At 36.9% G+C, this 72089-nt stretch overlaps 2 pseudogenes; both read right to left on the bottom strand.

Annotated features, from left to right (window-relative positions):
• Positions 1-39921: 39921 nt before the first annotated feature.
• LOC149171718 (enoyl-CoA delta isomerase 1, peroxisomal pseudogene) lies at positions 39922-40712 on the bottom strand (annotated as a pseudogene).
• Positions 40713-40879: 167 nt separating this feature from the next.
• On the bottom strand, positions 40880-64834 carry LOC149171717 (heat stress transcription factor A-1-like; annotated as a pseudogene).
• Positions 64835-72089: the final 7255 nt, after the last annotated feature.

Here is a 72089-nt window from a genome sequence, read left to right as displayed (position 1 = left end):
CTTCGGTCTGGCCATCAGTTTGTGGATGGAAAGCTATGCTTTTCTACAGTTTGGTGTCCATCAGTTCCCACAAACTTGACCAAAACTTTCCCACAAATCGGTGTCTCGATCAGATATAATGGAAGTGGGTAATCCAAAATGAACCCATACATGTTGAAAGAACATTTTTGCAGTTTGTTCAGCTGTAATCTGTTTATTACAAGGTATCAAAATACACATTTTACAAAACTTATCCACAACAACATATAGATAATCATGACCTTTCCTAGATTTAGGTAGTCCTCCAACAAAGTCCATGGAAGCACTTTCCAAAGGATGAGAAGGAACTAGTAATGGAGTGTACAAACCTAGTTTTCTATTGTTGGGCTTGATTGTAGCACACATAGTACACCCTCTTACATATCTAGAAACTGTCTCATTCATTTTTTGCCAATAACAAAATCTTTGCAGCTGTGCAACTATTTTACTTACTCCAAAGTGACCTGATATTAGAGAAATGTGTGTGTCTCGAATTATCTTTACTCTTTCGGTTTGTGGAATGCATAGCTTCCCACAATGATATAGGAGTCGGTCCTTAATATGATAATCCAATTTTTCTACTCGTTTGCCTTGACTTAAACTTGCATATACATCTTTAAAGTCTATATCTTGAGCATATTGTTCAATGTAGCTCTCATGTAACACAAAATTATGCTTAAGTATAGTAGATGCATTTATAATGGGTCTAGACAACATATCTGCAACTTTATTGTGTATGCCCTTTTTATATCTGATGACTAAATGAAACTTTTGAGGAAAACCCATCCATCTATAGTGTCTTGATTGCTGCGACTTAGTTTGGGAGTGCAGATATTGAAGTGATTGATGATTAGTATGTATTACTGTCTCTTTGCCCATTAAGTAATGTTTCCAATTTTTCACACTCTGTACTAATGCATACAATTCTTTATCATATGTAGGATAGTTAACTACTGTAGAATTAAATGACTCAAAATGATAACATATGGGTTTACCATGCTGTTTCAACACTGCTCCCATGGCATAGTCACTGGCATCCATTTGGATCTCAAAAGGTCTTTGAAGATCAGGAAGTGCTAGTACTAGTGTTGTACTAATCTTTTCTTTCAAGGTGTCGAAGGCTTTCTGCTGTTTGCCTCCCCACTGAAACACCTTGTTCAATCCTGTTAAAGCATGTAAGGGAGCTGCAATTAAGGAAAAGTTAGAAATGAACTTTCTCCAATATTGTGTTGCTCCTAAGAAGCTCTTAACTTCTGTAGCAGATTTGAGTTTAGGCCAGTTTACAATGACTGCCACCTTAGAGGGATCTATCTTCAATTCCCCACCCCCTAATATATGTCCCAAATAATTCAAAGATGTTTTGCCAAATTTACATTTTGAGAGTTTAACACAAAGTTTTTCTCTTTTCAAAACATCTAGTGTCTGCTTAACATGCTTTAAATTTTCTTCCCATGTTTTGTTAAATATTAGAATGTCATCCAAATATACAATAACAAAATCATCAAGAAAAGGTCCGAGTACATAATTCATTATTATCATGAAAGTAGCAGGAGCATTAATTAAGCCAAAAGGAATAGCTAGCCACTCATACAATCCCTGCTTTGTTGTGAAAGCAGTCTTCCATGCATCCTGTTCTGCAACTTTGACCTGATGATATCCACTATGCAAGTCTAACTTGGAAAAATAAACAACTTCTTTTAATTGATCTAAGAGATCATCTATGCGAGGAAGGGGATAACATTTTTTTATTGTTATCTTATTCAGTGCTCGGTAATCAATGCACATTCTCCACGAGCCATCTTTATTTCTCACCAAAACGATTGGTGACCCACATGGTGATGTGCTAGGTTTGATGAACCCCTTCTTGAGAAACTCCTGCACCTGCATCTTGATTTCTGCGTTCTCTAAAGTGGACAACCTGTACATTCCAATGTTAGGCAATGGAGCATCTAGCTGCAAATTAATTTCATGCACTATTTCCTTTTTGGGTGGTAGAACTTTAGGTTTTTAAAACAAGATATCATACTCTGAAACAATTTTTTCTAAATCGGCTTGTTGTTTAGCATCACAGCCCTCAAATACATTGGTTTTGTCAGGGTTCTTTTCCTTTACAACCATCAATAAAAATTGTTTGCATGAATTTATCATTCGTTTCATCTGCCATGTGTTTATGAGACTGTAATTGTTCTTGAGCTTATGAGCTCTTACAAAGTATTCGATTCCATCTTTAACGAGTAGATACTTGTTCTCAGCCCTATAGAAAATAGCTTTTCTATCATACAAGTAAGGACTTCCTAAATAAATTCCACATATATCCAAAGGAATTATGTCTAACTCAACCTCATCTACAAATGTTGACCCAAAAGAAAACATGAGTTTGCATTGTCTAGTCACTTGTAGTTGTGCTTTATCATTTAACCATCCTAATGGGTATGGTTTCTTGTGAGGTGTAGTCAGTGTTCCCAACTTATTTACAATTGCTTCAGAAATTAAATTTACTTGTGAGCCACTATTAAACAAATTATAAATCTTTTGATGTTTGGAAATAACTCGAATATGGAAAAGATCATGCCTTTTTCTCTCAGTTTCTTCATCAATAGTAGATTGTGCAGAATTACTAGTAGATGCTTCAGAATTCTTACCTTTTATACCTGTGGCTGCAATATTTGTTTCATCTCCTGAGTCCGACCCCAAATCTTTCTGAATAGCTGTAGCATTCTTCTTCTTCCTGCCCTCGAACTTCTTAGGTCTCAGCTCCCGATGCAGAATCCAACAGTGCTCATCATCATGCCCATGCTTCTTACAGTGAGTGCATGAAGACTTGCTTTTCTGTGCAGTATTGGCCTTCCTTGCTTTCCATTTTGGTTTTCTTTTCTCCTTATTCTTGCTTGCAATGGGTTGGGATGATCCCCCAACTTCTGGGTTTCCATTCTTTCCTCTAGGTTCTAGATGTGTAGCTTGAATAGATACCTCATCTATACTAGTGGGATTAAACATGAGGATAGTGTGTCTCATGTAGCTGTGTAGACCACCGATGTAGTTCAATAGAGTCTCAGGTGAGTCTAGTGAGATTCCTAGAATCAATGCTCTCTTACTAAATTCTTGGGTGTAACCTTGTACACTTTGCCCTTTCAACTGTCGAAGAGTTTGCTAGCTCATCATGGCTTGTTGCTTGTAGGCTAGTGGATAGAACTGCTTTTTTATTGCAGAAACAAATTCACTCCAGACAAAAATAGTCTTACCATGTCTCTTCATGTCAGCTTGGATCCTGCCTTCCCACCAAAACAAGGTAATGCCTCAAAGGCGTAGGCTGGCTAGTTGAATCTTGCTCTTGTCTGAATTGATACTATGCACTCTACAATAAACATCAATTTGTTTAATCCAACTGTCCAACTTTTCTGCATTCAACTCTCCATCATATATTGGTAAGTCAAATTTAACATCTAGTTTAATCAAAGATGTCTTCTTTTTATGTTCAGGGCTATTAGGAGGTGTGACAAAGCTTTCTTCTTTCCCCTTGCCTTTCGAGTGGTCATGGAGGAGAGACTCTTCTTCTCCTTTATCTTGTTTGGAGCCTGATGAATCTACATCTTTATGTTTTCTAAAGTCCTTATACATTTCCTCTACCATGGACCTTATGGCCAGGAAACTGTCTATAAATTGAGGCTCTGGCCACACAAAACCTTCCTCTCGCATTGTCTTCTGAGGATAGACTCTTCCAATCTCGAGATTAGTTTCGACCAACTCTCCTTCTCCTAATTTGAGCTTTGATCTAGTTAGTATTCAACAACTAAATCCAGCACAAGCTTGTCTAACCTTAACAACCTATAGCTTTGATACCACTTCATCTGAAAATCACTTAAGTATGATCTCAGTTAATTAATGTAAGTATTACATACTCATGTGCTGGTGTGCCTATGTTATTTTAGGCAATGGATCGGTAAGATTATGAAATACACAGACATTGGAAAACAGTAAGAGAAACACAAAAAGAAAATGCAAAACACAACAACTTAATAAGGAGTTCACCCAATCCTCCTGGGCTATGTCTCCTGGTCCAGCTTTCAGTGGTGACCTTTTTTTATTGTGTCTTTAAGCAGAGCTTTTATAATGAGGAGCTCAATTTGAGTCTCCTGTAATAGATGATGCTTAGAAGGGTGGTACTTGGATTCCCCAAGCCACTAGAGTACACAGACTCCCCCTTACCAAGTCTCGACCTCAACTAGTCTTAATGGGATGATTCTGATCTGCTACTCAGTTCCCGACAGATATGCTCATAGGGATTGCTTGAACCTCTCAAGCCTTCTTGGTTCTATCTGCTCGATGCCACCTTAGCTCTGCAAGTCAGCTTGACTTCTCTGTTCTCTGCTTATTGCATCACTCTCTATTCTATATTTTCTGTCTTCTTGTCTTTGTTCTCTCTCTATTCATGGCTTAAAGCCAATCCATCCCTTGACTATTCGTTTCCTCTTCTGTCCCTTCGGTTCGCCTACCTCTGTCCACTTGGAATTACCTACTTCTGCGTCATCGCCACAATGTAACGTTTTGTAGGAGGTGGCCACTTGTCTCCTTACGAACTTAGTGCCAACTCTTCCCCGAACGGCCATTATTTCGGTTACTCTGCGAAATGATTCATCCTCCAGCTCAGCGATCAAATCAGACTTCAAACCTTTACGTGTCGTAGTTTATTTCTCCCCCCAAATCTGGTCTCCCATCGGGTACAATATGCACCGTTAGATCTGGGGCCTCCAGATCCTACGGTCATCGCTTTTATTGTGTGGTTGACTTGCTCGATCGTTAGCCTGCGATGAGAGCATTTTTCTCTCTCATCCATCGGACACGCGTCATTCAACATATGGCATCGCTTCGTCCTCTGCCAAACCTGCTTACCGCCCAAAATGCCTCCGATATTCCGCTAGTTTTGGAACGCAAGATTTGCCTGTCAGTTTCAACGCTTTTTCCTCAGTTTTTCGGTTTCCCTTATGACCGAGCGCTCAGGGCTTTTCCTTCTTTGTGCTAATCGCGCATCATAAATAGCCTCTGTTTTTGGGTTTGAGCCTCCCAACTACCATTTTTGCACCATGAATAGTCCCCATGGGCCAAAGGTCAGTGCGCTTTGACCGAAGGTCCTCGTTGCTCTGTGCTGGCTCCAATTTACCATTATACAGAGGTTATTTCTGATAGCTCATTGTTTACAAGATTTTCAAGTCTGTCATGATTTGAAACAGTCATAGAACTCTAATAATTTTCATGGATCCAATTCGGATCACCTAGACAGGTCAAATTTGTAATATAATGTTGGCTGGCATACCAGCCATTTTCATACGATGCAACATGTTGATAGTTTTCAAAGTCGCCCTCAAATGGCCAATTTTCACCAAGGTATTGCAGATCCGATATCTCCCACAATCCCTTCGATGTTTTCTTTGGAAATTGACAATATTGGTCCTTGCAGTTCAGATAGGGGATCGGGGAAATGCCAAGTTCGTCCTTTGAAGCCTCCAGAAGATAACGCAAATCAAACCCCGAGTCTGAAGCTAGGGTTTGGCCTGCATGACCACTAGAAATATCAAAGGCTACAGAATTATCCACAAAGTTGGAGGAATAAGAAGTACAAGATGTCTGTTGGAGGTACTACACACCTAGGACCTTCATTACTGGCACATGCAAACACTTAGTTAGAGCATTCACTCACATGCAAGGCTTCACCATTGGAATCTTCACCAAATTGGCGCCTTTGACTGTCCATGCATGCATGGGACTACATGCAAGATCTTTTCTGCATGATTTACTCCCTGATTTGCTCCTCCTTTCACTCTGCAACTGCCTAGTTCTCTGTGGAACTTGCTATAGGTGTCAAGTCCTCTCATTGATCACCACTATGGTGCATTACCTTGGGATCTTCATCCAGTAATGCTATATCATGAGCATTGTAACCTATTTTCTGAATCAATCATTCTTTTTGTTCTTTCGATTTTCTTTTAGTGTTTTTGCTTTGCAAAGCTGTGTGTTCAACCTTTACTAGCTAGATTCATCTGTGCAGGTTTTCTAACACATTTACATGGTATCCGAGCCCACAGATTGTTAGATGAAAGGTGCACCAGTACTTTATTTTGCAGGTATTATAGCTTGGAGATCGAAGATCGATAGAAAAATGGAGTTTCCCAAAGCATCAATATTAACACCGTACAACTATCACGAATGGAAGGACCAAATGGCTCGATACCTTCGTCAAAAAGGGTTGTACAAGTTTAGCATGGCTACAGAAGTGGAACCCACTTTAGCCATAGAGAAATTCAATTACCTCAACCGCATGGATGAGGCCCACGGATCCATATGCATATGCATCTCCCCAGAGTTGCAGTTTCATCTATCTGCCTGCAATACCCCCAATGAGATTTGGAAAAAGGTTAAAGAACTATATAGGAAACATGATGAGATGAAAGGACATCTACTAGAAGTGGAGCTGCTCTCATTGGATCCACGGAACTATGACAAAATTCAAGACTTCTTCACCAAATATAATGATCTATTTCTGCAACTCAAGGGTTGTGGAATTGACAATTCCAAGGAGGAGAGTCGAAAAGTTCTCTCTATTATGTCAAAGCTCGGACCAGAAAACTCCATCTTTGTGTCTACATTTCATTCAGTAAGGCTCGCAATAGGGAAATCCTACACTATGCCTTCTCTCAAAGAGTTCATGGAGTCCCTCACTTTTGAGCAAGATAAACTCATTGGCATGGGGAAAATCAAACCTCCAAAAGTGCATGCACTTGCTGTGCATGATGACAGCCACAATCAAAATCACATATCTGATTCAAATAAGAAAAATCAGCAGCAAAAAGACAAGGGGAAAGCACATTCCCATCCAAAGAAGGAAGGGTACACCAAGCCCTTCAATGACTCCTCCGGCTCCAGAAATGAGAAAGGGAAGAAAGGAGACAAATGCACCTACTATCACCGAGGATTCCATCTGGAATCCCCTTGCATGAAGAAACAAATTGACCAAATGGTAGAAATCCTACAAAAGCACAACCTTGGGGACCACATCCCTCAGGGCACCAGGAAGAAAACTAAGGATCCGTTACATGGGAAAGGTAACAATTTTCATGCTTTATTTGCAATCAACTCTTCCCCTAATGCATGGATTATAGATTCTGGTGCATCACATCATATGGCTACTGCAAAGGAAGTCTATTCCTCTTTGGATGCATGCAAAGGACCTCCCATCCTCATGGGAGATGACTCACCTATTGAGGTCACCGGAAAAGGTAGAGTGGAACTTTTACATGGAAGCTTTGAAGATGTGCTTCATGTTCCAAAAATTTCGGTAAACCTACTTTCAGTTTATTAGATCACTCATTTCGACACCAGAAAGAGAGTGGAATTCATTCCAGATGCAATGAACATATATGACCTACATAGCAGCTCCAAAATTGCAATGGGTGAGGTAAACAATGGAGCTAGAATGTATACATTTTCTGAATTTATTGAATCTGAATCCTCCTTATTGTTTACACATGCTGATGATAGTTGTAGGCTTTGGCACGAGAGGTTTGGTCACTTAAATTACAAGTATATTCAGCATCTAAGCAAGCATGAAATGGTGTAAGGCTTGCCAAATATCAGTTTCTCCAAAGGATTTTGTGAAGGGTGTGTCCTTAGCAAACATCCTAGAGAAAATTTTGACACCGGCAAGACTCACAGAGCATCCTCTCCTCTAGATCTGATCCATAGTGATCTCATGGGGCCTTTTCCTCATCCTTCCATCAAAAAACCAAGGTATGTGCTTACATTTATTGATGATTTCTCACTGTATACTTGGGTGTATCTTCTCAGGGCCAAATCTGAAGTTTTTTCACACTTTGAAGATTTCAAAGCACTAGTTGAGACATAGTTAGAGAGAAATATCAAAGCCCTCCATACAGACAATGGAGAGGAATATGTTAACACAGCAATTCAGAACCTTTGTCTTGAGTCCGGCATACAGTTGCAGCACACAGTTCCATACACTCCGTAGTAGAACAAAGTTGTTGAGAGAAAGAACCAATCTCTCCAAGAGATGGCTTCCTGCATGCTAAGTCACTACCTCATAAGCTATGGGCTGAAGCACTTAATTGTGCTAACTACATCCAGAACAGATCTGCTCATAGATCTGTCAAGGATCAGACCCCCTTTGAGGCTTGGAGTGGCACTAAACCGAAGGTCACCCACTTTCGTGTTTTCAGCTCCTGAGCATGGGCTAGGATCCCCTCTGAAAAGAGGAAAGCTCTTGATCCACAGAGCATCGAGTGCATCTTTGTTGGATACCCTGATGGTGTGAAGGGATACCGACTCCTGATTTCCTCTACTAGCAAGCTCATCATTGAGTGAAGTGTCCAATTTGAGGAAAGTCTCTCGCATGCACCTCAATTTCCGCATGCAGACACCTTTTATCTACCTCATCACCGAGATGATAACTCAGTACACTCAGATGCAAATACAGAGCATGCAGATGCCAAGGCAGAGCATGCAGATACAGAGACAGAGTCTTCAGATACAAATCCAGTGTATGCATATGATGATCCACATCCAAGCCCAGATCGGGCTTTGCAGCAGTGAATCAACTTCCCCTGCCATAAATCAGAGAACAAGAAGCTTAAGTGAGATATATGGACAAGACCACCCAGCTACTTGAAATGGTCTTATCTGGGATAATTTTGATCCGCAGAGGACTAGGTCAGAGTTTATTGAGTGTCCTCTTGCCCTCACTCCCACTGAACCAATGCCATCCCAACATTGTCATTGGGTTCAGTCTTCTGATCTGTAGTGTTATGCTAAGGCTGTTGGGCATCCCTCTTGGGAGTCTGCCATGGAGGAGGAGTACAACTCCCTCCTCGAGAACCAGACCCAGGATCTGGTACCCCTTCCTTCAGGATGGAAACTTGTCCGATGCAAATGGGTCTACAGGACCAAGAGTGTTGCAGATAGGCAAATCACCAGAAAGAAAGCTAGGCTAGTAGCCAAAGGCTTCCAGCAAGTGCATGGCATTGATTATGACGAGACCTTTGCTCCAATAGCAAAGATGGATTCCATATGCCTTGCACTTGCCATTGCAGCTACCTAGGGGTGGGAAGTACATTAGATGAATGTGAAGAATGCCTTTCTTCACGGAGACCTAACTGAAGAGATCTACATGGAGCAGCCACATGGTTTCGTTCAGGATTCATCTTTGGTCTGCAGACTGAAGAAGTCTCTCTACGGCCTTAAGCAGGCCCCGAGAGTTTGGTATGTGAAGATGGATTCTTTTCTCTTATTAAAAAACTTCGAAAGATGTAAGTCTAATCCGAATGTTTACATGTTCAGCACACATGATTCTCTTCTTATCTTAGTTTTGTATGTGGATGATCTCCTCATCGCCAGCAGCTTGGCTTCAGCCATTGCTGTAGTCAAGATGACCTTGCATGATAGGTTCTTGATGACAGACATGGGTCCATTACACTTCTTTCTTGGTCTTGAGATCAGCAAGGATGCTACAAGCATCAAACTCTCTCAGGCTAAGTATGCACGGGATCTCCTCGAGACATTTCACATGACTGACTGCAAGCCAGCATTGACTCCTTTTCTATCTAGGGTCCGCCCTGAGGATGGAGGTGACACTCCATTAGTTGACAGTATTCTCTACCGACAGCGAGTGGGGAGCTTACTGTACCTCACCCAAGTAGGGGCAGTTTCCAGATACATGCAGGAGCCGCATGAGCTACACTAGAAAGCTGTCAAGCGCATCCTCTGATATGTGCAGGGCACCATCACCTTCGGGACTCACTATGCAGCAGGCACTACATTGAATCTCCTTGGCTTCACAAACTCTGATTGGGCTGGCGACAACATTGATCACAAGTCCACCTCTTGATATTCACTCAGTCTAAGGTCTAGCCCTATCTATTGGTCGAGCAAGAAGCACGTTGTTATTGCTCTCTCTTCAGCTGAGGCCGAGTACAGAGGAGTAGTCAACATCACCATTTAGGCTCTATGGCTACAACACTTCCTCACTGAGTTGGGCGTCCAATTCCACCAGCCCACTGTCATCTGGTGTGATAACTAGAGCACTCTCAAATTTTGCAGCGATCCAGTACAGCAGCAGCGGACGAAGCACATAGAGATCCATATGCACTACATCAGAGACTTAGTACATGATTGGGTCATTGATCTGCAGTTTTGTCCTTCAGCAGAACAGACTGCAGACATCCTCACCAAGACATTCACTGAGCAGAAGTTTCACTCTCTATGCGATCGTCTTGGAGTGAAGGACACAATTGCTTAGCAACTGTCTTTTCTTCCTCTTTTCTTTTGATTACATTGTATTTTGAGGGGGTGTTTTTTCCATGAGATTTTCCTTCTTTCGTTAATTTTAGTACAAGTTGCACTGTATTTTGGGTGACCGTTGGACTTAGTTGCCAGAGCCCATTTTCTATTTTTCCCCATAGTTGTGTTCAGGAGGGGTGTTGGAGGTACTACACACCTAGGACCTTCATCACTGGCACATGCAGACACTTAGCATTCACTCACATGCAAGGCTTCAACATTGGAATCTTCACCAGATTGGCACTTTTGACTGTCCATGCATGCATGGGACTACATGCAAGATCCTTTTTGCATGATTTACTCCCTCATTTGCTCCTACTTTCACTCCGCAATTAGCTAGTTCTCTCTGGAACTCGCTGTAGGTGTCGAGTCCTCTTATTGATCACCAATATGGCGCATTACCTTGGGATCTTCACCCAGTAATGCTATATCATGAGCATTGTAACCTATTTTTTGAATCAATCATTATTTTTGTTCTTTCGATTTTCTTTTAGTGATTTTGCTCTGCAAAGTTGTATGTTCAACCTTTACTAGCTAGATTCATCATTGTAGGTTTTCTAACACATTTACAATGCCCCCGCATTCTCTTCCTCCAGGCTTTTCATAACTCCATTTACGACATCTTCACCTCCCATTCTTCTGCTTCATCGGCTAGGGTTTTGTCAAATTGCAATAGATGAAGAAAGCGGTCTCTTATTTCACTGTGGATGCATTTCGTCTCCCGGATGCCAGCGGAGTCTGGCAGAGCCCCATGCCCTAGACAGCGTTTTTTAAGCGTCTCACTCATGATTGAGAGACGGCCAGGAGTTTCGATCAAGATTGACTAGAGAAGAAGAGAATGATTATTTGGCTGCAGCGAAGAACTGCTCTACTCTGATTGCCGAGAAGGGTATAATAATATAATGCGATCCTATACGATAGCAGGGCATAAGATGGCGTATATATAGGTAATCATAACATCTCAGCTTTTTCTGATACAAGCAAGGCCATACATAGATATGGGAGAATTGACGGAAGTTGGAAGAATATGGGCATGATAACAGTAGGGGAGATTTGACAGAAGTTGGAAGAATATGGAACGAGATGGGCAGGTAAAGAACGGTATAATATGGATGTTTGCAGACGTCTGCTTTCTCCCCCACCTTTGAATATTGCAAATGGCATAATCGTCAATTTGGAAATAGCGCAGTCCATCAGAAGTATCGGGAGACTATTCCTACTTCCGCTAAACCCTTGTTTTACACGCACCCAACCGAGGGGTCGGCGTCCGGGTCGGGGTTGTAATTATTGCTGGCTTGTACCGTATGAGCTTTTACTACTCACCCAATGGGCGGGTTTCTCGATCTAAACAGCGGTGATCTATGGGATAGGGTTGAACATAAAATATTTTAAGTGGTGGACAGACGTGACAACATATGGCCCGCGCCAAACAATAAAATTTATTTCACAATCTGTTTCTTTCTTACGATCTGGCCCGGTGCTGATGATTTTGTCCACCGCTTGTGAAAAATCTCGCTGTCAAATGCTTCAATTTGTTTTTTTAAGACATATGATAATATGAGCGTTAAGAGATAGTGAAGGTTATTTCCATTTGTTTTTCTAAAACATATCATAATATGAGGGTTAAGAGATAGAGAAGGTCATTTTTATTTTTAAAACCATGTCCTCTTTGGCCAGTTTTAAAAACAGGCTGTTAACCTGGGATAATGGCATAGAGAGAGAATGCAACATACGTTTTGGCCCGTTTTAAAAACTGGCTGTTAACGTGGGTGATGGAATAGAAAGAGGATTGATTTGTCTTAATAGAAATAAAGAATGAATTTTACATTTCCTATAAATAGTGTCGTTGTGGGTAGCATATTCTTTCAATTTCTCTTTATGATGGAATCAAGATTCTTTAGAAAATTGCATTTTTGGATGGTTATAGTATTCCTTAGAGGAGTCAAAGGATTTTTTTATTTTTTATATTTTGACTTTTGGTATTTCGTGGGCATGTAATTTGTTCAATTGCCAATGTTAAGAAATTTAATGCGAAATTGTGGCTAGTTTTATTGAGAAGGGAAGAAAAGAATACAAAGGTCAAGCACAAACAAATCAATGAGAAAAGAGAAAAATACAAGGCCAAGCACAAAAAAAATTAAAAACAAGATTTTAGTTTTACCCAAACGTTTTTTTTGTTTTTTTTTTTAAGTATTTTTTTCGATGCTGTGAGTGAAGGCGCACTACCTTTATGTGGGGTTGGCACAATTATGTTTCTTAATCAGTTATTATTTCCATATCTAGTATGCTCCGCCAAAAGGCATAAACACAAAAGCTAAATTCTCTCTTCGTAAACACTGCTTCATTTCATAATTAAGTAGGGTGTAAAAAAATTGTAAGTTATTGGGCACTCTAAGTTGGTCATAGAATGGGCATGTTAAAAAACTACGATTGAAATCACTTGTTTTGGTTCCCTCTTGTATGAAATTCAAAACACCATGAGCTAGCTCCATTTGGCTTATTGCACATGTACAAGGAGTTAAGAAGTAAGATTAAATGTTGAAAGAAGCTTTTGAATTGTAGCTAAGTTATTTTGGATTCTATGAGTTATGTGATAACCAAGTGCTACAAGCTATGAAGTTTCCTTTTTGATTTCATGTCTACATTATGTCTTTTACTTTGTCTCAAACTCATTAGCCATCATTTCCTTCTTGTAATGGGGAAGGGTCAATCTATTTTCCTTAGTTTTTATTGGAAATGTATTGGCTTAGTCTTTTTGTGTATGTATATAAGACAATCCATGAGAGTGTAATGTTGGTTTTGCATTTGTTGTGTTGGTGGGATCATATGAAATGTATTTTGGTTTTCTTAGGAGCCAATTCAAATTTTCCAACTGCATGGAAACATGTATATTTGTATTATATGAATATAATGAGTTTTTTCTCAAGACAAAAAAATATATTCATTTGATTAATGTCAACTTTGTAGCAAATAGTTCATGGGTGAATATCTATTGGTACTAAATCTGAAAGACCTCCATAATTTAGATATATTATTAGAGATGAACTTACATCATGTATGAAAGAAAAGGGATTTCAAACACTAACTATGAGAATTTTTGCATGGATAACTCATCTTCCTATGGTGCCTCTTCCATTGGTAGGGTCTCCCATTTGATGAGGCCCTCGGTAATTGCTTGATTTCTTAGTTGCTTAATCCTTGGTTCTAGGTTTGTTTTTGGTTCTTGCAAGCTTTTCAATTCTTCATCGATCTATCATAAAATAGTTTGGATTGTGTTCTTGTCACTGATTAACTTCGTTAAGAAAGGAACAAGGAAGGTTGGATGTACCTGGGAATATGGAAAAAAGTCCAATTTGTAATCCATACTTCAAATCCTTTGCAACACCTTATTGGGGCTGTTATCACAAAATCAAGCACTGAGGGCTGCCAATCAGCAAGACTCTGTGTAACTGTTTCAACCTAGGCTTTTAACTAAGGCTTAGCCTCCTTAGTCTAAGAGGGCTCTCTCACAGGTTATTAATATTGAACAAGATGGCTAACTCTTATAAGACACATGAAGAAAATATGCTGGCTGGACAAATATCAAATTGATTCCCATTGGGCTTATGGAGTCACTAAAATCTTAGTAAACAATGGCACTATCCTTTCATAGAAATCAGGGCACTTTACATCTAATGTTCAAACATAACTTACATGAGACACAGTTTGCCAAGCATACAGGAAGTCAGAGCATGAAACATGAGTTCTGAGTGATTATGCAGTAACAAAACTGTAAAAGAACACTAAAGAGAATAACCATCACACATTTGAACAATAAGATCTATTGTGAATCCTGAGAAGAAATAACAGTCATTTGTATTACTGAACTCTGCTATACATAAACCAAAATAGTCTTCTCTTTTATCAAAACATCCAACCTCTATTACATCCAAGTTTGATCTATATATAGAGATAGATCCTTAACCACTTTGAGCTTCCTCCTCCAGCATGAGGGGAGCTCGAAGATTGCTACTAATTACCCCTATCTACTGTTTAACTAACCCATTAAGTACATTAAGTGCTGAACTGGAATTACAAAGAGTCCTAATTAAACTACATATCTAATTCTATCTTCCTCGTATCATGATTCCTCCTTGCAGCTTTGACACCTGGCTTTCTCTTCGTTCAGCTGAGATGGCATGAGATGGCATAAGATGGGCAATTAATGTCCCATGCTGGCTTTGAATACCGAAGGCTATGATCTGTTCTGTATCGGCTGAAAATATCCCTAAATTTTCGGTTCTGGTCCCCCATCACCGAGTATGCAGCAGTGGATACTTTAATTCTTTAATAACCCAAGAGAATAGGGTAACACCATGCTCCTGATATGCTGGAGGCTTCCTTGGTAGACAGGTGTGTCAACCAAAACTTTTCGTATGCAGCTCTTCTCCAAACCCTAATCACCGAGAATAAAGTGGCTTTATAACCAAAAATCTTAAACTTAGGTTAAAAGATTTCACCTTTTGTTAAAGGTACACCTGGCATATGTTGAATGGCTGTAGCAGCTTCCTTTGATCCCTTTCAAGTCACTGAGGTGTTCCCTTTATAAACTTCTGATTCTTCCTTCAAACTGTTTGCCTGCGTTTTCTTTAAAAACAACACCTACAGCAGTTTCGCAATTTCGTAGCGCGCTACGAAACTGCGAAACTGTTTTAAACAATTTCAATTTCCCCTGAGATTTTAACTGCTCTGCCACCTTGCTCACAAATAACTTATCAATGCTCATAACATTCATGCTTGAAATTCTTGCAAATCCTGGAGCGGATAACATTACAGTTAAATGAAATTCATCAGCAGAAAAATCTCTAAACTAATGCATTTCACTCATTGTGCGGACAAAAGAACTTTCCTAGGAGAAACCTTTTGTCAAATACTACCAGCTATTCAACATTCGATTCTGTGCATTGCCTGCAGATTGGAGGGCAGTAGTCGGTCAACTAAAGTTACACTCGAAACCCTTTAACTTGCTACTTTTAGCAACTGCATTAAGTTCATTCAAAATGTATTCTTTTGCCTTGGGATTTTGGCACAATGCAGTAAAATCTCCAGTTTGTCCATTATCTGTGGCCCAACTTTCAAGTGCTCTTTGATTAGGTATAACAACAGCAACCAGACAAGATTCGAAGTTATTTCTGTAAACCCAAATCGAATCAATAGCAGAACACTGGCCATACACATTCTCGAGATTTTCCACTGCAACATATTCTCCTTGTGAAAGCTTAAATATATTTTTTCCTATCAATGATTTTTAGTGCTCCATTCGCCTGCCACTCCCCAATGTCACCTGTGTGAAACCAACCATCAACCAAAACCTCATTTGTAAGGTCTTCACGCTTGTAATAACCAGCAAATACGGATTTGCCCCTTATACAAACCTCTCCACGCGGTACTTCTGAAAGTGCATCATATCCCATTTCAGGGACAGACTCAAGGCAGACATCAATATTCGGAACAGGTGAACCAACAGCCCCGATCATTGACATTACATTTTGCAGGGAAACAAAACTTCCTGCACAAGTTTCTGTCAAACCATAGCCCTGTACAACATGGCAACAAGTGACTACTCGTAGAAACTCTGCCACATGTTTTGCAAGTGGAGCTGCTCCTGATATCATTACACGGACACGTCCTCCCAGACCTATGACTTTTTACTTTCGATTGCAACTTTGAGAACACATATTTGCCTCAGATTTTTAATTACCACGTCTTTGCCATCATAACCTTTATTAAAATCGTGCTCTGGATCAGGAGCACAGTACCTGCCATGATTGATACATTGAGATTTACACTGCTTGCTCAAAACAACGGCTTGGGGGCAAAAACACCTGTGCGCATAAATTCAAAGATCCAGTTTTCAATCTAACCATGGACATGCACATTACGGCATTTACAGTGAGTGTTTTGCAGATGCACTGTCATAATGGAGAACAGGACAAACCCAGAAGTCAAAATCTGCAATGTGGGCACACGTCTGAAGTTTTGACAGTTGTTCCTTTGATGATGCACATGTTCCATGTTCCTTTGATGAAACACAATCGCCAAGTGCAGCTCGCCCTATCACATGGACCTTCAGCACTAAAACTTCAACATAACACATGACAATTGTAGGCATGAATAACCTACAGCAAATATAACGGAAGCACCCCTTTGATATTATCTGCCATCGCTCGTATCTCAGCTTGTATTTCCAATCCCCGTGATTAACAAGAACATATCGTATTATATATATATAATCAAAGCCATAACTAACCATGTTCTTTAGATCTTCAATTTTCATTATCCCAAGCACCTCCAGCAGTATTCAAAACAGGGACCGTTGCAAACATAATGATTGTCGGTAACCACTGACATGTAGCTCAAGAAGCCATATTCCTTTCATCTCCAGAAACTGAAAGAGGCGGTCAACAATTGCTGTAGGAGAAAGCCAACAACGCAGAAATGGGGAATGTCTTTGTCACTGTTTCATTTTGAGGATCTAATAACCGCACCAGGCAAGATACATGGTCATCAATTTAATGAATTCTTTTCTGTTTGTATCGACAACAAATAGATTAGAGAGTGCCCTTACAGCCAGCTGTTGAGAGAAGCTAGGCTTGCCATCCAACATCTGTGCAAGCAGACCAACGTACCCTGCCTCCCCTAATGCTCGCTTTATTTCATCTGTCTATGATAGATTACAGATGGCCGAGGCTGCCAGCTCTTGAATTGTAGAAAATCCGCTTTTGAGGAGAACTATGAGCTGCTTAACAAATCCAGAGGACCTCAAAAGGTTTCTAGAGAATATGGATTGCGAGAGGCTGTGGACTCGAACAAATCCCCAATTTCGTAGCACGCTACGAAATCACCTAAACAGGTAGCGCTGCGAAACTGCTAAAAAGGATTCATGCGCTGCGAAAACACCTTGTCCTTAAGCTAGGCTAAAAATTTTGACAACAGAATTTTCAGTGATAACAGGGGCTATAATACCTTAGTTCTAATTTATTGTCCTTATTTTGTTGCTTGAGGTACATATATTTGTATGGTTTTAGTCAAAAAAATATCCAATCCCCCACTTTGAATTCCCATTCACTACAATGTTGATCCGCTTTTTGTTTCATTCAACTTTGAGCTATAACTATGTTTTCCTTCAATAGTTTAAGAACCTCGTATTGGTTTCCTACGTGGTCCTCCATTGCTTGAGCATTTTTAGTCCCTTTAAAGGGCGATGTGATGGATGGAGGATGATATCCATAAAGTTTCACAAATGGGGAAATTTTTTATGAAGTATGGAAGAATGCATTGTAGTGTCATTCTACCAAAGGAAACCGCTTGACACATTGTGACTATTTATTCAATGCAAATAAATGAGGATACCATCAAAATCTCAGGTGTCCCATTGGATTGGAGATGGTAAGATGAATTGTGAGTCAGTTGAGTAACCAAACAAGAAAGTAATTTGATCCAAAATTTTCTAGTAAAAATTTGATCTCTATCACTTAAAATAATCCTTGTGATTTTATAACATCCCTTTTCTTATCCCTAAAATTTTATATGTAATTAAAGGATGATAATTTTGAAAGGATAGCATGGATTTAATGGAAAGACTATTCAATGTAAATATCCTAGTAAATTATAAATTTCCAAAGTTGAAGACAAGGAACAACCTATATGGATCACAATGTTTGAAAGAAAAATTTTCTTGATTAAGTTAGAAAGGAAGTTTTTGAACTGTCCTATATTCCATGAATTTAACTTTTATGACCCTTTATATTCTAGCTAAACCACCCACTTTCCTGACAGTTAGGAAAGGAGTTGGGGAGGAGGTACCAGACGACCAAAGCATGGGTTATGTATTGTGTGGTAGCCTTGCTTAACTCTCCAGCCTTAGCAGGGACCCCAAAGATATCATGCATGAGTTAGATTTATAGAAAAGAGGGGTTTTTCTGTTGTGATGACATGGGGAGTTAATAATTGTGAACATGAATTCCTCTTAACTGGTTGTGAAACCAGTGACTTGTAAACCCATGTGTGCATTGGGGACTACAAAGGATGTGAGACAGTGACTCTAGAAGAAGAGACTATTTTTTCCCTTAGTGTTGCAGCATACATATGAGGGAGTCCCTATTGGATCTGTGATTGGAAACTTGTGAGAAGAAGCCCTTAGATTAAGTTGAGAAGAGTGGAAAAAATCAGTATCTAGTTGTATCATGCATGAGGAGCACTAGTAAGAGGGAGGATCACTAAGGGGACAATAGGAAGCAGTGAAGGGTCTTCCCTTGAGCTATGCCACTAGGGAAAAGGAAACCAAGAGGAGGAAGGGGAGCTTGTAGCCCCTCTTATATATTCCCTTGGACGTGTAGAAATGACAACCCCCTTTGACTCAATCAAGGCTCAAATTCATATTCTCCATCATTCAATAGACTAGCTTACGCAAATCGAGCAAGTGGATCATGCCGACCTGGTCAGTTTCTTTGTGGACATCTTGCATAACTAGGGGTGCATTCTAGACTGTCAGGCATCACCTCGTAGGAACTAGTAGTGACTACAATCTCATATGGATGGATTCGAGGCAAGAATGATGTTGAAAATAGCAAAAAGAAATGCTAAATATAGAAGTGCTAAATTTAGCAATGCTATAAATAGCATTTCGGGATACCTTCCTATTTTAGTTAGTCCTTGAACTAAAATAGAGAAGTAAAAATTTGAATTTGATCTTAGCAGCTATTTGTAAAATAATTAATTAATTCACATTGAGTCAATTAGATGTGGAAAATCAAACATGAAGTCTATGTGGGGACATGCAATAGTTTCTCCATTGATTGAGGAATTTATCCATCAGTTAAAGAGATAAGGATGAGTAGTAATATTGAGTTATAATTAGTTGGCTTAGTTAACTGAGTCAAGTCCAGTTAGATTAGTTCAAACAGTTTGTTGAATTAATTGTGAGTTCAGTTAGTTAATGCATGTATGCATGTAACTATTGCACTTCAGATAACTGAATATTCTCTCATAAATAACTCATGCATGTCAATTCAGATAGAGACCGAGTTGAGATCAGATGGAGGGACAGTGTATTATCAGTTGCAGGAATATTCCATTGTGAATATCTCTTGCATGCAGAAGGAATTCATTCCTTGGATATTTTGGAGTTACTTCTTAATTTTAGTGAGTGTGTGATGAGGCTAATCACACAGGTGGCATCATTGGACCCCAAGAAAAGCTGCACAAGGAAATAAGAGGCCCGGAGGGCTGAGGGAAGGCATATCTTGTGTCTACTCAGTCCGTGAGTTGTATTGTTTGATTGCAGAGAGAGCGGGATAGCTTGTGAGCTGTTTGTAACTTGAAAATATTTCCACTTGTATGATAATACAGAGACTTGGGTTTTAGGTTGAGGCTTTCCTCGAGTTATTCTTATGTGTTCATGTGTGATTGATTTCTCATTGTCAGTTATATGTGTTCATGTGTGATTGATTTCTCATTGTCAGTTATATGTGTTTTATTTGATCTTGCTCATATTCGATTAAGCTTCCGCAAAGTTTGTTGTAGAAGTAGATCTTGTATTTTGCTTTAGTATATTGCATAATCTGTTGATCTACAGTGGGAATTTCTACATGGTATCAAAGCAAAGGTGATCAAAGTGAAGAATAGTATACAAGAAGGGAGAAGTTCAAAGTTTGAGGTTCCTGAATATAGAAATCGAGTTCTTATCACATCTCAATTTCACCAATGGAGTTCAACGGTTTAAGACTCGAGTATGCCCTTGATGGCAGCTTGAATTATATAGCCTGGAAGGATCGCACGGAAGCAATATTAGAGGATAACGGTTTAAAGGACTTCATTGATCAAGAAGTCCCCAAGCCAGGAACATCTGGTGCTACAGAATTGGCGGAATGGAAGAAATGTGTGGCTAGAGCAAGGAGAATCCTCCTGGAGGGAGTTCAAGACCAAATTGTCTTGAGCCTCCATGGGAAGGAGACATTGTTTTCGATGTGGAAAACATTGAAACATCTATATCAGAACAACAACGATCAAAGGAATCTGGTGCTAAAAGACAAGCTTCGGAAAATCAAGTGTGAAAAGGGCGACACGATCTTTACATATCTAAACAAGCTCACCACTTGCAGGGATGAGCTTGGAAGTGTATGGATCACGACCACTGATGATGACATGGTGAGTCTTGCACTCCTCGGTCTTCCTAAGAGCTGGCATAGCTACCAAGACTCAGTTAATGGAAGAGAAAAACTGCCAGATTGGGAACAACTTTGGTCGGATCTCATGCAGGAAGAGATAAGAAGAAGCACTAGAGATGGATCCTCATCAAAGCAAGATGATGAGGAAAATCTAGCCTTATCGAGTAAGGTGAGGAAAGGGAAAGGGAAGGCGTCCCATCCAAAATCCAGTTCTTCCCATGGTGGGAAGAAGTTTGACAAATCGAAAGTGTGATGCTTTCATTGTCATGAAGTGAGCCATTATGCTATGAATTATCCACAGAAGAAATCCAAGAAGGAATCCTCGAAGGGATCTGATGGTGAGGCACTGGCCTCATAGTTTGAGTTGGATTTCTCTCTTATCGCATGCATGGTTTCATCCATGGTGGGATGTGTGTGGTACCTAGACAGTGGAGCTTCATTCCACATGTCAAGTGACAAGAATCTTTTCAGTACCTTGGAGGAGAAGGATCTCCAGATGCGGATTAAGATGGGTGATGATGGAAAGTACTGTGTTTCAGGTGAAGGTACGGTTGTGTTTCAAAGGGAGCATGGAGCTCCCCTCACCCTGACTGATGTAAAGTATGTACCAGGTCTGAAGAAGAATCCTGTGTCTATCGCTATGCTAGAAGATAAAGGCTATGATGTAGTCTTTAGTAAAGGAAAGGTATTCTTGAGGCATATCGGTATTGGACAGACCAAGTGAATCGGGATTCAAGTAAAGAACCTCTACAAGCTGGTGGTAGACAACGGTGTTGCATTGAGTTCCAAAGCTGAGATGTTGTAGAGCCAAGATTTTAGCGAGCTATGGCATAGAAGACTGGACCACTTGCACCATGGAGCCCTGAAGATCATGCAACAGATTTCTACCGGACTTCCCAAGGGAAAACTAGAGCAGACGAATACATGCAAAGGTTGTACCTTAGGTAAGTATACAAAATCTTCCTTTCTGGATTGAGACAGTAGAGTTGGAGCAATCCTGGAGCGAGTTCACTCAGATGTTTTTGGACCATTCTCTACAACCTCCACAACTAAACAAAGGTACTATGTTATTTTTATTGATGATTTTTCTCGTAGATGCTGGATCTACTTTATGCAAAAGAAGGATCAGGCCTTCTTGAGGTTTTTTGAGTTTAAAGCCTTGGAAGAGAAAGAATCTGGAAAGAAAATAAAAGCCTTGTGTACCGACAATGGTGGGGAATATGTCTCCCAACAGTTTAAGGACTTCTGTGCTACAAAAGGAATTAAATGGGAGTTGATGGCAACCAATAACCCACAGCAGAATGGGGTGGCCGAAAGGAAGAATAGATCGATTGTGGGAGAAACTCAAGCGATGTTTCATGACCAAAGCCTACCACTGCATTTGTGGGTTGATGCATGTGATACAATAGTATACTTGCATAACAGAAGCCTGCACCATATACTGGGAATGAAGACACCTATGGAGGCCTTTTCAGGGAAGCGACCAGATGTGAGTCACTTCTGAATCTTTAGATCATCAGTTTACTGTCATGTGACCAAAGATGCCCGGAAGAAGCTGGATCCAACAGCTGATTTGGGAATACTTATGGGTTACACTCATACACCCCACAACTATCTAGTGTACCTACCTACTAGTCAGAGGACAGTGGTACGTAGGGATCTGAAGTTCGACAGGCAGAAAGCCATGCGAGTATCACTTGAGAGGGAACTCAAGTTGCATGCAGAGGAGGAACTTTCAGTTCCTAAGGAGCAGGGGCTTCAAAATGATGTGGAGTAGCTGCATGCAAAGGATCCGGAACTGGAGACATCCACTCATGCTTAAACTTCCAGAGATTGGCGGAAACGGTCAAGGGAAGCTGACAGGATGATGCTGGATGCGCGGGAGAATGTGGGACAATAATCTTCTCAGCGCAGACAGAGGAGGTCACCCGAGCGGTACATTGGGTACATGGCCCTGGTTGGGGAGTGTGTAGATACCGAACCTTCTTCATTCAAGGAGGCAGTGCAACAACCAGTTTGGGTTGATGCAATGGTAGAGGAGTATGACTCTATCATTTGGAACAGTGTGTGGGACGTTGTCCCAAGACCTCAGGGCAAGTCAGTGGGGAGTTCCAGATGGCTTTACAAGGTAAAGTAGGCAGATGATGGCAGTGTTGAGAAACATAAGGCAAGGTTTGATGCCCGAGGTTTCTCACAGGTTGAGGGGATCAACTACAATGAGACCTTTGCTCCTGTAGCAAGGTACTCATCTATCAGATCGTGTTAGGTCCCTATAATACTAGTGATTACCCCATTACTATTGTATTTGTATCCCTTATTAATATTTTTGTGCCCTTATTGTCCCCATATTGTTATTACTGTGCCCCATAGAATCCCTCTATTGTTATTTTTGTGCCTTTATATTATTATTGTTAGGTCAGGTGGGTTATATTGTGACTCCTTAGACTCTTATATATATAAAGGAGGTTTTTTTATTTGAATCATCAAAGAATCATTCATTCGTGTAATGTAAAGGAGGTTGCCCCCTCGAAGAGGCTGAATTCTAAGGCGTTGATCTAACTTTTCTATCTTTTTGTGAGCATGTTTCTTAACAGATCGATGTTGGCACTATCAACTCAGATGGGTTGGAAGATCCATCAGATGGACGTGAAGACAACGTCCCTCAATGGGAAGATTGAGGAGGAGGTGTACATTGAGCAACCAGAGGGTTTCAAGACCTTCGATCCTGAGTAGCATGTGTGCCGACTCAAGAGGGCTTTGTATGGGCTGAAGCAAGCACCCCGTGCTTGGTACACTAGGATCAACAACTATTTCACCAGATTGGGCTTCACCAAGAGTGAAGCATATGTGAACCTTTACCACATCATGGTAGAAGGTAAACCATTGATCATTGTTCTTTATTTCGATGATCTGATTTTGATAGGTGATGATCAGGTGATCCAATCTTGCAAGGAGGACCTTGCAAGAGAGTTCGAAATGAAAGACATGGGTCTTATGCACTACTTTCTAGGCATGGAGGTGTGGCAGAAAGATGGGAAAGTATTTGTGTCTCAAGGCAAGTATGCCAATGAGATACTCAAGCGATTTCACATGGGGAAGTGCAAGCCCATGCAAACTCCTCTAGCTGGGAACTAGAGGAAGGAGGATGCTACTTCAGGTGAGGTAGTAGTTGCTACTGTTTATCGGCAGCTAGTGGGTTCACTTATGTATCTGGTGAACACACGACCCAACTTATGCTTTGCGATGAACCAGCTGAGTCAAGCTATGGTTCATCCTACCAAGCTGTTTTGGAAGGCAATGAAGCATGTGCTGAGATACCTCAGAGGCACATCTCAGTTTGGATTGTGGTATAGATGGACAGAGGGAGTGAAGCTTCAGGGCTTCATAGATGCGGATTGGGCAGGGAGTCCATCAGACTAGAAGAGCACTTTTGGATTAATCTTCAACCTTGGTTCAACTGCAGTTTCCTAGTACAGAAGGAAATAGAGGTCAATTGCACTTAGCTCAGTAGAGGCTAAATACACGGCTGCTTTTCAGGATGCATGTGAGGCTATTTGGATGCGGAAGATTCTAGTGGGATTGTTTGGTCAGAGGATGGATCCAACTATGATCTACTGCGATAATAAGAGTTGTATCAAACTCTCTGAGAATACAGTTTTTCATGACAGGTCCAAGCACATTGATATCTGGTATCACCATCTTCGAGACTGTGTGGTCAAGACAATCATGTTGTTGCTGTATGTTTCGACTAAGGAACAAGATGCCGATATTTTGACTAAGGCATTGTCAAAATGCAAGTTCGAGTTCCACAGAGACAGGATTGGGGTTACTGATAATCCCTTTCTTGTTGAGAGGGACTGTTGAAAATAGCAACAAGAAATGCTAAATATAGAAGTGCTAAATTTAGCACTGCTATAAATAGCATTTTGGGATACCTCCTATTTTAGTTAGTCCTTGAAATAAAATAGAGAAGTAAAAAATCGAATTTGATCTTAGCATCTATTTGTAAAATAATTAATTAATTCATCTTGAGTTAATTAGTTGTAGAAAATCAAACACGAAGTCTATGTGGGGACATGCAATAGTTTCTCCATTGATTGAGGAATTTATCCATCAGTTAAAGAGATAAGGATGAGTTGTAATATTGAGTTATAATTAGCTAGCTCAGTTAACTGAGTCAAGTCCAGTTAGATTATTTCAAACAGCTTGTTGAATTAATTGTGAGTTCAGTTAGTTAATGCAAGCATGCATGTAACTGTTGCACTTCAGATAACTGAATATTCTCTCATAAATAACTCATGCATGTTAGTTCAGACAGAGATCGAGTTGAGATCAGATGGAGGGACAATGTACTATCAGTTGTAGGAATATTCCATTGTGAATATCTCTCGCATGCAGAAGGAATTCATTCCTTGGAGATTGCACAGTTACTTGTTCAGTTTAGTGAGAGTGTGATGAGGCTAATCACACATGTGGCATCATTGGACCCCAAGGAAAACTGCGCAAGGAAATAGGAGGCTTGGAGGGCTGAGGGAAGACATATCTTCTGTCTACACAGTCTGTGAGTTGTATTCCTTGATTGCAAAGAGAGCAGGATAGCTTGTGAGCTAATTCTTTTTGTAACTTGAACATATTTCCACTTGTATGATAATACAGATATTGGTGCTTTAGGTTGAGGCTTTCCCCGGGTTATTCTTCTGTGTTCATGTGTGATTGATTTCTTATTATCAGTTATATGTGTTCTATTTGATCTTTCTCATGTTCGATTAAGCTTCCGCAAAGTTTGTTGTAGAAGTAGACCTTGTATTTTGCTTGAGTATATTGCATAATCTCTTGATCTACAGTGGGAATTTCTAAAAATGACTCATATGGAGTCTCACATTCATGACACCTTCCACCATCCAGCTGATAAAGGTATTGAGGCTAATGACCCGAATGCAGAACATAGTTATTGATGAAAGTAGGCTTTTTGCAAATTTTTTATAGATTTTGTGCCTGGTGGGCTATGGATAGAAAGTGAACCAATTTTCTCTCACTTTTATTTTGTATTTACTTGAAGGCCAACAACTATGGATAGAAAGTGAACCAATTTTCTCTCACTTTTATTTTGTATTTACTTGAAGGCCAACAAATATATTTTCTGGAGTTACTCTTAGTTTTATTTTGTATGTACTTGAAGGCCAACAAATATGGTTGGAGTGAGGTCATTTTAATAGAAAACTATTGAGTTACCAAAAAAAAACTTACAGTATAACAAAATTCATAACTATGGATATTCACCTAATTTTACCATGGATATTATTAACTTGTAAATAGACTTTGTTACAATAACGTGGGTGAGTACCATGACTTATCAATACCACTTGCCCAAAAAGATTACTCATTTCAATATCCAAACATTTTATAAATATTTTATTTTAATTTTATTTTATAACATTTTTAAATTAAATGTAAAAGCAAAAAAGTATGGGGAAATGTTGTAGTGGTGTAAATGTTTGTAGTAGAGAGATGTTGTAATGTTTGTAAAGTAAAAAATTAAATGAAAATAAAATTAAAAAATAAAATAAAATACAAAATTAATAATGATAATTATCAATAAAACATTTTGAATTGGTCAAATTACATAAAACTAAAAACATAAATAAAATAAAATAAAAACAAAAAAATGTAAAATTAACAATTATAATTATAATTAATAATAAAGCTAACCTAGATCCATATTAATTCTAGATCTATTAATCAAGTCTCTTGGGACACGAACCTTTTTTAGATTGAAAGGAGATTTGATCCCTTTAGACAGGAGGTTTGATCTCTTTAGACAAGATATTTCATCCTTCTCAATAGGTGGTAGATTTGGAGTTAATATAGATCTATACGGATGTAAATAAAATATCATGTCCATGTCTGCCATGATGAGAAACAATAATGAATATAGTTACTTTTAATTTAAAGCATCAATATCTCCACTCTCCCTTTGTTGGCTCCATTTATTGTTAAAAATGTGAATTAATAAGAAGAACAAGTTATAAAATATTCCATGTTTAAGAAAGATGATGTAATTAAAACCATAACAAAAAATCATATTTTCACTTTTGAGTATAATTAGTATACATTGTAAAAATATTTCAATATAATGCTTAGATAAACTACGTAAATATTCATACTTTATATTTATATATATATATGTTTTCTATAATAAAATATTTTAATATTTAAAATGAAGAGGTAATTTAAATTATAAAAAAACAAATAATAAATCTTTAATCTTTAATACTAAGGAGATGTGTAATTCATTCAATTTTGAATATATATATATATATAAAAAATCGATATTGATGATAAATAATGTTGATGTATTAAGGAATTTAGACTTCTGTGATCCATAATATTGTTAGATAATCTTCGGCATAATCACATAACCAATCTTTTGTCGACGCGTTTCGAACCAACCAGTGTGGTTCATCGTCAGGACAAGTTGAAGAACCAATCCGGCTTAGCGTGATTAAATAGCGTGTGCAGAGACTCCAACAGCTATAATGCTAACGGCTAATTTTGACCGAATGATCTTGGTCAAACCACTAAATTAGTTAATATTTCACGAAAAAACTAAAAAAGGTCAATAAAGGAATTCATATGGTAATTTAAATTAAATAGTTATATTATTGTTATTATCCACTTATCAAGAGAATACATATTTTAATTCTGATGGTCATTATATCTCATAATATATATTAATTAATCTATATTTAATTATTATAAAATACAAGTATTAATCTATATTTAATTAAGATGGTCATTCTATCTCGTAACAAATATTAATTAATTTACAAGTAAAGGTAATCAATCATTATTATTTTTAGGATTTAGTTATACTAGGTAATTGTGTAATAATTAATCTATATTTAATTATTCTACAATACAAGTATTAATCCTTATTTAATTATGATGGTCACTAATCTCATAATATATATTAATTAATCTATATTTAATTATTATAAAATACAAGTCTAGGTCACCAATCATTATTATATTTAGAATCTAGTTCTATTAGGTAATAGTGTAATAATTATTTAATGGTCTTAGTTAAGTTAGATCTTCACTATTTTATTCTTGTAATATATCATATATAATATTTAAATATTTAAATGTTGATGTATATTTCAAAATATATTAATAACAAAATAAATATTTTTATAGAATAGTGTGCTTCATAAATAAAATATTTCAATGTTTATGTTAAATAAAATATTTTAAGGGGTTTTCTATACGTGATTTTTTTTTGGAGTTTCTCACTGTTTTCTGGCCATAATCTTGTGGTTAAATTTGTGGTGAAATCTTGATGTGTTGTATAAACTGGTTTTTTTTACTGCATTTGTGGATTCAACACCCTCAAAAATCCTGTCAAACTTGTGCTTTCAATGACAAATTAGATTGGAAAATAAACCAGAAAAATTCTAAAAAAATATTACTTATAGACAAGGCCATATTTTAAGGAGTTATCTAACGAGGCGGAGGAATTGCCCAAGCAAAAGTGGTCGGAGTAAAAAAATTTCAAAAAATCTTGTAGAAGCAGTGTTTCAATCGTGTTTTTGATGGTGGAAATGGATTCAACACCATCAAAAACCTCTAGGACACCTAAAATTTTGAAGTTTAACAACTATAACTTGGATTTTTGATGGTGGAAATGGATTCAACACCATCAAAAACCTCTAGGACACCTAAAATTTTGAAGTTTAACAACTATAACTTGGATTTACAAAAATCCTTGCCAGATTTTCTCTAAATATGACCGGAATTCCCATAACTTTCCGGGCAACTCCTCCGCCACATTAGACTACCCGATATTTAATGTCAACTATGTATCTATTATATATAGTAAAAACATAAATTTTTGTTTAGTGTAATTAAATACTATAAATTCTTATGGTTAAATCATTTTAAGTAGTCTTATTATTTTACATTTTAGCCTCTTTTCAAATATATTTTTAGTCTATTTTGTCTAAAATTTATCAACGATTTGGGGTAATAGATTTGTTGTAATTTCAACTTGCAAGTTGTAATCTTCAAAATCCAACTAATAATGAAAATTTTCAAAGTATTTAATCTATTTCTATACTTAATACCATGTTGAGATTTTCCCTTACACCAAAACCTACAAGCATTAGTAAACTTCCAAAACATTATCATTACTTTTTGAGTGGTCCCAGGGTGAATCCCAGAGTGGGAGCGAGATGAGTGTGAAAATCCAACACTTAAAAATTCAATTTAAGATTTTAATCTATTTACACAATTAAAGATACAATTTAAATAATGAAAAATTAGACATGACACAAACACACATTTTGAGGAGTAAACCATTTTTCAAAATTTGCATCTCAAAAAATTTGATCACTATTTGATAAAATCATGTTTAAAAGAAATGTATAATAATAATAATAATTTTAAATACTAAATAAAAATTTTATTATTTAAAACCATTAAAAACTTAAAAAAATATATTAAATAATAAAATAATAATTTTATGATAATTAAATCTTAAATTCCAGTTAAGAAATCAACACATGCTTTCTATTTTCGATTTTTCATTTCAACACATGCTTTCTATTTTCGATTTTCTATGTTCTATTGTGTTAGATAAGACCATAATACAATGGTTACATAAAGAAGGGTTCATTTACTTGTTGCTGTATTAAATGACTTTTAACTTGTTGCTGTATTAAATGATTGTTTATGTGATAAATCTTCAATGGAGTTAATTCTCAATCAATTTGCATATCATTTATGCCATGGAGACTGTAGCCTTGACTTGGTCAGACCTCTGTTAGTCAGCTGGTCAAAACTAACCCTTTCCTGCTGGTCATTTTGTCAAAAACGAGATGTCAAAGGAATTTCTTGCTTACAGGTAAGAAAAAATAAAACCATAACAATCCTGAAAGGATTTTTGAACTTATAGATATTTTGAATTTGGTCACCAAACTCCACTGCATTAAAGTGATTATGTTTTTTTTTTTAATATTGCCCACGAAGGTCGACTGCAATCAGGAGTTATGCCAATGAAAAGGTAAAATTTTAAACAAGTACAGTCTTATTGTGATAACCCCGGAAAATGTTCACATGAAATATTCTGTTAAATTATGTACTGAATTCATCTTTGCGTTAACTGTAGATGACAAATTTACAGCAATGATGAGAATTGTATGGAACTTGTTTAGCAAAATTTAAAAAAAAACCTCTATAATGGTCAAATTTATATACGTAGGATGCGGATATATTTGGTACACATTATATTTAATCACTGGGTATATAATAAAAGGAGTTGTTTTTAATTTGATTTTTTAGATTTTTTTTGTGTATTGGAATTTTGCATATGAAATTTTGATTCGTGTTATTTAAAATATTTATTTAATATATATAAATTTAACATTTTGAAAAAGCTTTAAACGTTTTGATTGTTGCAGAATTACCCATCAAATTTATAATTTCAATAAATTTAAAAAAACTCACTAGAAACAACTCGCAGTAAAATAACTTGCATTTATTACATGCCGCTGGCAGTTTCCAATCTACAGGCAGCAGGCAAATCCCAATCAAATAGCATGCCTTGGCTGACAAAATCTCTAATATAATGCAGGCTAGGCTCCAAGGCATTTTCATAATGTGTAAATTGTCGATAGTTTTCAAAGTCGTCCTCAAACTGCCAGTTTTCACCGAGGGATTGAAGATCCGGGGTCTCCCACAAACCCTCGGATATTTCGTTCGGAAATTGACAGACTTCGTGCTTCCAGTTCAGATCGGGGTTAGGGGGAATGCCGAGTTCGTCGTCTGAAGCCTCCATGAGATAACACAAATCAATCCCCGAGTCCGAAGCTAGGGTTTGGCCTCCATGATCGATAGTAATATCGAAGGCTGCAGAATTATCCACAAAGTTGGAGGTGAGATAAGAAGTACAAGATGTCCCCGCAATCTCTTCCTCCAGGCTTCTCATAACTCCATCTACGAACTCCTTACTGTGAGCGCACTCTTCCTCTTCGTCGGCAAGGGTTTTGTCAAACTGCATTAGATGAAGAAAGCAGTCTGTTCTTTCTGTGTGGAGGCGTTTCGTCGACGGGATGTCAGCGGAGTCCGGCAGAGCCCCAATCTCAAGACAGCGTTTTTTAAGCGTTTCAGTCATGATTGAGAGACGGCTGGGAGTTTCGGACAGTAAACACAACGCAGGTGTAAAGATTGACGAGAGACGAAGAGAATAATAGTTCGGCTGCAGCGGAGAACTGCCTCTACACAGATTGCCGACAAGGGTATAATAGGAAACGATACGAGAACAGGACATAAGAAGATTGGGTATATATAACTCATCATCGCATCTCGACTTTTTCTGGTACAAGCAAAGCCATAGTTATATATGGGAGAATTGATGGAAGTGGGAAGAAAATGGGGCATGGGAACAGTATGTAGATGTGATAGAAACGAGACGAGAGCAGTAGATAATAAGATTGGGTATATATGACTCATAGTTATGTATGGGAGAATTGACGGAAGTGGGAAGAAAAGAACATGGGGCATGGGAACAATGTGTACGTTTGACAGAAGTTAGAAGAATATGGCACGGGAATGGCAGGTAAAGAATCGAATAGCATGGATGTTTGTAGATGTCCACTTTCTTGTCCTCTTTAAATATTCTTTGAATATTGCAAATGGTGGAGTTTCAATTTTCAAATGGCGAAGTCTATGGGAGATTTGGAGCAAGTTTGGAATTTCAAAATAGATGTCCACTTTTTTGCTCTTTTTAAATATTGCAAATGGTGGAGTTTTCCATTTTCAAATGCAAAAGTCTACCGGTCAAATTAGAGCTTCTCGAAGCTCTAAAGAGCGGTGATCTATTGGATAGGGTTAAGCGTAGAAGATTTGAAGTGGTCGACAGACGTGACACCTACTGGCCCGCTGGAAACGATATAATTTAATCCACGATCTGATTATGTACTGTGATCTTAGCGCAGTGCTTATGATGGATCTCCTTATGATTTGTTCACCGTTTGTGGGGAATCTCGCTATTGAAATTTTCACGTGTTTTTTCATAACTTTATGATCCGAGGTTTAACCGATAGTGTGTAATTAGTATTACTATTAGGAGTTGTTTTTAGAGTGATTTTTTGGAATTTTTTACAGTTGGTTTTTCTAGTTAAATTTCTTTAAAACTGGATACAAATTTATTGAAATCATAAGTTTTATTGGTAATTTTGTGCAATCGAAGTGCCCTAAACATTTTCGAGGGTGGTTTTTTCCAGTGAAATTTCTTTAAAATTGGGCAGGAATTTATTGAAATCACAAGTTTGATTGGTAATCCTGTGCAATCGAAGTGCCCTAAGTGTTTTCTAGGGTGTTGAATCCATATATACAGTAAAAAAACTAGTTTAAATAACACAAATCAAGATTTCACCTTAAATTTTTCCACCAGCAGTGGAAAGTCCAAAAAGTCGCACTAAAGACAACTCATTTTTAATTATGGTGAATTGTAGTGTTAAGGGTGTCTTCTTTTGGCATTTTATTACAGTAATACAACATTTTATTGAGTGGAGAAAATAACAAGGTCGCATCGCTAGCGTTTCGCTACCACTTAGTTCAATTATTGAATTTTGAAATGTATGAACTAACTATTGTATTTGAACAACGGCTACTTTGTAGATATTCTTGCTTATTTAAGTATCCTTAAATTAGAGTAAAAAATAAATAAGACATACTATGTCTCCTACAAAAACCCCTTTTCAATGTGTGATTTTGTGATGTTATGTCTTGTCTTTTACACTATTCTTTAAAGTGTGATTTATGACTTGTTTTTTATAAAGACTTTTTCTTTAATACATGAAGAAGGTAGAATTGAAGAGAATTTTATGATGGTATCGAGTATCTGCAACTTAGTTTAAATTTAGTTAAATTAAAGTAAAAGACTATGAAAATTTGGCAAAATGGAAGCCTCTAACTATACAGAATCAAAAGCTATAATAATATCTTATATTTTTTTAAGATTAAAAATAAATATTTAAGAATATTATTTTATAATTTAAAAAAACACCAAAAATGTTATTATATTATAATAGAGAATTCAACTTTTATGAAATATCTATAGAATATTTTTAATAATAATTATGGAAGAAGGTTAAAATTTATCTTTATTTATAATATTAAATTATTTTTGTTTATATATATAATAATTTATAATCAAATTATAATGTATTTAATTTTTGTATATAATTTTTTATTTTTTCAAATAAAAAATATGTTTTAAAATAAATATTTTGATATTTATTTTAAATTATTACATCAATCATTTAATTTCTTTTAACACTTTACTCTATATTAAAAAATTATTGAATTAAAAGTTTTATAATTTATTTATATTTACAATATTTTTCTATTAATTTAAATATAAAAAGAATTACAAAACTTTTAATTCTATGGAACTTTTAATTCAATAAAATACTGATATAGAGTTATGATAAAATTACTAAACTTTATTTCATTATTTATGAAATAAAATTTAATATAAAATTCAAAATTTAAGTCTCACTAAAAGACTTCCATTAATATTTTCATACCACTTACTCTAAACACATATTGGGCATCGGCATAAGAGTTGACAACTTCTTGAAATGACAGATTGCTAATCCTACCTAGCAGCAACAAGTGAAAGCACAAGGTGGGAGTCACAGGTCTTTATGCGAAAGTGTCGTAATGGATGCCATGAAGTATTAAATGTCACGGTATGGTGGAATGCAGAGGTTACTAGATCGAGTCCCATGGAGCATGGGCACAATTCACATTCCAAAATAGTGGTGAAAAATTGCAAATTTTTGTTCTAATAGTCCTCCTATCACGTTTGGAAGTCTGCATAGTGAAATGGATGACCCAATCAATATGGAAAAATTAATGCTATAATTAGTGAGTTAATGTCAATATGTACAACAAAAGATTTTATGGTACAACAAATTACAATTTTTTGGTACAATGTAATCATTATAAAATAAGATGTGAACCAATCAAAATTGAAATAAATAATTAAAAAAAAATAAAAATAAAAATATTTTTTTTTCCAAAAGTAAACATCAAATAAGATCATTTAATTTTTGGTAAATTTAAAATTAATATCAACATCAATATTTTTTGTATACATTATTGCAGAGTATTAATAACATAGAAATAAAAGATTCACACAAACATCATAATGATATATATGATAAATTAAACAAAGTGACAAATAGAACTTGTATATACAATTATGTGAGGGTGAATGATAGCTTACATAAAAAAGGTTTTCAGTCCACTATTCACAAAGCTAAAAATGATGGCCAGATAAAAATATGAAACGCTACGTATCGCTAAGTTATTCTTTAAGAAATTAAAATGTCATTATTTTTTAAAACTGAGAAAATTAAAGTGTCATGATTTTTTTAAAACTAAGATGGACTCAGTTTCACCAAACAAGCCAAAAACAAAAGTTGTATGGAAATTCAACAATAGTACATATTCCACATCAGTTGAGTCAGCACTAGTCTAGAAGATTGTACTAGCATCTTTCTCACCCACAAATAATCCACTAACCAAGTTTAACGTGAATGAATATATACTAGCAATTGTACCAAAAGGTACAAAGAGAGGCTGATAGATTTATGAAGTTGGAATTGTTGAATTTTTATAAAAAGTCAGGCCACCTTCTTCGCTGCTATTGATATTGTACAGTTTATTAAATATGAAATAGAGTAAAAGATATAGGAGACAGAACAGATTGGGAATGTAAGGTTTTTATACTGGAAGTGAAAAAGAGAACAAAGCAGCATGTCAAAGCAGAAATACTTAAAGAAAACCACAAGACTTTCTATTCATTCACATGTATTTAAAAATGATGACATGACTGAAACAAAAAGGAAGAGAATTAGAAAATTTCATGTAAATGTATTTTATTTTAAAAACAAACAACTAACCACTTTATAAATGTCATTGCAGAAGCCCATGTAAGGTAAACATATTCCTATATAACTTTTTTGAAAAAAAAAACAAAGATAACTTAACGTGAGTAGCATAACATCTAGCATTCCATGAACAATAGAAACCACACTCAAAAGGCCAAATCTATGTAAACTGAGTTTTTATTAAAATTGTAGGTACAAAAAAACTTATGACACTCTATAACTATGCATCATGTTTTGTGGAACATAGTAAACTTATTACCCTTGAATACTTCTAAATATTTGACTTGGTATTCTGTGTTTATCACAAGCAATTATACAGGAGATAGTTAAATGCTTTGCAATGTATTTTTTGAAATTTTACATATGGTCTACACATAGAGACATGTTTGGTAGCTAATAACTAAACATATATACAATGAAAGTATTATTTGGCTTCTAAACATATGTACAATAAGAGCATTTTATTACATATAGATGTAATTGACAATGAGCAGGTAATCATATAGGCATGATGGGGCATGGCATCGGCAATAGAATTGTTCCTGCAATTGACACTGCATTTTTCTGTGTGTGTCACTTTCATGGATGTGAATTGTTATTTCGAGTATTTCTTTTACTTTCTTTAACAATTCAATGGCTGGATGAAAACGGTAAAGAGGCAATGTTTGCTGGAGCAAGATGCTGAATTTCTTGGCAATACTCATACAACAATCATAAATAGCCTGTATCCATACATGTTTCCATCAAAAAATAAAATATTGTAAGTGACAATGGATGTGTTTGACGAAAGCGTGTTTTTTAAAACGCTGAAGTAAAATAAATGATTTTGGGTAGTGAGTAGAAAACTAAAATCTCAGTAATCGGTTTAATAACGCTATAATTAGTGATTTAATGTTAGTATGTATAACTAGCAATTGTCCCAAAAGGTACAAAGAGAGGCCGATAGGATTAGTAAAAGGAAGAAAGTTCTATAGATAGTCAAGCATATATAAAGTTCAGTAGTGACGAAGGCAATAACCACGTTGACCATCCTGTACCAGTACATTTGATATTAAAAGAACAAAACCAAAACCAAACCATTCATATCAATATAGTAAGTGTAGAACGCGTTCATACTTAAAGCTCAATAGATTCAATAGATTATTGGCAAGACGCTTTTCTTTTTAAATAAAAAGTAAATTACAATGTTGTACATGGTAAATGAAAAGTGGAGAAATTTGTGACTGGTTGACACAAAAAAGTAGCCTTCTCGCCTTGTCTATAGATGAACCAAAAAGTAGTAAGACAAAAATCCCTCAGAAGGAGAAGAAAAAGTACATTATGTAATGTGCATAATTTCTATGTATATACGCTTGCTTGAGAAAGAACCAAACATAGAAGAATTAGACTATGATGTTTTGAAAAGCAGTGATATTGTATGAAAAAATAAAAAACAGAGTAAAGTTGCTCAGAACTTCATTAATACTTTTGGGGACTTCTTTCAAAGTTTAAGACTTTTTTATGTACAACAAATCTGTTTCTCTTAATAAACTGCACTATCCAAATTTGGTGTCGTTTCTGTACATAATATATCACTTAAAGATAATATATCGCCTAAAGCTAAAACGATATCACCAAAATACAGGCATTCGCAAATCTGTTCACAAAATACTTTACATCAAGGAATCATGTGCACTGCGTAATGCACGGTTACACCTTTGAATGCATTTAACAAGCACTGCAAGCCCGAGTCATGTTACCTAATGATATGTGAACAGTAAAATATAAAATGAAACATGTTTTCCTGACAACAGTCAAAGAATGAACATAGTACATCCTGTCAGATTTTTACCTGTGCTAGCTTAGTCAATCTTCTCCGAAATACCAGGGCTCACACAATCAGCAAATACAGCAGCACATCCTGTTAGAATTTTAGCTGTATTAGCTCAGCTAGTCTTCTCCGAAGTACCAGGGCTCACTCAATTAGCAAATACAGCAGCAGATCCGTATAGAAGCTGGAGGGTGCACTAATGTCAGTCATTCAGTGCTTTGGCAGCTCGATGATGCAGCAGAAAGAGTAGAGGGAGGGTTGGCACATATACGTTGGGATGAGTTAGGTGGGTGCATGCATGTGCCACTCTCTAGAGTCTAGTTCGGTCTCCAATTCAGATTCAGTCTAGTTCAGTTTTAAATCAGTTAGATTCCAATTTAGGTGCAATTTCCTTATTTAGAACAGAGCACTTGCATTATAAGTCGACTATTCTAGAATCTAGGAGTGGCACAAATCCCAAGGAGACCATGCAACATTTTATTTTAAGTTCAAGGATTTAGTACATGCATGCATCGAATTTTTCATCTGCAGTTGGGCACACAATCCCTGGCAGCCGTTTCCATGCATGATGATTCACTGTTATTGGAGTTTAGGGTGAGCGTCTTTTGTGCTATGGCATAGGACACACACTGGTTAACCAGATACACTGTATCTTCCCTCTTCTTCCTCTTCTGAAAACTTAAATGGAGATGCAGGGAGCAACACTACGTTGGTTAGCAAGTTTTTGTTTTGAGCTATTGCAGTGTATTTCACCCTTCAGTATTCAATAGGAGATAGATATGATTGAGAGTCAGATCTGTGTATTTGCTGTTTGAATTCTCAGCAATATGTGTTTGTAGATTAACATCCTTAGATCTGTTGTTTTGATTGAAGCTTTCAAATTTTCAGCTACTTAAGATGTAAAGTATTCTTTCTAAGTGCAGTATTTGCTTGCCATGGTCTGAAAATTAACACATACCATGAATCTCAAACACATTCATTGAAAAATCATAGAATTGCAAATATGCGGATAATATTTATATCAAAGATTCCAGACTTCACATCTGTTCCAATTAGTTTCTTTTGAATATAAGCTTTCCTGTTCTCACCTTGAAGCTTGACATATTGCTATGGTCCAATTTGTTGTGTCCATTAGTACGGATTTGCTTCCACATGCATGCTTACATTACCAACACAACAAACAGATTAACCTCAGCTGGAGATGACAAGTCTGCTGTGCCTAAGGTTCTATTCTAGTGCATTAATATTAGCACCGTCCCAACCAAAGAGCCTTAAATTTCAAATTTCAACTACTAAAAGAAAAATTTTCTGCCTGTAAGTTATGTACACTCTTATTCTAATTTCTAAGTATCTTGTCAAACGTAGGAAAGCACATTCACATTTCCTAATATGTATGTTATCAGAAATAGGGAAGACAAAATGTAAACAGGTGTGAACAACTAGAGGGAAGCCCTTTAAAGGATAGTGATAATAAAGGGTAGATCCATGAAAAAAGAGGAAAAAATACATTCTGGATTTCTGGTTTAAGTATCCAAATTGTATGTTCTTGCAGAGACTGCAACTGGACTGAATCGACTCTCAAATGATTGAATGGGCTTGCAATTTATTGAAATCATTCATGAAGGGGGTTTTTCTTCGAATAGAAAAATGATTCAAAACCTAAAGTGATGTTTTCCAACAGGGCCTTGGATCACTGGTCTTGTCAACAGTGTATAATCTGTCTAACAGGGTTCTATGCCTTTAGCTCCTGTTTAGACTCAAGACAAGCAATCCGCTCCTGCAGCTCCTGAGTAAGCTTAATCAGACGACCATTCTGCTCCTGCAGCTCCTCATTCATCTTAATCAAGATATCATTCTGCTCCTGCTTCTCCTGATTCATCTCAATCAACCTATTAATCTAACCACTTCCTTGCACTAGGAAGCGCAAGCCCCTCCGGGACCTTACTTCCTTCTCACTGTGATCTGCACCTCTCAGATTGCACAATATTCAAAGAGGTAAGGCCAGGTGCAAGTCCCAACTTCCAAGTGATTTTGGCAAAAGATGCCCCTCGAACCTAGCATCTAAGCCAAACGAAGTCAGCTCTGTGTAGTACTGTACAGCCCCTCAGACCATGTTTCTCGAAGCACCTGGCAAGTCATAGCACTTGCACTGATGATGACCCAGGCTCAAAACTCAGTGGATTCATTCTGTCCTAACAAGTCACGTATCACATTGATGAAATACATACCCTTAAGTCACAGTTTGAAGATAACAATACTTTGATTGTAACACAAAATTTGTGTACATAGTTGTATCCTCTCCAGCCAAAAAAACAAAGTTATAAGTTATAACAACTTAAAAAAAACCACCCCAGCAAGAACTTGCCTAACCTTTAAATTCTATGAAACTCATTCTGAAGATAACAATACTCTGATTGTAACACAGAATTTGTGTACATAGTTGTATCCTCTCCAGTCAAAAATACGAAGTTATAACAACTTCAAAAAGCCACCCCAGCAAGAACTTGCCTAACCTTTAAATTCTATGAAACTCTGAAGATAACAATTCTCTGATAGTAACACAGAATCTGTGTACATAGTTGTATCCTCTCCACTCAAAAAACAAAGTTATAACAACTTAAAAAAACCACCCCAGCAAGAACTTGCCTAACCTTTAAATTTTATGAAACTGCGGGTGGGTGTAGGGTCAGCGATGAAGATGGTGGCATGGAAGACCATCCACAAAGGTTTAACTTTGATGAAATAGATACCGTTGGTCACAGTAATATTGGACAAGGAACAATCTGCCTGTTTCTTATAAACATTTGTAATGTGCCCAGTGCCCCTGAAGAGAGTGTTCTTTATCCTATTTTGAATTAAAAAAATGTTTCTTCCCTTGCGAAAAGAAAATTCTCAGACAAAAATAGTTTGATTGTAAAATAGAATTGTGTAAATATGTGTGCCATCTCTAGTCAAAACAAAGGTTTAAGTACTAAAAAAATTGACACAGCAGAAAGAACTTTCTTAACGTTAAATTATATGAAACCACTGATGGGTCTTGGTTCAGCAATGAAGATGGTGGCATGGCAGGACATCCACGAAAGTTCAACTTTGATGAAATAGATACTCTTTGGTCACTGATCTTAGACAAAAAAGTCTGATTTTAACATGGAAATTGTGTAGATGTGCGTCGCCTCTCCAGTCAAAACAAAAGGTTTAACTACTGAAAGGAACCACCCGAGGAAAAACTTGCCTAACCTTATATATAATGAAATTGCTGTTGAGTCTTGGCATCGCAGAGCATCCATGAAGGATTGGCGTTCTTAGACGAATATTCTAATTGTAATGCAAACAATTAAAAAAAATGTGTAGAGGTTTGTGCCCTCCCCGGTCAAAACAGGATTTAGTTATTTAATTAAATAAGTAAAACAACAACCCAGCAAGAACTTGCCTAAGCTTTATCCTTGATGAAATTGCCGATGGGTTTTGGTTCAGCAGAAAAGATGCTGGCATGGCAGACCATCACCAAAGTTTCAAGAAATCATAATTAGCAAACTATGGGAGAAATAGACCACACGATAACTCTACCTTAAGAATATCGGTGTTTTTCTAAGCAGAACTTGAACTTTCTATTGATGTCATTGTATTTTCATATCAATATCAATGTCTGACATTAAAAAATGCTAGCAATGGTGTAAAAACAGGAACAAATATTATATTGCAGACGCTAATGCATCTCCGCACTACCTGTCGGCAAACAATTGCGGGAGTCTGAGAAGCCCCAAATTATTAAGACCAACCCATTCGTATTCACAGCAATCGAACTCAAAATCCATGGTTACAGTGGGCTTCGAACCACTAACCCCACACGCACAAATGGAAACCTACACCCCAATCATCAGAGCTTGGCAGAAGCGGGGAAAATATACGGCTCCCGATGGGCATCAAGCTCTTCAACAACGCCAGGGAAAACTCCCAACCTGAGTTCACTGTAAATATCCTTCGTCCAACCCCTACTAGCCAATTTCTGGGCTTCACTAACGGCGGCATCCAATGCCTGAGCCGAGTCCGCATAAACAGAATCCACGATCCGGCCCTACAGAGCCGTCTGGGCACTAAACTTGTGGGCACCCAATACCACATCCCTGCTCGCTGCGGGCAATAGCTTGCTCCGCACGACAGCCATGAGACTCTTGGGAAGCTTCATCCCAAGGTCGAGCTCACTCATGTAGAGGACAGATCTATCCGCCTTCATAAACCTGTAGTCGTGTGCCAGGGCCAGTATAAAAACCCCCCCGCAGCGTGCCCACAGATCGCCGCGATGGAGGGCACGCCGAGCCTCATGAAGGAGTCCAGCAGGAAACGTAAAGAAAGCAACTTGTACCAAGCCATTGCTTCGACTGTACCAACTGCCTTTCCAACCACATCGGCGATTTTGATGCCTCAGCGTAGTAATTGTATGCACATGTGGCTGAAATTACCACTCCAACTGATAATGGCACCATTGAAATTGCCACTACATCTGAAGAATGTGCCACCATTCCGGCAAGTTGCAGGTGTCAAATTACTCTCCGGAGAAACCTATCGATGGCATAACTGTCACGGGAGACAAAAGGAAGGGAGAAACCCATCGACGGCATAACTGTCCACCTGTCAGCACAGGAGACAAAGGAACGACGAAAGTCTGTTCCAAAGGAAGGCCTATCGGCCTAATAAAAGATTTTTTGGTACAAAAAAATTACAAATTTTGTGGTTTAATGTAATCATTGTAAAATAAGAGATGAACTAATCAAAATTGAAATAAATATAGTAAAAATAAAATAAATTTTTTTCAAAAGTAAAAATTAGATCAGATCATTTAATTTTTTGTAAATTCAGAATTAATGTCACCATCAATATATTTAGGATAATAAGTTGTTTTTTCGAACCATTTGCACTGAATTTAAAGAGTAAATAAAAAGTATATTATTAAAAAGTAGTATATATATATTTTGTATAATTGATTTAACCAGCCTTGAAAGGGAATAAATTTTTTGAAAGTAATATTTTGAAATGTAAATAGTTTTTAAAGTTAAAATTTTTGAAAAATATATATATTATAAAAATATTTGATCATTTTACAAGCTTGATAAAATTATAAATTTAAGTTTAATATTTATCTATATTTGTTGATTAAAACTAAAAGCATGTTTTTATAATATATTACAATAACATTGAAATATTTTATTATAGTTAACATTAAATATATAAATATAATATTAAAATATATTTATTATTTTAGAAAATAAAATATTTTATTTTAAAAAAGTTAGAATTAAACTAACTATAATATATATAAAATATATTTATATTTTTGTTTTTGTTTTTCATAAAGTAATAGTTAAATTAACTATAATATATATAATATATGTTTATTTTTATTTTATTTTTTCATATATATTGATAAGTAATCTATATATAATATATGTTTATTTTTATTTTTGTTTTTCATATATATTGATTAGTTTTAATTAAAGAATTATTAATATTATTATATATGTTTATATTTTTTACTATAGGAGAATTGATTTTCCTAAATGAATATATTATTTTATTTTAAAAAGAACGCATGTCAACTTTAAGTTGTGTACAAAAAGAATTACACATCTCCCTAATAATCGATAACAAAATGTACCTTTTGGTGCAATAATTAATTGGTGATAAGGAAGGGATATATTTTCATTTTTATTAGAGGTTTTGAGTCTTTCATTATATTATTCCTTGAGATCAAGCAACATAAACACTTTACCAAGAAGAAATAATTTTAGGTCTTGTGGAATTACCACCAGTTGGGTCATATGAGTTAGAGGATAATCCATAATGCATAATTTTGATGATTAAAAAATTATGTTTCCTTCTCCCTAGTTTTGTCACAAATCCCACCTACACATAAAAAATGTTGATCTAACTATTAACACTACAAAGGATACATCTTCTTGATCTTGGGATTAGGATGAGCTAGAGGAAAAGAAGTTATTGGGCACTCAGAAAATATTTGACATGCAAAACTTTGACATTAATGTTGCTACAAACAACAAGAACATAGCCAAAAAGAATAAAAGATAGAGACAAATAAATCCCCAAAAACATAATAGAATGTGGATTTAATGATGTAGGAAATTAAATGAACAAACTCACCATTCTTACTAGTGTAATCCCAAATTTAGGTTTTCTGGTATAGGCAAGGTCCATTTTGTATAGATTTATATCTAAATTTAGCTAACACATAAATTAGAAAAATCCACTAAAATCAAGAGAGATTTTTAACCCAAACAAATCATTAAATAGTTTTCTATGAAATAAAGAAAAATTATACATTATCTATATAATAAACATTACCAAATTACTAAAACATTATCGGATTATTAAAAAATTTGCATGCAATAGTAATTAGGTATTTTATTGCCCTTTAAATATTCATAGCAATAATTGACATGGTACAAATTACTTACTACTTAGGCATAGTATGTGATTGAGAGGAGAGACGGCAAATGTTTAAGTAATAATGAAATATTAGATACCAAAAATATGAACATCTCATGACTTATAATAAGAAATACTATACCATTACTATGAAATAATATAATTGTTAATTGACATGTTAGATACATTTAGAGATAAGAAATATGTGAAAATATAATAAGAGAGATTACTTTATTATCTTTAATTCTCTCCATTTTTATTATTTTTTCTTCAAATTTATCATTGAACTACACATTTACCATGAACTTTATAATATGTTTTCATTTTTATACAGCTTGATTGGGCCTAATGGTTAAGAGCATGTGTTTCCTCCTAGAGGTCACAGATTCAAAAACAGAGGGGTAGATTATATATGCCTTTGTAGACTTAGCATAATCATTACATCGAAATGAGTCCCTTGTCCCATAAATAATAAAATCTCATACACCAATTTAATGTCTAGCTTCACTATAACTTTAAAAATAAAAAATAATAATAATAATAATAATTACATTTTACAGGCGCATTCTATTGAAGTAAAAATTCCCATGAAAACTCTAAAACGCTCCTGGATAAACAATACTTAATGCACTAATTTATGCAGAGATTCCGAAAAGAAGTTTCCAAACTCTTTCAAAAAGGTACATTAAATAATGTTTAAAATGATGCGTATACCAATATGATCTTAGAATAATTTAGATGCAAACCATGTGATGGCTATTAATGTTAGAAGATATACTTTATTCGGGAATAATAGAAAGCTAATAGAAATAGCAATGATTTTAATGTTTATATTACAAAGGAAAGTATTTGATGGTGAAACCTGAATTTTTCTGATTTTCATATCCCTCTTGATATGAAAGGCACAATACTCATTAAATAACCAATAATTCGAAGTAAGGACATTGATGTGTAGTTGAAATTGTCGCACATCTTAATAAATTAATAATTTCAAAATGTTATATATTAATGTTTTTGAAATATCTTCTAAAACAATTTTAACCCATTGAAAACATGGAAAAACTTCAACCCGAATTACTATTCGAGGCGATATAATTTGTTTTAACCCAATGAAAACATGGAAAAACTTCAACCCGAATTACTATTCGAGGAAATATATCAAATTATATTTAAATCTTATAAGAAGATTAATTTTTTGTGTCCATGACTTTTCGTACCCTCACGGTCATTCTGCACGTAGAAACGAAAAGAGTCCTGAGTTGAAGAAAAAACGTGGAAAACGTTGACGCATATCTTGGACCACGTAAAGTACGATTGGCTATATATGAATAGAGGAACCACATGTTAGATGTGTTATGAATAGTTTCACAATGAGAAATGTGTTTTATTTCCATTATAATGTGTACCAATGAAAACTGTATTTTTTGACTTCAATAATGATTTATAGACATAAGTGTTGAGTAAAAATTTTACAACTCATCAAAAGTCGAGGGATTATTTTGTTACCGAGAAAAAATGCTACACATAATGTGAAAAAAGGGGAAAAAGATAATGGAAACTGAAATTGATATCCGTGATTAAAAATTAAATATATATAGGATAAAGGCTTTCTTAAAGTAATCCTAAAAATAAGTTAATGTTTTTTCTAATATGTAAATATATTTTCTCAAAACCAATGAGGATAAAGATTGTTAGAGTAATTTTAAAAGTTAGTAAATGATTATTTTTTAATTAAGAAACGATAAAGACCTTGTTTTGTTTCGAGGAAGGGAAAAAATAAATGATATGATAAACAATGTTTGAGACACGAAGTGTTGTATGGATATGCCATACATCAAAGTATTCATATGAATAGATAAAACTCCCAGTGGTAGCATGTTTATTGTATCTATGTTTTTTTTGGGGACAATAATATATTGTAAGAAATTTAATTTAGCACGGTTTGGAGTATGCCGTAAAATTGTTTTTGCTTGGTTAAGATCTCGTTTACCTCGGACGTAAGGAAACAGGGTAACAGCCTAAGACCCAGAAGTGAGTGAAAGCCTGCTCCCTTACTGACCACCAACGGGTTATTACAGGTGGCGTGGTTTTCCTTGATAACGGTGATGAGTCAAATCGACATTCGCTGCCAGAGATGGTTGTCCTCACTGTTGGTTTGACCACTGAGTTTGATAGATTTTGCCACCTTGAGAAAAAAAAAGAAAAAGAAATCCAATTCAGCGTGTTCAAACTACGTTTTCGTTTTCTTGTGGCTGACTTACAACATCACATGAGATCTACGGTTCACTGGGTTACGGACTGTTATTTTAGTAGTTAAATCATACTCAATCATCAAAATTAGTCGTTCTGTATCAAAATATGATTGAAAATGGAAAATAAGCAAATTTTTATTTGCCAAAAAAGGTGTGAAAGAGAAAGGGTGAGGGAAAATTATTGACGAGGTGGAAAACCGTGGGAAGAGGAATAACCATTGTAATAGAATGAGAACCCTTGTTCCCATGCCATTGATATGACGAATCTACTCTTTAATTTTCATAATTGTCCTCTCTTTATCAATAAATTTTGACGTATTTTAACCCAAAACTGGTTGAACCATTTTAAACATGTCCGTACACTTTCTAGTTGGGAATTCCTTATGCCTAACATTATATTGCTTTTAAATTTTATGGAAACTAAGCCGTCAATAACGTTTATCTTTTTTTTACTAGAAGAAAAAGCGTGATATATTCATAAAAGAATATTACATAGAGCAAATGCAAGAAGCATATGCAGAAACGTGGATCGAGCCATATGTAAATCTGCTAAAACAGATCCCAAATAAAGTCCCGAAAGGTTAATATTGCCCCAGACAAGGCAACCCATAAACGTGGACCGAGACACATACAAATCTGCTAAAACAAATCCGTCAATACCCAAAACTGGTTGAACCATTTTAAACATGTCCATACACATTCTAGTTGGGAATTCCTTATGCCTAACATTATATTGCTTTTAAATTTTATGGACACTAAGCCGTCAATAACGTTTATCTTTTTTTTACCAAAAGAAAAAGCGTAATATATTCATAAAAGAAGATTACATAGAGCAAATGCAAGAAGCATATGCAGAAACGTGGACCAGACCACATATAAATCTTCTAAAACAGATCCCAAATAAAGTCCCGAAAGGTCAATATTGCCCCAGACAAGACAACCCATAAACATGGACCAAACCACATACAAATCTGCTAAAACAAATCCGTCAATACCATTTATCTTTGCTCGACGTAAACCTTCTCACCTAATGTAATCGTAGGATATTCCAAGCCTCTTGCATTGCTCTTCAAGTTTGATGATGATCATTGTCCTCTCTTTATTAATATGTTTTTGAAGTTCTAGAAAAGAAAACAGTAGAACCATTTTAAACATGTCTATGTACATTCCACTTGGAATTGCTTATGCTTACCTTTTTGTTTTACTGTCAATTCTTTTGATCTATGTCAATGTTTTTGCAACCTGTATTACAGTTTACAAATTGATTTTCTGTGATCAATTTGCCGCTTGTAACAAATTTTAATAGCAGTCAGATATTGCAGCGCTGTTTAATTCCATTGTGAAAATTAAAATTATCATACGTACGGATGGTACGCAACAACACAATAAAATCGAGCTTGCAGTCAATGAACACGCTACACATCATAGTTAATTTATAGTCATTGTTGCCCAAGGTATTGAACATGGCTTGAATGTGCATGTACTCCCTAGCCACAACACCATCGTTCCGATATAATAAATTAAGTTTTAACACTAGAATTCTCTAGTAATTTATTTTAAGAACAATATTAATGTATTTTTGAAGAGTTTGTATAATTTTTTATATAAAAGAGAGCCATGAGATGGCATGTCACTGTTTATTTGTATATATGAATTTTCTTCATTGTTTATTTGCATTTATGAATTTTTTGCATAACAAATTCTAGACTGAGAAAGAGCTAAAGTTCTTTCTATCCACTACTACAACCAAAGTGAATTATTGTCGAGGTGTCGGATGCTGACACGCTCCCCAAGAGCTTTGGCAGTCTAGCAAGCCTTAAACAAGAGTATGCACCTATTATGATAACATTACCCTTTTTATCTATTGTTTTTCTTGTTATAGATTCCTTTGTTTCCAATGGCGTGGCCACACTCAATGCCCTTATTCTAAGAAGATTTCTATAAGGGAATATGTTCAAGTGAAGAAGTCTTCTTGTCCAAGAGAAAGAAACAATATTGTTATGTAACTGTTGGAGGTACTACACACCTAGGACCTTCATTACTGGCAGATGTGGACACTTAGTTAGAGCATTCACTAACATGCAAGGCTTCAACATTGGAATCTTCACCAGATTGGATCCTTTGACTGTCCATGCATACATGGGACTAGATGAAAGATCCTTTTTGCATGATTTAGTCCCTTATTTGCTCCTCCTTTCACTCCGCAACTGGCTAGTTCTCTCCGGAACTTGCTGTGGGACTACATGCAATATCCTTTTTGCATGATTTACCCCCTGATTTTCTCCTCCTTTCACTCCACAACTGGCTAGTTCTCTTAAGAACTCGTTGTAGGTGTCGATTGCTCTCATTGATCACCATTATGGCACATTACCTTGGCATCTTCACCAAGTAATGCTATATCATGAGCATTGTAACCTATTTTCTCAATCAATCATTCGTTTTTTTTTTTTCGATTCTTTTAGCGTTTTTGCTCTGCAAAGCTGTGTGTTCAACCCTTACTAGCTAGATTCATCTGTGCAATTTTTCTAACACATTTACATGGTATCAGAGACCACAAGTTGCTAGATAAAAGGCGTACCAGTAATTTATTTTGCAAGTATTACAGCTTGGAGATCGAAGATTGACAGAAAAATGGAGTTTCCCAAAGCATCGATCCTAACACCGTACAACTATCACGAATGGAAGGACCAAATGGCTCGATACCTTAGTCAGAAAGGGTTGTACAAGATTACCATGGCTGCAGAAGTGGAACCCACTTCAGCCATAGAGAAATCCAAGTACCTCAACCGCATGGATGAGGCCCACGGATCCATATGCATGTGCATCTCCCCAGAGTTGCAGTTTCATCTATCTGCCTACAATACTCTAAATGAGATTTGGAAAAAGGTTGAAGAACTCTACAGGAAACAAGATGAGATGAGAGGACATCTACTCGAAGTGGAGCTACTCTCATTGGATCCACAGAACTATGACAGAATTCAAGACTTCTTCACCAAATATAATGATCTATCGCTGCAACTCAAGGGTTGTGGAATTGACAAATCCAAGGAGGAGAGTCGCCAAGTTCTCTATATTATGTCAAAGCTCGGACCAGAATACTCCTTCTTTGTGTCTACATTTCATTCAGTAAGGCTCGCAACAGGTAAATCCTACACTATGATTTCTCTCAAAGAGTTCATGGAGTCCCTCACTTTTGAGCAAGATAAACTCATTGGTATGGGGAAAATCAAACCTCCAAAAGTGCATGAACTTGTTGTGCATGATGGCAGCCACAATAAAAATCACATATCTGATTCAAATCAAAAAAATCAGCAGCAAAAAGACAAGGGAAAAGCGCATTCCCATCCAAAGAAGGAAGGGTACACCAAGCCCCTCAATGACTCCTTCGGTTTCAGAAATGAGAAAGGGAAGAAAAGAGACAAATGCACAACTGTCACCAAGGATTCCATGCGGAATCCTCTTGCATGAAGAAGCAAATGGACCAAATGGCAAAAATCCTTCAAAAGCACAACCTTGGGGACCACATCCCTTAGGGCGCCAAGAAGAAAACTGAGGATCTGCCACATGGGAAAGGTAAAAATTTTGATGCTTTAGATGCAATTAACTCTTCACCTGATGCATGGGTTATAGATTCTGGTGCATCACATCATATGGCTACTGTAAAGGAAGTCTATTCCTCTTTGGATGCATGCAAAGGACCTCCCATCCTCATGGGAGATGACTCACCTATTGAGGTCACCAGAAAAGGTAGAGTGGAACTTTTACACGGAAGATTTGAAGATGTGCTTCATGTTCCAAAACTTTCGGTAAACCTGCTTTCAGCTTATCAGATCACTCATTCTAGCACTGGAAAGACTGTGGAATTCACTCCAGATGCAGTTTACATATATGACCTACATAGCAGCTCCAAAATTGCAACCGGTGAGGTAAACAATGGAGCTAGACTGTATACATTTTCTGAATTTATTGAATCTGAATCCTCCTTATTGCTTACACATGCTGATGATAGTAGTAGGCTTTGGCATGAGAGGTTTGGTCAGTTAAATTACAGGTATATGCAGCAGCTAAGCAAGCATGAGATGGTGGAAGGCTTGCCAAATATCAGTTTCTCCAAAGGAGTTTGTGAAGGGTTTGTCCTTGGCAAACATCCTAGAGAAAAGTTTGACACTGTCAAGACTCACAGAGCATCCTCTCCTCTAGATCTGATCCATAGTGATCTCATGGGGCCTTTTCTTCATCCTTCCATAGCCAAAGCAAGGTATGTGCTTACATTTATTGATGATTTTTCACGGTATACTTGGGTCTTCTCAGGGCCAAATATGAAGTTTTTGCGCACTTTGAAGATTTCAAAGCACTAGCTGAGACACAGTCAGAGAGAAAGATCAAAGCCCTTTGTACAAACAATGGGGGGGGAATATGTTAACACATCACTTTAGAACCTTTGCCTTGAGTCCAGCATACAATTGCAGCACACAATTCCATACACTTCACAGTAGAACAGAGTTGCTGAGAGAAAGAATCGATCTCTCAAAGAGATGGCTTCTTGCATGCTGCATGCTAAGTCACTACCTCATAAGCTATGGGTTGAAACACTTAATTGTGATAACTACATCTAGAACAGATCTCCTCATAGGTCTGTCAAGGATCAAACCCCCTTTGAGGCTTGGAGCGGCACTAAACCGGAGGTCACCCACTTTCGTTTCTTCGACTCTCGAGCATGGGCCAGGATCCCCTCTGAAAAGAGGAAAGCTCTTGATCCATAGATCATTGAGTGCATCTTTGTTGGATACCCTAATGGTGTGAAGGGATACCAACTCCTGATTTCCTCTACAAACAAGCTCATCATTGAGCAAAGTGTCAAATTTAAGGAAAGTATCTCGCATGCACCTCAATTGCTGCATGCAAACACCTTTTATCTACCTCATGTCTGAGATGATGACTCAGTACACTCAAATGTAGATATAGAGCATGAAAATGCCGAGGTAGAGCATGCAAAGACAGAGTCTTCAGATACAAATCCAGTGCATGCATATGATGATCCACATCCAAGCCTAGATCGGGCTTCCAGCAGTGAATCAACTTCCCCGGTCATAAATTAGAGAACAAGGAGCTTAAGTGAGATATATGCAAAAGACCACCCAGCTGCTAGAAATGGTCTTGTGGGGGATAATTTTGATCCGCGAAGGACTAACTCAGAGTTTATTGAGCCTCCTCTTGCCCTCACTACCACTGATCTAAAGCCATCTCGACATTGTCATTTGGTTCAATCTTCTGATCCGCAGTCTTATGACGAGGCTGTTGGGCATCCCTCTTGGGAATCCACCATGGAGGAGGAGTATAAATCCCTCCTCGAGAACCAGACCTGGGATCTAGTCCCCCTTCCTTCAAGAAGGAAACTTGTCCGATGCAAATGGGTCTACAAGACCAAGAGTGCTACAGATGGGCAAATCACTAGACAGAAAGCCAGGCTACTATCCAAAGGCTTTCAGCAAGTGCATGGCATTGATTATGATGAGACCTTTGCTCTAATAGAAAAGATGGATTCCATACGCCTTGCACTTTCCATTACAACTGCCCAGGGGTGGGAAGTACATCAGAGGGATATGAAGAATACCTTTCTTCTCGGAGACCTATCTGAGGAGATCTACATGGAGTAGCCACATGGTTTCATTCAGGGTTCATCTTTATTCTGCAGATTGAAGAAGTCTCTCTATGGCCTTAAGAAGGCCCCGAGAGCTTGGTATGCGAAGATGAATTATTTTCTCTTATCACAAAACTTCGAAAGATGTAAGTCTGATCTGAATGTTTACATGCTCAGGACACATGATTCTTTTCTTATCTTAGTTTTATATGTGGATGATCTCCTGATCACCGGCAGCTCGGCTTTAGCCATTGCTGCAGTCAAGAGGACCTTGCATGATAGGTTCTTGATGACGGACATGGACCCATTACACTTCTTTCTTGGTCTTGAGATTAGCTAGGATGCCACAAGCATCAAACTCTCTCAGGCTAAGTATGCACGGGATCTCCTCGAGAGATTTCACATAACTGACTGCGAGCCAACATCGACTCCTTTTCTGTCTGGGGTCCACCTTGAGGATGGAGGTGACACTCCATTAGTTGACAGTACTCTCTAATGATAGCTAGTGGGGAGCTTACTGTACCTCACCCACTCCAGACCAGATCTCTCATATGCAGTAGGGGTAGTTTCCAGATACATGCAGGAGCCGCATGAGCTACACTAGAAAGATTCCAAGCGCATCCTCCGATATGTGCAGGGCACCATCACCTTCGGGATTCACTATGCAGCAAGAACTGCATTGAATCTCCTTGGCTTCACAGATTCTGATTGGGCGGGCGACAACATTGATCACAAGTCCACCTCCAGATATTTACTCAGTCTAGGATCTGGCCCTATCTGTTGGTCGAGAAAGAAGCAGGCTACTATTACTCTCTCTTCAGCTGAGGCCGAGTACAGAGGAGTAGTCAACATCACCATTTAGGCTCTGTGGCTACAACACTTCCTCACTGAGTTGGGTGTCCAGTTCCACCAGCTCACTGTCATCTGGTGTGACAACCAAAGCACTCTCAAATTTTGCAGGGATCTAGTACAAAGGTAGCGGACGAAGCACATAGAGATCCATATGCACTACATCAGAGACTTAGTACATGATCGGGTCATTGATTTGTAGTTCTGTCCTTTAGCAGAACAGACTGCAGACATCTTCATGAAGACATTCACTGAGCAAAAGTTTCACTCTTTGCACGATCGTCTTGGAGTGAAGGACACAGTTGCTCAACAACTGTCTTTTATTCCTATTTTCTTTTGATACAATGTATTTTGAGGGGGGGTTTTCCCACGAGGTTTTCCCTCTTTCCTAAATTTTAGTACAAGTTGCATTGTATTTTGGGTGACCTTTGGCCTTAGTTGCTAGGGCCCATTTTCTATTTTGCCCCATAGTGGTGTTCGGTGGGGGGTTGTGGAGGTACTACACACCTAGGACCTTCATTACTGGCACATGCAGACACTTAGTTAGAGCATTCACTGACATGCAAGGCTTCAATATTGGAGTCTTCACCAAATTGGTGCCTTTGACTGTCCATGCATGAATGGGACTACATGCAAGATCCTTTCTACATGATTTACTCCCTGATTTTCTCCTCCTTTCACTCTGCAACTGGCTAGTTCTCTCCAGAACTTGCTATGGGACTACATGCAAGATCCTTTCTACATAATTTACTCCCTGATTTGCTCCTCCTTTCACTGTGCAACTAGCTAGTTCTCTTCGGAACTTGATGTGGGACTACATGCAAGATCCTTTCTGGATGATTTACTCCCATATTTGCTCCTCCTTTCACTTTGCAACTGGCTAGTTCTTTCTGGAACTTGTTGTGGGTGTCGAGTCCTCTCGTTGATCACCACTATGGCGCATTACCTTGGGATCTTCACCCAGTAATGTTATATCATGAGCATTGTAACCTATTTTCTGAATCAATCATTCTTTTTTGTTCTTTAGATTCTTTTACTGTTTTTGCTCTGCAAAGTTGTGTGTTCAACCTTTACTAGCTAGATTCATCTGTGCAAGTTTTCTAACACATTTACAGTAACAATTAAAACAATTTCAGAAAAGAATGGACTGAGCCAACAATTAACCACAACAGAGGTTATGAGAAGTTGAAACTTCACACTTGAACAACATTTCTACTCTTATCTGTACACAAAAAAATAGTCGAAAAGGGCATAGGAATAGAGAAGTGAAGGATCTATTTAGTTTAGAGGTCACTATGCATTTTCCTTAATAGGTATATTTTGATGGCCCAAAATATGTGACAAAATCCATTGAATTCCTTCTTTACATATTCAATCAATGAGAGATCGTTTTGAGGTCGACTGCCTCAGAGATAACTGAGACCTTTTGCCTCCAGATGGGCCTCTAATAATTTTGATGTTAATTGCTTCAAATATAATCAAGATCCCTTTTGCCTCCTGACAGGCCTCAACATTGGTCATACGTTGAAAATACATATGCACTAGTGTTATAACATGCTATCCATGGGATTTCACATTTAATGCGTAGCACACTTTAGAGAGAGCGATTCTAGTGATGCACCTGCTTTAAAAATTTATAATCAGTGATTATTGGGCTTGTGCAAATTTAATGCATAATTTGAAAACATCTTTTTTTGTCAAAAATTTTGTAAATATCTCACGGTTTTTGGACACTTTTACAGATTTTGTCTGCAAGATTCCATGACATGTTGTGTGAAAGTATCTTTGGTATTAGTCTGTAACTTTACAAATACTAATAGTTACGTGGAAGACTTTGGATAGTCCAAATACAAGAGGGTATGTTTGGTCTTCAGTCTTTTAGGTTTCAAAAATTTAGGCCATCTTGACACTTGAATGTACGCACTTTCATTTAGGCTAGAAAGTGGTAAGTACAGTGTTGGAAGGGACAAAAATTAAACTTGAAAACATGTTCATTGTTATAATGCAAATTATCCATGCATGTCCTCTTGTATAAATATTAAATTTCTACTTAGGATAGGAATAATGATTGGTACCATTGACTACCTACAATATCAGGCAAAGAAAAAATTTCCAAACATAAAAGTGTCAGCTATGGATAAGTGGTGATATGAAAATACTAGAGAAATCCTAATTTTGGCATCCTCTTCCTTCACCCTTCCTATCATGTTATGTTAGCATGAACATTTTCGCATCAGATCAAGCTATGTTTTGTCAAATCTAGTGTAACTTCATTAACAGTCTGCTACATAATTGGGATGATGCTTTCCACCTTATGATACCCCCTTGATACCACCTTTATGATTATGAAGATATCAAGGTATATATTCCAAAGAGATCCCAATCAATAACCAGTGTATAGTCATACAGATAAGGTAAAAACTAGTAACTACACAGGAATCAACCAAGTCATATCGTTTCAAAAATATTACTTGTAAATTGTTTTCCCAACATCGCTCTAATAAACTAAGAACTTCATGGTGGATGCCCTAACTAAAAGGACTTCAAATGAAAAATTACAGTGCCTGCATGGAAAGAAGAGGACATCGTTACCTGTTCATCAAACAAGAAACATTTTTAAGAATTCCCAACTATTAGTTTTCAAATTTGAAACCATCTTACCAAATATACATTGTGATGAAACTCTCCTACATAAGTGCAAGTGACAATAGTATAGCCATCAAGAAAGTTTAGCTTTTTCACTGGATATCAAAGACTTACAAAATCTCATCAAAGCATTCTTGACAATATTCATTATGATTTGGACATGGAATTAGAAATATATCAAATAATATTGTTGGAATGAATATAATTAGAAAAATAAAATGGGTTAAGACACATTTGAATGAGATAATGGTAGCAAGAATCAAAATGTAAGAGAAAAATATGACACACTTAGAAACATTACATTGCACTCTTCCTAGCTCTTATTAAAGATTAGATTACATTCTGGTCACATGATGTTCCTTCTCAGAAGGAATGGGTAAGTGGAAATTTCCAGTAGGTTAAATATATCTATTATAGGGGCTTGTTGGCCTTATAATAATTGCATACCATTCTATGCCGAGAGTTCTCTTGTACAATTCTACAGCTAACTAGTCATGGTGTTATTTAGTTATTATTCCATGCAGAAGGTAATTTGGACCTTTTCAAAATTCTAAATAATAGAAAACAAATCATGCGTATCTACTTTCCAACAAAACTAGGGCAAATGCTATTAAGAAGACACAGGACTTCTAAAAAAACTTTGAATTGTGAAAAATACTAATAATAAAATATTGTAAAATCTATGCTACAACAGTTTTTTCACCACATGAGGAAGGACATATCACTCTTAGAATACTCTATTTCCAGTATCAATTTCCATATGCTCTCTCATTCTCAGTGAATGTGAAAATGTTACAATGAATTACAACAATATTGGGTTAAACCCTTTTACATTTGCAATTTAACAGACAATGATAACACGTTACAGAGAATTTATTTGAAGTAATCCACTAGGATGCATAAATAGACCATTGATAAACATAAATTTTAGCAGAAATGATAGTGATATCCACCTACTAGCAGCCTCTATAATATTATTTCAAGTTTTTCTCCTTGATGCTAGTTTCCCCATGTGTTTTGTAGGTCGATCCAACGTTTTCTTGTTGTTCCAACACTTCCCGTTCTAAGGAATCCTTTCATCTCAATCCTTAGTTCCACTCTCTTGAATTTTTTACTCTGCTTCTTTTGTATCTATTATTGAATCCGGAGTCTCTGTTAGAAACTATTCCCAAAAGAAATCATCAACTCCAGAACTTACCTTCCCACTGGCGGTGACTTTCCCTACAACCCTCTCATTGTTTCCCATGTCCATCTCTATTGGTTATGAGTTGACATCTATGCCACTAGTCTTGGATCCCATGTAAGCCTCTCTCTCATATTTTCAACTCGGGTTAAGAGTCTCAACACCCTTAGATGTTTCACATTGAGAAAAAGAAAGTCCCAAACTCATTTGACAAGGAATCTGACAGGTAATTGATTCTGCCAACTATGGAGAAGCATGGGATGAAGAATGCATCTCAGATAACAAACATGATCATATAATATTTAAAATTACTGGTGAAATACATATACTTGGAAAACATGTTACATACATCTCTGTAAGACATGCTTAAGATGAATTTCCACTATCCATCACTTCACCACATGCTTGACCCACATCCTGGATTCCATTCTATTGAATGGGTCTGTGTTTAAAACCCTCAATGGAACTACACTACATTCATCACCTGAAGCAGGTTGATACTTCACAATCTGACTGTCTGTCAACTCAATTTCCCCAGCCTCTAAACAGTTCTCTTGCTTGGGTAATCTTCTCTTCTTATTAGCTGCTTCAAGAAGCTTATTGTTTTCACTTTGTTGCACAAGTTGTGCCACAAATCCAGGCTTTCATACAACTTTGGACATACATCATTTTTTGTTGACGGTGTTCCATGGTTTGCAAACACTCCTCCAAGGTCTGCATATGCATCTCGGTACCTTGATGTTTCTTCCTAATTCTAACGAGCTCCATCATGAGCAGAGTCTTATCCCTCTTGAGCCTATGAATTTCCTCCTCTAGATCATATTTTATAGCATCATTACATGCGCCTTGTTGGGGATTTTGAGAATGATTGTGCATAGGCTTGCATCTATGAATATTTTTCAACAAATTCCTTTATCCCCAAACAAAATCTTCATTTACGAATTCCCATTGATTTGGATCAACTTTCCTAAAGCCTAGTTGGAAATACGATACTAAATCAGCCTTCCTAATCCCAATTAGCTATACTAGATGCTAACACATTTTAGCCACCATCATATGTAGAAAGTCAAACCAATGAAACTTATAAAGGTAATTAGCTAAAAATATCAAATAAGAGAAACATAAACCAAAGGATCATTATGCCCAAGACCAATGGTGGGGTAAATTCCACAAGATATTCTAAACTAAGTGATTATTTTGCCAGGACTACATTACAAAAAAATAATAACTGAGAGGACAAAGTATTCGAGTATGGACCCTATCAAGTTCATGCAGAAATGAACACTTGGTTTAACAAAATTCTTGTACATCTTCCCCAAATCATTACTTCTCTTATGTTCAGCATTGCAATATCCACCTTCATCAGCCTGCAAAAGCATCGATAGATTTAAATAAAGACGTGAAATCATTACTTCTCTTATGTTCAACATTGCACTCTCCACCTTCATCAGCCTGCAAAATCATCGATAGATTTAAATGAAGACATGAAAAAAATGCAAGAAAATAGATAATGCAGTCATAACTTAAAAGGCATGTATTTTCATATTCATCGAACCTGGAAAATCTCACGTCTGTCATGCTACTAAATCGAATTGGGTCATGATCACCCATATATGTACAGTCACAACAACAAAGTCGATTCTGTAAAATGCCAATTATAATAGCAATGTTATTAGATATAATTGCCACCAAAAGACTTACATGGGGCAGTAAAGACTTACATGGAGAAATAGAATAGACCATGACTGAAATGAACTAACAAATTTTTTAGCCAGGAATTCTGAAACTCTATAATCAACTTCATTCCACTCTTCTCTTCTTGAAAACCTGCACAAAACCTACACAACACAAACACAAAGCAGATTAAGAAAACTAAACCCTACGACCATGGTCATACATATTGGAATTCACAGCTCATCCAAAAGGATATGATATTGGGTGTAAGGAGGAGCTCTGTGACTGGGTAAAGAAATGAAATGGCTTCTGAATGGATGATAATGCTGGTAGGTAAACGATTTATTACCTTGTTTCCTTTATTGTAGTTGTTAGCCATCAAACACATCTTGAGTTGCTTCCACCTTTACTGCGGGTACCAATAAAGTGTGGGTACCAATCCAGTTAGCGAACCACTGCTTTGACTCGATCAACTGTATGAATTGGATATTAAACTTGATTTATACGTTATTCATTTCTACTATAGGTTCTTGTAACGGAAGCGTTTTTGGAACTAAGCGAAGAAAAGCTACAGGGCATGGGTATCGCTCTCAAAAGATAGACTCTGAATCAGGATCACTAAATAAAATGCGTTCTACTCCAGTGGAAATATTGAAATTAAAATAGACTTTATCCAGATTAAAAGAACCAACAAATATTCTATATTGAAATCATCAAACATTGCAATGCCTTTGTTGAAATATAATTTCAACCGCGTCCGTTCGTTTGTACAATGCCGAAAACCGCCTAAGCAAAACCACTTAAACCTATCAGACCGCCTTTGGTCATCTGGCTGTTTCCGTACAATGGACTCTGATACAATGAAATATTGCCACGTGGTCCTCTATATACGTCAGCAGGACTGACATTTCGGAGCCTAAAGTTCTGCTTGAAGTGGGCTCCCGATATTCATTCCAGCCGTCCGATCTGCCTGATCATTCTTCGCCGTCCATCAACCAAAGTAGCATACGAGCCTGCATTAAAAGTTATGCGCGGAGTAAAATTCAAGTTTCGTTGACCGTAGGTTTTTATTAATGCATTTAATAAATCCTGATAAGTGTAGGTAGAGTATTTAAGTTTTACATACGGCATATATTATTATATATCAAAACGTGTTATAGTTTCTTTTTGTTGGGGCGTTGACCATTTGTAAAAGAAATGAAGCAGCAGAACACACGCGCGGGTGAATAAAAAAAAGGAATGAAGACTTGTGAACGGTGTGGGGAGCATAACGCACAGCAGTGCAAAACATATGAATAACCAGGGGTTGAAAGGTATTTTTGTGTGTTGCTCAAACGAATGGAAGAACGCACAGTAATATGAATGACTGTGAATTTTTATTTTTGAAAATGAAATGCAATATAAAAATTTTACAGCATATGTAAAAATTGTTTTACAGCAGTATGTGTAAAATAGTTTTACACCAGTAAATGTAAAAGGGGTTTTACAGCAGTAAATGTAAATGGGTTTTTACACACCAGCAGTGTAAATTCTCAGGTGGAGACAGAGTTTTGTTGAATGTATTTTTGGTGAATCCCTCTCAGTAAAAGAGGATGAATATGTATCAGGCATTTTGTTTTAATGAATAGAAATCATTTTATGGTGGTGTAATACTCTGTTCTCAGACAAATTTTTTTAAAGCTTCCCTGTGCAAAGGATCCTGTGGAGAGAAGGAAACAGAGCATTGCCTCTGTGTGTTTAGTTTATTTGTTTTTGGGATTTTACCAAAAAAAATCCCCAACAGTGGTATCAGAGCAGGTTTAGGCTCTTTGAAGGTGTTCAAGAAGCTAAAGGGAGGAGTCTTTTGTTGCAGCAGTAAATCTTCTCCAGCAAAAGTGAAGTCTCAGGTAAAAGATTCAGGTATTCCTCAAAGTTTTCTTTTTGTTACTGCTGAAACAGACAGTGTTTTAAAATACACGGTCAAGAAATTGAAGCATAGTTGAGGATGCAAGGAATGGCTAGCACCAGCACTAGCATGGGTATGTTTAACACCCAGTTCCCACAGTTTAATGGGAAGAACTATGACCACTGTTCAATAACCATGAGAGCCTTATTTATCTCTCAAGATTTATGGGAATTAGTATAATATGGGTTTGAAGAACCAGCAGATGAAAATCAATTTAACAACTTGACACAGGGAGAGAGAGATTCGATGAAGAGCAATAAGAAGAAGGATGCAAAAGCCATTGTATTGTTGTATCAAGCAGTGGACCAAAGTGTGTTTCCAAAGATAGCAGCAACTAAGACATCCAATGAAGCATGGAAAATCCTCAAAACAGCCTATCAAGGCATGGAGAAAGTAAAGACAACAAAAATGCACTTGCTGAGGAGAGATTTTGAAAATCTGAGCATGAAGGAGTCAGACACCATTGACTCATTTTTCACACATGTAATTGGTCTGGTCACACAGATAAGGACTCATGGAGAAACCCTTGAAGAAAGGAGGATTGTGGAGAAACTGTTGAGGGTCCTACCCTCAAAGTTTGATGTGATTGTCACCACCATAGAAGAGACAAAGGATCTCTCAAACTTTTCAGTTGATGAGCTTCATGCATCACTGCTAACACATGAGCAAAGGTTGAGTAGAAATGAAAACTCATCTCTAGAGCAAGCCTTTAAAACCCAAATGACTTTTGGAAGAGGAAGAGGTCAAGGCAGAGGAAACAAGAGAGGAAGAGGCAAAAGCCAGAACAGAGGTGGAAGGAATAGTCCAGCGAATGCTCAAGGAAGAGGCAGCAATCCAAACCAGAACCAAGGCCAAGGCAGCAGCCAATAAAGAGGACAACATCATGCTCAAGGACAAAGGTATGAACAATCCAATGTCCAATGTTATTACTGTAAAAAATATGGGCATTATGCCAGTGAATGTAGGAAGAAGCAATATGATATGAGTAATAGACAAAATGCAAATGTCACTAGAGAAAACATCATCCAAGATAATGTGTTGTTAGCTTGTAACATGGCTGAAACAAACAGTGAGGACATATGGTTTTTAGACTCAGGTTGCAGCAACCATATGACAGGAAATATAGCTCTCTTTTCTGCCCTAGATAAAAATATGAAATCAAAAGTCACACTAGGAACTGATAGCAAAATTTCTGTTATGGGAAAAGGAGAGGTAAAAATATTTACAAAGCAAGGAGAAAGGAAAACCATAGCAGATGTCTACTATGTCCCTGGAATGAGATGTAACCTCTTGAGTATTGGACAGCTTGTTCAAAAGGGCTACAATGTTTTCTTTGTGAATAATGTGTGCACCATCATGAATATAGCACCCAGCAAACAATGCATTGCTGAAGTGAAGATGACAAGGAACAGGATGTTCCCTCTTAGAATAAGGGCAGATTTGAAAAACAAAGGAGAAATTGCAGCAGTCGCCCAAGAGGCTTTCCAAAGCGTGCCAAAGGATGAAAATTGGTTGTAGCACTTGAGATTTGGACATCTCAATTTTGGAGGTCTAAACTTGTTAAGCAGAAAAGGAATGGTAAGAGGATTACCATTGATAGAGAAACCAGACAGTCTTTGTGAAGGTTGCATATTGGGAAAACAACACAGAGAAAGTTTTCCATCAAGGAAAAGCATAAGGGCAAAGGCACCCTTAGAAATTATCCACTCAGATTTATGTGGACCGATGCAAGCTCCATCATTAGCAGGCACCCAATATTTCCTAACATTTATTGATGACTTTACAAGAAAAACTTGGGTATATTTTCTTAAAAACAAAAGTGAAGTGTTTGAAAAATTCCGAAATTTCAAAGCACTTGTGGAGAACCAAAGCGGGCTACATATAAAAGTTTTGAGAACTGAGAGAGGAGGTGAGTATATCTCCAAGGAATTCCTACGATTTTGTAGAGAAAATGGAATTCACAAACAGTTTACAGCTAGGTACACCCCACAGCAAAATGGAGTTGCTGAAAGGAAAAATAGGACCATCATGGATATGGCGAGGAGCATGCTGAAGGCAAAGCATTTGCCAAATGATTATTGGGCTGAAGCTGTAAATTGTGCAGTGTATATTTTGAACAGGTGTCCTACAAAAGCAGTGTTGAACAAAGTGCCGGAAGAAACATGGAGTGGGAGAAAGCAAGGTGTCACCCACTTGAAAGTTTTTGGATGTGTGGCCTATGCACACATACCAGATCAGCTAAGGAGGAAGTTGGACAGCAAAGGGGAGAAATGTCTTTTCATTGGATACAGTGAGGAATCCAAAGCTTACAGGTTGTATATCCCATCTACCAAGAAGTTTTTTGTCAGTAGAGATGTTCAATTCATTGAGGAGGAAGCTTGGGATGGAAGCATAGAGAAACAGTGAATGTTAAAAACTATTTGTTTCATGATGAAGATGATGAGGAGGTGGCTGAAATGCATCCCCAAACAGCAGCGCCAACACAAGGACAGCAAGGGACGCCATTGAGGATAAATGAAAGTGCTTCTCCAAGCACATCACAAGAAGGAAATTCAAGTGCATCTTCAAGCACTTTCACACCAAATGAACGAGGTAAGAAGTTTAGAAATCTAAGTGACATTTATGATGAAGGAATGAATTCCTTATTTGCCTTGTATTGTCATGTTGATGATCCTATTCATTTCGAAGATGCAATCAAAGATAAGAAATGGATAGAAGCTATGGATGAGAAGATGAATGCCATAGAGAGAAACAAAACATGGGATTTGGTTGAGCTACCAAAAGGCAAAGAAGTCATTGGAGTGAAATGGGTTTACAAGACCAAGAGCAATGCTGAAGGTAAAATAGAAAGACACAAGGCAAGGCTGGTTGTCAAAGGGTACAAGCAGCAATATGGAAGAGATTATGAGGAGACTTTCACACCGGTTGCAAGAATGGAAACCGTGAGAGCAGCGCTGTCCATAGCAGCTAAAAACAAATGGAAAGTCTACCAAATGGACGTGAAGTCAACATTCCTAAATGGAGTGTTAATGGAAGAGGTTTACATTGAACAACCTCTAGGCTATGAGAAGAAAGGTGAAGAGCACAAAGTGTGCAAATTTAAGAAAGCTCTTTATGGGCTGAAGCAAGCGCCAAGAGCATGGTACAGCATGATAGATTCCTATCTATTGGATAATGAATTTGACAAGTGTGAAGGAGAACCCACCGTCTACATCAAAGAAAAAGATGGTAAAATTTTAATTGTTGTCTTATATGTTGATGATGTTATTTTCACAGGTAATGATGATCAGCTCATTAAGAATTTTAAATCAGTCATGAAAGAGAAATTTGAAATGACTGACATGGGTTTCTTGAGATACTTCTTAAGCATAGAAGTAGAGCAAAATGAAAAAGGAATTTTTATCTCACAAGCTAGATATGTAAATCAAGTGTTGGACAGATTTAACATGCAAGAATGCAAAGCAGCGATCACTCCCACAGTAATGGGATTAAAACTCAGCAGAGAGGACAGCACCAAGGATTTTGATCCTAGTTTGTACAAGAGTATTCTTGGCAGCCTTATGTATTTAACAACTACTAGGCCTGACATTATGTTTGCTGTTAGTTTAATTTCCAGATTCATGGAGAGGCCAAAGGAAGCACATTGGCAGGAAGCAAAAAGAATTTTAAGGTATGTCAAAGGTACCAAAATGTTTGGCATATTATATAGTGTCTCAGAAAATTCAGATTTAATTGGATACACTGATAGTGATTGGGCTGGAAGTGTAGATGATCGGAAAAGCACTTCTGGTTATGTTTTTCACATGGGTTTAGGAGCCATTTCATGGGCTTCAAGAAGCAGTCCATTGTAGCATTGTCTACAGCAGAGGCTGAATATGTGGCAGCTACAGCAGCAGCATGTCAAGCAGTTTGGATGAGAAGAATATTGAGGAGCTTAGGCCAAGAGCAGGCAAAAGCGACAGTGATTTTTTGTGACAATAGCTCAGCTATTGCATTGTCAAAGAATTCAGTGTTTCATAAGAGAACGAAACACATTGATACAAGGTTTCACTACATCAGAGAATTGGTGAACAATGGAGAAATTGTCCTAGAACATTGCAGGACTCAGGAACAAGTAGCAGACATCTTGACAAAGCCATTGGATCAGAAAAGCTTTGAATTTTTGAGGAAGTGTCTGGGTATGACTGAATGCCCAGCAGTTGAAATTAAAGGGGAGTGTTGAAATATAATTTCAACCGCGTCCGTTCGTTTGTACAACGCCGAAAACTGCCTAAGCAAAACCACTTAAACCTATCGGACCGCCTTTGGTCATCTGGCTGTTTCCGTACAGTGGACTCCGATACAATGAAATATTGCCACGTGGTCCTCTATATACGTCAGCAGGACTGACATTTCGGAGCCTAAAGTTCAGCGTGAAGTGGGCTCCCGATATTCATTCCAGCCGTCCGATCTGCCTGATCGTTCTCCGCCGTCCATCAACCAAAGTAGCATACGAGCCTGCATTAAAAATTATGCGTGGAGTAAAATTCAAGTTTCGTTGACCGCAGGTTTTTATTAATGCATTTAATAAATCCTCATAAGTGTAGGTAGAGTATTTAAGTTTTACATACGGCATATATTATTATTATATCAAAACATGTTATAGTTTCTTTTTGTTGGGGCGTTGACCATTTGTAAAAGAAATGAAGCAGCAGAACACACGCACAGGTGAATAAAAAAAAGGAATGAAGACTTGTGAACGGTGTGGGGAGCATAACGCACAACAGTGCATAACATATGAATAACCAGGGGTTGAAAGGTATTTTTGTGTGTTGCTCAAACGAATGGAAGAACGCACAGTAATATGAATGACTGTGAATTTTTATTTTTGAAAATGAAATGCAGTATAAAAATTTTACAGCATATGTAAAAATTGTTTTATAGTAGTATGTGTAAAATAGTTTCACACCAATAAATGTAAAAGGGGTTTTACAGCAGTAAATGTAAATGGTTTTTTACACACTAGCAGTGTAAATTCTCAGGTGGAGACAGAGTTTTGTTGAATGTATTTTTGGTGAATCCCTCTCAGTAAAAGAGGATGAATATGTATCAGGCATTTTGTTTTAATGAATAGAAATCATTTTATGGTGGTGTAATACTCTGTTCTCAGACAAATTTTTTTAACGCTTCCCTGTGCAAAGGATCCTGTGGAGAGAAGGAAATAAAGCATTGCCTCTGTGTGTTCAGTTTATTTGTTTTTGGAATTTTACCAAAAAAATCCCCAACAGCCTTCAATTCCCACATTAATGGTGTCGCAGAATTCCAATGTGGTCTCTAGGTGTGAAGCCAGAAGGAAATTTGGTGGGAATTCAATGCAGAATGGTTTAGAACCACCACAACTCCTTGATAATCACCTTAAAATCAATGCTTCGAAGCCGCCAAAAACCCTTGAGCTGCATCAGAGAGGCTTGAAGTAAAAACGCAGAGTACGTTCCGCAAATTTAAAGATGAGCGACAACAACAGCGTCATCCCTTGGGCTTTGGCCCCAGCATGCCGCAACGTGCTTACGTTTGCTAAGAAATATATGGAGAAAACCAAAGTCGACTTTAGGAAAGAGAAAAAATTTACATGTACAAACAAATTAATGCCTCAACCGGATACTATATGTCACTTACATAATGCGTTTCCATTTGATTGGGGTTCTGTTGGGGAGGGGGTTGGTCTACGCTAGGGTTCGCAGAACTTGATGTTTTCTTTTGTAAAGGTGTCGAGGCGTTTGCAGGATATCTACGTAAGGTTTTGCCAACACCTTTCTGTTTCCCTTTTGAAATCTCGAGGGTTGGGTTTCGCTCTTCATCTCTGACATCAATATTATTGCTCATGTGTGAAAAGGTTTCAGTTCTGAAATTTTATTGGGCTTCATTGCACAAGAATACATGAAGATTTGGCGGATTATAACCCTCTACCCTCCTTAATCTTTCGCCCACAAGAAGATTATGACATGCAGTGTTCGTGCCCGGTATCGGTCTGGGCAATTTGGAGATGTGTTTTCGTGGCCGTACAAGATGATAAGTCACTGAGGTTGTCTCCAATCGCAGAGACCAAGTTTCCCAAACATTGATCATTTCTTCCATTCTATCCAGAGTCTATCCAAAAGAAATCAGTCCAGAAAACCAGGGATTCAAGAATTTAAGAAGCTGAAGTGCATCAGATAATCAATGGAAACAAAAATTGCTTTATTTTATAACTCAAACTTTTTATTTCAACTTGTACTTCTTATTTCCATTTTTCAACTTTTGTTATGTTAGAGAGGAACATGACATGATGTTCTTTTCGAGTGTTTATTGTCATTTAGATGTTTATTTAATAAAAAAATTTAGTTGGTTGGTATAACAGTTTAGTTTAATTTTAACTCCTTATCTATCAAGTGTCTAGAACCATCAAATCTATTTTCAAAGAAAAATGTTTGCATCTTAAATCTCTTTTCAATAAAACGAATAATCTAGCCAAAATATTTTATTGATAATTATCATTATTAATTTTGTATTTTATTTATTCTTATATTTTTATATAATTTTTATCTTTGTTTTATTTTGAGGGAGTCAAAATATAGATCTTTCCATATTGGGCTTGGAGAGCGCCTTTTCATGCAATTACTTGTCTTTTGTTACTTTTTAATTGAGTCCATATGTAAATGTTTTCAAACATTTACACTATTACCACATTTGCCCCATAATTTTTTTGCTTTTAAATTTAATTTAAAAAATGTTTTAAAATAAAATATTTATAAAATATTTTTTATTTTGAAACGAATTACATTTTTTGGGAAAGCGATATTGATAAGGCATGGCGTGGGACCATGATATTGTAACAAAGCCTATTTACAATTTAATAATACCCATGCTAAAATGAGGGTGAATATGCATGGTTAAGAATTTTATTATATTGTAAGAGAAGCTAGACAATTAAGAGCTAAGAAAAGTATAGGTCCGATAGACCAATTTGGTCTCAGTGGAGGTTAACCACCACCATCATTATCATTATCATCATTATCAAATTGCAATTTAAAAAATATTATAAAATTATATTAAAATAAAATATGTATAAAATGTTTTCATTTCTAAATGAGTTATGGATTTTTGGTATGTGGTATTGATAATACATGGTATTGACCCATGGTATTGTAACAAAGCCTACTTAGAAGTTTAGAATATCATGGTAAAGTGGAGGTGAATATTCATGGTTAAGCATCTTGCTATATTGTTAGTATAACATTTTTATATGCTTATTGATTAAATTTAAATATGTTTACAGAATCATTAATTTAATTTAAAATCATTATTTTAATTTATAAGGAAAAATAGATCTTAGTTCATAACTACTATTTATATGTTATATATTTTAATCCGATATATATATTATAAGAGTAGTCTAACTTATAGACGAAATAGACCTTTTCACCGGAGTGTGGTAAAACAATTAAAAGAAGTTTGATTTTTTGTTATTTAAATTATATTTTTGAATGCATAAATGAATTGAGCACTCTCAAAACCGGTAAGCCACTCGAATTCTACATATTAAACAACTTAAGTTCAAGTTTTTAAATATATCAGTAGAATTTTAATTAAAATTACAATCATTTCATCTATAAATTAAACTAAGCCTATATTATATCTTATTTAAAATATTATTAATAAAAACAAAATTACAATATAGAAAAATCAATTTTGCAAAATATTTATGTTTAACCTCTAAAATCTACACATCTCCATACAATTAAATGATAGATGATGGTTTATGTTATTAATCTTCCATTGAATTAATTCTCAATGTACTTACATATCATTTAAGCCATGGAGAATGTCAAAGGAATTTTATGCCAATTGACAGAAAATAGAAAGATATTATAACAATCCACAAAGGCCATCTGAACCCATTGATATTGACCAATATCTAATTTTTAAAATTTTGACCAATGCAGTTTGAAATATATGATTCGCCAAAGTCCACTGCATTAAAATGAATCAAAACTCATTCCTTTATTTGAAGAATATGTTTTTTTAAAATAGTATTCACAAAACTCGACTGCCATCAAATAGTTATTCCATACAAAGGTAAAAACAGGCTCCCACTATTAAACAAATACAATTTTATTGTGAAATATATTCCTTTCCATTCGTGTACATTTCCCAGAAAACCTTCACATGAATTATTCTGTTAAATTGATGTACCGAATTCAAACTACAGCGTGTTAAAAGCTTCCTTGCGTTCACTATAGATGACAAATTTACAGCAATGATGCGAATATGTTAAACTTTGTGTGGAAAAATTCGAAACAAATAAATTTTTAAAACGTTAAAATTTATATACGTACGATGTAGATTTATCTCGTCCGCACGACTTTGAAGAACAAGATATACACTAGGGGAAATCGTAAGCCAACTCTGCAACGGATGAAGCATACCTAGGTTTTGAAAACCTGCTAAACCCTGACAATTTTGGAGGCGTCACCTGGAAGGAACGACAGCCGTTAGAAAGACGAGGCATGCAAGCCTCAACCGGGGGACAGATCCCCTCTTACCGAAATGTAATGACTCGCGAATCAAGCAGGAAAGCCAGAAACCAGCCAAGCTCCCCTGAAGCTGCAGGCCTTAAACTCGCTTTATGCTTGGAGCTTGGTGGGAAGGAGAGGGCAGTGTTTGCCATGCGCAATAGAGAAACCCAGATTTGTAATACCCTTGAACAAACAAGAGAAATATTGCAGTTATATGAAGGATCATGCGAAGATTTGCAAATTCATTGGCGTCTGACCTACGGAGAAGGACCTGATAAAGTGGATCCAGCAAAAATGGCTGCCAAAAGACCATATAGAACTCAAGCCAGGAGCCAAAGGATTCTTCATGGTAATATTCTCAAACCTGCAAGATAAGGAAAGAGTCTTTGAAAATGGCCCATATTTTCATTCCAATGCAAAATTGTTGATGAGATATTGGGAAAAATGCTATAACCCAGATGAGGAGAAATTTCTGGAATCCCATGTTTGGGTTCGACTCTTTGGTCTCCCAATGGATTTCTGGAACTTGGAAATACTGAAAGGAATAGGTAATTCAATAGGAAAATTTGTCAAAATAGCAAAAACAACACGTAGGGGCCGATACACTTCATATGCTAGGAGCTGTGTGTATATGAATATTTCAGAGCCCATCCCTGAATTGATAGAACTGGAATATCAAGACCAAATATGACAACAGACCTTGGATTATGAGCATATCCCGTTCGACTTCCGTCGTTGTCATGGGTATGGCCACTTATTCAAAGAATGACCGTTGAACCAGGAAAATCGACCAGATCTAAAGGAGCAACAGAAGAACCCCCCCACAAGAAGAAAACAAGGGGTTCAAAGAGGTCATGCATAAGAGGAAGACCTTGAGCATGCATCAAAATCCAGGAAACTATAAACAAAAGCAAAAGGCCAATAAAAATAGATATGAGGCATTGCAAGAAGAAGAAGAAACAGAAAATGAGGCAGACAAATGGAGAATCAGGACAAAGAAAATGAGAGAAGTGATGAAAAATCAAAGACCACCCCAAAGAGAAAAGCCCAAATAGATCCGACAAAAAAAGAAGAGCGGGAACCAGTAGATCTCACCGCAATGGAAGTCGATGCAGCGAGGGAGGAGTTGAGCATGGAAGAGGAAGTTCTAAAAAGGATTTTCAAATGAGTGGAGACATCTAGACGAAAGATTCATTCCAAAGGATCAAAAGAAACTGTATACAGAAATCTTCAAGCAATAGAAGGCTAACCAAGGACAGAGACAAGTCAACATGGCAAATCAGCTTGGCATGTGACAAGAAAATTCTCAGGAACTACGTAGCAAAAGTAAATGAGGAAAAAAAAGGGGGAGAAGAAATATATAGGAGTCAATGCAAATAATGGGAGAGATGTTGGTGAACATGGGAACGGTAGTAGTACTATGAGTGGTATTCCAAAAACTTAATAAAGTTAACCAATGATAGGGTTATCATGGAATATAAGGAGCCTTAACAGCTGCGGAAAACAGAGGTACCTACAAGATCATTTAAGAAAGGAGAAACCTAAAATAATTCTCCTAGAGGAAACAAAGGTAACAGAAAAAAAACTAGAGGAGATCCTACAGAAAATGAAACCAAGATACGAAGTAGTAACACTAGATGCAAAATGAAGCACACGAGGAATCACCATATTATGGAATCCTGCAGAGGTAATGGTCGATTATTGGATAGGAATGTCATGAATCCTGACTGGACGTTTTCGCAATATAGGGACTAAATAATTGATCATAATCTCAGCAGTGTATGGGCCACATACTCCTAGAGAAAAGGAAAACTTTATATAGAGCATTAGGAAACTAAGCCAAATGCATTTAGAAAAACTATAGTTAATGGCAGGGCATTTTATTTGATAACCTCACTGGAGGGAAAAAAAAAGGAGAGATAAGAAGGGAATAACCAACAATGGATCATTTCAAGGACATGCAAGAAGAGCTACATCTAGTAGATATTCCCACCAACAATGGAACTTATATCTAGAACAATCAAAGTGGAGGAACCTGCCAAATCGTATCAAGGTTAGATCGGTTGTTGGCAATGAATAATTTAATAAGTATAGATGTATATTATGAAGCATCAATATTGTCTTGCATGGAAACTGATCACTAGCCAATTACGTTGGAAGTAGACATAAAACAAGGGTAGAACAAGAGGTCATTTTGGTTTGAAGCCTTCCGGCATTGCGACCCTGCCTTCTTAGAAAAAATGAAGGAATGGTGGAGATCAAGTACAAAGCAAGGGAGGAATAAAATGCATACATTCTAGCTACACTTGAAAGAATTAAAGGGCAAAATAAAGAAGAATTTGTCAATATTCAGCAAGATCAGGAACTGCTACAGGCTAGGATGAAAAAGGTGCAACAACAGATGATAAAAAAGGGCCACTAGGAATCCCTAGTGGAAGAAGAAGGAAAACTACTAACTAGGATTGAGGAAAGGAGGAAGCAAGAAGAGATCTTGTGGAAACAAAAATTGAGAGTCGAGTGCCTCGAGGAGGGAGAAAGGAACACTAGATTTTTCTACAAAGCAATGATTCAACATAGACAGTATAACAAAATATTCTCATTAGTAGACTAGAGAGGAAACCACCTAGTGCAAAATTATGGGATGGAAAATTTGTTGGTGAATCACTTCCAAAATATAATGACAGAACTGAATCCTAACACAATCGAATCCTGACATAGCAAAAGAAATAAACAGGATAACTAGGCATATCTCCCAGTTGGTCAACAAGGACCAAAACTTAGCACTGATGAAGGCTATTACCTTGGAAGAAGTGGAGGGGGCAATCAAAGGACTAGGAAAGAATAAAGCGCCGGGCCTAGATGGCTTCACAGCAGAATTTTTTCAGGTAACATGGCCGATTCTAGGAAAAGGCATCCTCGAAGTTGTGAAAGAGTCTAGAAGAACAAAAAAGGTACATCCTACCCTAAACTAAACTTTCATGGCTCTTATTCCAAAAACTGATCACTTTAAAGATCCCCATGGGTTTAGACCTATAGCATTATGAAATGTAATTTATAAAATACTCTCAACCATAATGGTAAATGAACTCAAACCGATCCTCCTAACACTAATCTCCCAAGAGAAAACTGGTTTTGTCAAAGGAAGGCAAATTTTGGACATTATAGTTACTGCTCAAGAGGCAATCCACTCCCTTAAGAAACTCAAAGCCAAAGGAATGATGATCAATCTAGACTTTTCAAAAGCATACGATCATTTACGCTAGACCTACCTTCAAAGTATCTTGAAAGCCTTTGGCTTTGACCCTCGATGGATAAATTGGATCTCTTCCTTCATATCCAACTTTATGTTCTCAATCCTTCTGAATGGAGCACCATCTGAGGTCTTCAACGCAACAAGGGGACTAAGACAAGGAGACCCAATCTCCCCCTTCTTGTTCATTTTAGCCGCTGAAGGGCTAGGAAGATATGTCAAAGAAAAAGTACAAGCATGAAAATTTAAAGATATGTGCATGTGGGGAAATGACCTTCCTTTAACTCATCAATTGTTATTTGATGAGATCATGATGTTTTTTCAAGCTACTCTCAAGGAAGCAAGGTCCCTCTTGGACATTTTGCAAGATTTCATGAATGCCTTAGGAACTCAAATCAACAAAGAGAAGTTATATATCTTTTTCTTTAACACAATAGCTCAATCTGAAGCATTCCTGGCAAGAATAATGGGCTTTCGAATAGGAGCCCTACCATCGAAATATCTAGGGATTTCGATAAGTCTTAACCCACTCAGAGTGGAAAACTGGAAGGTTCTTTTGAATAAGATTCAAGGCCGCCTTCAAAATAGAGTGGAAAACTGGAAGGTTCTTTTGAATAAGATTTAAGGCTGCCTTCAAAACTATACCTTTCAGGCACTTAACATGGCTAGTAGAGTCATTCTACTAAAGGTGGTGCTACAATCAATTCCCATCTACCAGCTCTCAAGATTATCAGTACCCAAAACTGTTTGTAATGATATGACAAAAATCTTCAAGAAGTTCCCGTGGCAAGGGCCACAAACAAGAAAGAAAGTGGCTATACTATCCTGGAACTGTCTAAATAAGCCATGAAAAGTAGGGGGGTTGAGGCTTCACAACCCGTACACTTTGAACTATGTTATGGGAGCCAAGTTATGGTGGAGATGGATACAGGGCGGAATAGGCTTATGGAAAGAAATATGGGGAAGAAAATATGGGATGCCTAGGACAATAGAAGGAACATTGAGAACCTAGGAGAATATAAAGGGATCGACTATATGCAACCTAGTAGAATAAAATAGAGAATTGATAAGAAACCACAACTTCTGGGAGATCAGGGGAGGAGATAAGGCCTAGTTCTGGCAAGATGACTTGCAGTAGAGGGAAAAATTATTCAGCGTGCAGAGGATCTAGCAGAAGTATTCTTAAATACAAATTACCCAGCAAATCAGATGGTGAATAACTTTTGGGAAGCAGAGACATGATTAATATGGAGAAAATCATGGAAAAATTTAGGGGCTACTATTCGCAGATGTGCTAATTTTCCATGATTTTTAAAAAAAGGATTCGCCAATT

Source organism: Pinus tabuliformis, chromosome 4_2 (genome assembly GCF_031772625.1).
Source record: "Pinus tabuliformis cultivar Carrire ecotype Pingquan chromosome 4_2, CPIR1, whole genome shotgun sequence".
NCBI lineage: Eukaryota > Viridiplantae > Streptophyta > Pinopsida > Pinales > Pinaceae > Pinus > Pinus tabuliformis.
Note: the sequence above shows the minus strand (reverse complement) of the source record. Positions and strands in the feature narration are given on the sequence as shown.